This window comes from Tursiops truncatus, chromosome 2 (genome assembly GCF_011762595.2).
Source record: "Tursiops truncatus isolate mTurTru1 chromosome 2, mTurTru1.mat.Y, whole genome shotgun sequence".
Taxonomy (NCBI): Eukaryota; Metazoa; Chordata; class Mammalia; order Artiodactyla; family Delphinidae; genus Tursiops; species Tursiops truncatus.
In genome coordinates this window covers 96,249,482-96,321,570 of record NC_047035.1, presented here as the reverse complement: position 1 = coordinate 96,321,570, position 72,089 = coordinate 96,249,482, and positions in this window count along the sequence as shown.

Sequence of the window (72,089 nt, the reverse complement as noted above, 5' to 3'; positions counted from 1 at the left end):
AAGCTTAGCAGGTTTGATTATAATTAGTTTTCATATTCATGTCTCACAAGAATGTTCAAATGCAGCAAATATGTGCCTCTGCTATGACCTTAAATACAGGTCTAGGTATTTAAGATCAGAGTCAGGGTCTAGTGGGATGAGGTGCAATGTTGATAGTGGCATAGGGTAGGGCATAGGGAGACAAGCATAAACTTCAAGGTAAATATTAAGCTTCAAGGTAAATAAAATAAATATTTTAAATACATATATGATACTCTGAATCTAGAGAAGACAGAAAAATTAAATCTCACTGGAGGAATTGTGAAAAGTATCACAAAGGAGGTGACATTTGAACTAAACTTTTATCCTTCCATATGATGAAGACATTCTAAGGCAAATATATTTTTGATTATAGCTAGTGTTAGCACTTGAACAAGTTAGTAAGTACAACATGTCTGGAGCCTGAACTCACACCTGGGACCTAGAGAGAAGAGAATTCAGAAAAGAGAAAAATTGCTAGTATAACATAAAGGTACCCAAATTTGGACAAATCGGCAATTTTCCTGATTGAATCTATGTTAAGAAAAAAAAAATATCAGGCCAAGGAGTTACTACAGAAATGGGTATGAATGGGCATTCATGGACTTTCTTCATCAGAGAGACCCGTAGCTCTCCACTTAGCTCTCAGTTAGAAGAGGGCAGAGAAGCTATTGGCAGCCCCCCTAGTAACAACCAGGAATAAGGGAAGAGAGAGAAAATCTGTACATTTGCAACATTTGCAACCTAAGGCCACTTAATATAGAGGCAAATAAGACTTTTATGCCTAAAAATCTTATTCTATTTTATAAATTGTCAATTAATTAATGCTCATAAGTAAAGACTCTGAGTCAAAGTGAAAGACAAATATTAGGCAGTAATGTCTATTTAAAAGCTAAGGTAGGGAGATGCAAAAGGGAAGAGATATGGGGATATATGTATATGTATAACTGATTCACTTTGTTATAAAGCAGAAACACACCACTGTAAAGCAGTTATACTCCAATAAAGATGTTAAGGAAAAAAAAGCTAAGGTAATATGTAATATATTTTAGACATATAGGTAAAAGAGACTTTTGTTTTCCAGTTCCACTTGTAATGAGCTTGGAAGTTGCCAGTCAATCCTAACAAAAAGTAAAAAGTTGAACAGACTGAAAAATCAACAACTCTTCTTGGATCCATAAGAGAGGGAAGAAAACAGGGCAAACCTCTGAGACTGGAGAGACAGACAGGCAAATTCAGGGAGTCACAGCTGACCCGAGCAGAAACTCAGGATTGGAAATGGCCAGGGGAACCTGTACTGGGTAGGAAAACCTGAAATGTAATTGACAAATTGCTGGAGGCTCAGTGGACAACTCTGAGAGTTAAAAGCTTTAGGGGGAACCCAGTCATCGAACATCCCTCACAATATTGTCAGATTTACCTCTAGGAGCTTAACCAGATCCCCACAGTATATCAGAGAAAAATTCCCTCATGCCTCTGGCAGGGGGAGGGAAAAAGGAACCATATTTAAATACACCAGAGCACTCTGTTCTCTTTAAGAAGGGCTGCCCCTAAGAGAAAGAAGTGCTCCAGAGCCTAGCCTGCTGGGGTATTATAAGAGCCTAACTGACCTGGGGAAAAGAAATACACAACTCCAGCCCACTCTAGCCATCCTGTCCCACTTAAAGTGGGGAATAAAAGAAAAACAAAACAAAAAAGCCCTGAGAACCATTTGTGAAGTTCACAGTCCAGAGACACAGGCTCACTAAAAGACTCAGACCTAATCATAAGATTAGAGAATTCTTCCCCTACCCCCACAATCCACCATCACATTAATAAAGGCCTATTTACAGGGGTTCCTTTGACCTGGTACATCATGTTCAGCTATAAAGAAAATAAAAGTTACAAGTCATACCAAAAGGCAAAAAGCACAATTTGAAGAGACAAAGCAAGCATCAGAACCAGACATGGCAGAGATATTGGAATTGTCAGGCCAGGAATTTAAAACAACTGTGATTAATATGCTAAGGACTCTAACGGATAAAGCAGACAGCATGCAAGAACATATGGGCAATGTAAGCAGAGAGATGGAAGTTCTAAGAAAGAACCAAAATATAAATGCTACAGATAAAAAAATAAAACCACTGTAACAGACATGAAGAATACCTTTGATGGGCTTATTAGCAGACTGGACATGGCTGAAAAAGGATATCTGAGCTATGGAATATATCAATAGAATCCTTGAAAACTGAAAAGCAAAGAAAATAAATACTGAAAAAAATAAAAAAACAGAACAGAATATCCAAGGACTATGGACTAGCTACAAAAGGTAAAACATACACGTAATGAAAATATCAGAAAGAGAAGAAAGATTGAAAGGTGCAGAAGAAATGTATGAAACAATAACAACTGTGAGTTTCCCCAAACAATAACATCTGAGAATTGTCAGATATCAAACAATAGATCCAGGGAGCTCAGAGAACACCAAGAAGGATGAATGGCAAAAAAACCCAAAACACACACACACACACACACACACACACACACACACACACACACACACACAAAATTACACTTAGGCATATGATTTTCAAATTACAGAAAATCAAAGATAAAGAAAAAATTTTAAAGAAGCAAAAGGGAAAACAACAACAAACACACCTTACTTATAGAGGAACAATGATAATAAAAGATGCAAAAATCTTCAAAAAAATATTAGCAAATCGAATCCAAGGAAGTATAAAAATAATTATACACCTCAGCCAAATGGTATTTATTCCAGATATGTAAGGCTGGTTCAACATTTTAAAATCAAGTAACATAATCCATCATATCAATAGACTAAAAAAGAAAAATCATATGATCATATCAATAGATGCAGAAAAAGCATTTGCAAAATACTTTCCCATTCATGATAAAAACTCTCAGTAAACTAGGAATGTAAGAAAATTTTCTCAAGTTGATAAAGAATATCTACCAAAAACTTCAGTTAACATTATGTGAAAAACTTGAAGCTTTTCCACTATGATCAGGAACAAAGCAAGGATCCCCTCTCACCACTCCTTTTCAACACCATCTGGAAGTTCTTGCTAATGCAACAAGGCAAGAAAAGGAAATAAAAAGTATATGGATTGAAAAGGAAGACATAAAACTGTCTTTGTTTGCAGATGACATGATTGTCTACGTAGAAAATCTGAAAGAATTAAAAACAAACAAACAAACAAAAGTACTTCCTAGAACTGGTGAGCGATTATAGTAAGGCTGCAGGATACAAGGTTCATATACAAGTCAATTGCTCTCCTATATACCAACAATGAATAAGTGGAATTTGAAGTTAAAAACACAATATTATTTACATTAGCACCCCAAAATATGAAATATTTAGGTATACAGCTAATGAAATATGTATAAAACCTATAAGAGGAAAATTATAGAACTCTGATGGACAAAATCAAAGAACTAAATAAATGGAGAAATATTCCATATTCAAGGACAGGAAGAGTCAATATTGTCAAGCTGTCAATTTTTCCTGATCTGATATATAGATTAAATGCAATCTCAATAAAAATCCCAGAAAGTTATTTTATGGATATCAACAAACTCATTCTAAAGCTTGTATGGAGAGGCAAAAGACCCAAAATAGCCAACACAATATTGAAGGGGAAGAACAAAGTTGGAGGACTGACACTATACAACTACAAGACTTACTATAAAGCTACAACAATCGTGACAGTGTGGTATTGGCAAAAGAACAGACAAATAGGTCAATGGACAGAACAGTGAGTCCAGAAGTAAACCCCCCAAAATATAGTCAACTGAGTTTTGACAGAGGAGCAAAGGCAATTCAACGGAACAGATAGCCTCTTCAACAAATGATGCCAGAACAACTGAACATCCACATACAAAAAAAAATGAATCTAGACACAGACATTATACCCTTCACAAAAATTAGCTCAAAATGGATTTTAAACCTAAATGTAAAATACAAACTTATAAAACCCCTGGAATATAACAGAGGAAAAAACCTAAATGACCTTGGATATGGAGATGTCATTTTAGATATGACAACAAAGACATGATTCATGAAATTAATAATGATATGGACTTCATTAAAGTTAAAAACATCTGCTCTATGGAAGATAATGTCAAGAGAATGAGAAAGACAAGCCATAGACTAGGAGAAAATATTTGTAAAATACACATTTGATATACAAAGAACTCTTAAAATGCAACAATAAGAAAACAAACAACCAGATTAAAAATGGGTCAAAGACTTTAAACAGATACCTCATTAAAGAAGATATATGGAAGGCAAATAAGCATATGAAAAGATGCTCTACATCATATGTCATCAGGGAAATGCAAATTAAAACAACATGACATACTACTTCATACCTATTAGAATAGCCAAAATCTGTAACAACGATAACACCAAATACCAATTAGGATGTGGAGCAACAGGAAATCTTTTCATTGCTGGTGGTAATGTAAAATAGTACAGACACTTTGGAAGGCAGTTTGGTGGCTTCTCACAAAACTAAACATACTCTTACGATACTATCCAGCAGTCATGCTCCTTGGTATTTATCCAAAGGAGTTGAAAGCTTATTGTTCACCTGCCAATGCAGGGGACACGGGTTCAAGCCCTGGTCCGGGAAGATCCCACATGCCGCAGAGCAACTAAGCCCATGTACCACAACTACTGAACCTGTGCTCTAGAGCCCACGAGCCACAACTACTGAAGCCCGTGCACCTAGAGCCCATGCCCTGCAACCAGAGAAGCCACCGCAATGAGAAGTCCGCACACCACAATGAAGAGTAGCCCCCCCTCACCACAACTAGAGAAAGCCCGTGCACAGCAACGAAGACCCAACACAACCAAAAATAAATAAATAAATTTCTAAAAACCCCTGCACATAGACATTTATAGCAGATTTATTCATAATTGCCAAAACTTGGAAGCAATCAGGAAGTCCTTTAGTAGGTGAATGGGTAAATAAACTGTAATACATACAGACAGTGGAATATTATTTAGAGCTAAAAAGAAATAACCTTTAAAACAATAAAAAGGCATGGAGGAATCTTAAGTGCACATTGCTAAGTGAAAGAAGCCAATCAGAAAAGCCTACATACTGTATGATTCCAACTATAGGACATTCTTGAAAAAGCAAAAATACAGACATAATAAAAAACATCAGGGGTTGCTAGGGGGGTGAGATGGGGGTGGTGTGGTGGTGGAGCAGAGATGAATAGATAGAGTACAAAAAAATTTTAAGGCAGTGAAAATACCCTGTATGATATTACAAACATGGACACGTGTCATTATACATTTATCTAAACCCATAGAATGTACAAGGGTGAGCCCTAATATAGATAATGGACTTAGGGTGATAATGATGTGTCAATGTATGTTTATCAATTATAATGAATGTACCACTCTGGTGGGGTTGTTGATTATGAGGGAAGCTACGGATGTGTGATGGCAGGACATATATGGAAAATATCTGTACCTTCCTCTCAATTTTGCTGTAAACCTAAAATTCCTCTTAAAAAATGTTTAAAAATATATTTAAAGGAGGAGACATTTCAACTTTTCCAGGCTAAAGCCTAAATAAGAAGTTGGTTCATTAAGAACAAGTCATATGTGAAATTTTGAAAAAGAACAATAAGTGGTACCCCTAATATCTGAAAATAAAATATATTATAAAGCACCGATAATTAAAACAGTGTGGTATTGGTTCAGGAATAGGTGAACAGATCAATGGAATAGGACAAATTTCCAAAAGGAAACCCAGGTGTATAGGGACATTTAAAATATGATAACGATGATGCCTCAAATCAATGAGGTGAAGATGGACATTTTATTAAAAGGTTTTTAGGACCACTGGTAGCCACTTGGAATAGATGACGTTCTACCTATTCCTCATATTGCTTACCAGTATAAACTCCAAATACACCAAAGTGTTTTTTTTTTTTTTTTTTTTGCGGTACGCGGGCCTCTCACTGTTGTGGCCTCTCCCGTTACAGAGCACAGGCTCCGGACGTGCAGGCTCAGCGGCCATGGCTCACGGGCCCAGCCGCTCCGTGGCATGTGGGATCTTCCTGGATCGGGGCATGAACCCATGTCCCCTGTGTCGGCAGGCGGACTCTCAACCACTGCACCACGAGGGAAGCCCCAAAGTTTTTAAATGGAAAAATGAAACCATAAATGTATTTATAGAAAGCATGTGTGAATTCTTTCATAAACTGAGAGTAGGAAACTATAACTTGTGTGACAAAGAAAAAAAAAGTCAAGAGCAAAATTCAAAAAGAAGTGACAAACTGGGAAAAATATTTGCAACTCCTAGAAACTGGAAAAAAAGTGAATAACAACCCACCAGAAAAATGATTAAAAGATATGAATAGAGACCACAGAAAAAGTAATGCAAATGGCCTTTAAACATATGAAACAAAAGCACAACTTCACCCAGAGAGGCTATATTGACATTCTATCTCTCGACTATGATATGGCAAAAAGTCCAAAAACTTTCACAACACACTTTCTTAGACAGACTATAAGTAAAGAGGTGCTCTCTTGTAATGCTGGTGGGAGAACAAAATGGCACAACATCTAGGAAAGAAAAATATCCACCAAATTTGGCAACATCTACCAAATTTACAGAAGCATTTACCCCTTGTCCCAGAAATCTGACTTTGGAGACTTTTATTTCAGCATTGTTTCAAATAAGAAAAAATTGAGTAAGAAAAGGTGGAAAATAAAAAATAAACGTTCATATTTACTTGTGTTTAAATTAAGGAACACTAAAACCTTGAACAAAATAAAAACGGTTATCCACAGGAGTCAGGAGAGAATGAGATTTCTTAGTGTTTACCTTTTTATATCATTTTTTATATTGTAAATGTATTATCAATAATTATTCAAAAACTTTAAAAATTCATTTCTAGACTGTTTTGTTTTTTAAAAATCTGGCTATTCTGCTGCAGTTCTAACCACTTGCAATATTTTTAAAAATCAAAACATAAACCTAATTATGCCAGATTAAAACTATTGGTATGTTTCTCATTGCCGGAGAAAAATCCCAATTCCACATATTGCATATAAGACCCTTCCTGATTTGTTCTTCCATAGATCAGCGTCTACCTACTTTCCTTTTCTTTGTTTAGCAAATCCCTACTCATTTTTAACATTTGGCTCTGGACAGTTTCTCTCCCATCCCTCCTTCTCTTCCCTATACTAGTCTATATTTCTCAGTCACCAACTATATCACATTCCTCTTTTTTTTTTTTCTCTCTCCTTCCCCTTGCCTGCCTTTCTGGAGAACAAATAGTGCATCTTAGCTGCCAGTGTTTGGCACATGGTAGGTAGTTATTGTTTATTGGGTGGGTGGATGGGTGGAGTAGACAAGATGCCACTGATTAAGCTACTGTCTCTCAATACCACACCTAACCTCCTCTACTCCGCTTTGCCTCTGCCTGGAATGGAAGGATGCAAACTACCTATTTCTGCTCGGCCAGAGGCTCCTTGTTAGGTGTCTCCAATAGCGGGCGCCAGAGGAAAACTGCAAGGCTCCTGTGGGGAGAAGGGACTTGCTCCTTCCTTCCTATGGGTTTCCCGTTCCTGTTAGTGGCACCCCAGCCTCATTTCTTCACCCGAGCAAATGTCTGTGTTCTGTTAGCAGCAGCTGAATCCTGTTGGCAGTCAGTTTTTCCCACACTTGAAATACCAGATACACGACCCCCCTCAAAATCTCCAGTGCCAGCCTAGCAGTGTCCCTCCTCAGAGGCCTGACTTTCAGCTCCAAAGGCCCCTTCCACTAGGCTTCCAATTTAGAGCAATTGTAACTTCTTCCCTTGGTTCCCTCAACCCAAGGCTTGAAGCTGAAGTTGCTACCTTCTAATACCTCAGAGTTCCCTTTTGCCTTTTCAGTTCTTCGAAACCTAATTAACAAGTCTTTATATCAAATTCCCTCTGTTAAAATAGCTAGTGTGGCTTCTGCCTCTTGCCTAGAGCCTGGGTGAAGCTGCAGTGTGTCCACCTTCAGCATATCCACACCTGTACTGGGTGTGACCTGGGACTGGATTTCTCCTCACTATTGGCTGCACAGATGAGTCCTGGGATCTTCTCCCAGGTTCTGTACTAAAATCCTCCATGTATTGAATAAGCTGATGGTGTCTCTACATGGGCCTGGGTGGAAAGGAAGGACCAGCTTTCAGCAGTTCTAAGTGTGGCTTTTGTTCCCTGCCTTCTGCTATTTGGCTCCATTTGCCATCTCAAAGGACCCACGCCCATTGCCCATTTTGTTTTAATTCAAGCGCCCAAAGTACCCTCTACCCTTGCCCAATTTAACCTGCTTCCTTCAGGTGCCCTATGTTTACAAAATTTTTGCAGTTTTTGAGAATTTTCTATCATATGTAACAGCATTGCAGAGGGACACTAATAATATTACCTAGTGTTTATTAAGCATTTATCTCAAAGGTGAGAGATCCTTTTTTTAATCCACAAAACAATCTTATTTTATAGATGAGGAAGCTGAGACACAGACAGGTACAATGATTTGCTCTGGGTCATGAAAAAAAACAAGATTTGGCCCCAGGCTGACTGACCTATCGCTTCCTTAATGACCATTAGAGTAACATTAACTGGGGAACATTTCAGTTGTTTTTCAAAGGTGATGGGGCTATGAGGTCTTAACTAGGATTTGTTTGACATATGTATATGTGAGGTATATGTAAGCTCTAGATTTTGAGGGGCATAAATATTTAGAATTTGGGGGAAAAATAATCATTTCTGAGGCTTTTCAGCAGCATACTGTAAAACCAGAGGTCAAGAGTGGGGGAAGGGAGGCAAGTCATAGAAAAAATATATGTAACTGCCCATTTCTATTGGCAGTACTTGGATGACTGCTGGCTCCTTGGCATTAATCACCTGTCAGAAATTACCTTCTCCACACCTGACGCTGCTACCTTGACAATTTTTGCCTCCTTGCTCACGAGTGATGGGATGATGGTTAGGCTCTATTCATCATGCATTTTGATCGAACTGTCATCCCTGGGTGACTCACATCTCCTGGCTGGGACCAGGTCCCAAAGATGTCAGCCCCAAACTGATATCTTGTGATGGTTGGGTAGATGGTTCTGGGAGCAGATTGATGGTAATCAGGGTTTGCTGTATGTCAGCGCCAGGTTGCCTGCTGTGACACATGAGCTGAGCACTCATATAAAAGTATAGCCAAAGACCAAGATGGCCCAGGCCTACCTCTTTAGCATAAGAATGAGTCTAATTGGATAGGTGCTCAGCTGTGCCTCATCTGGGTCAAGGATGGGTCAGAGAAGGACAGAATTCTAAACTAGTAAGAAGGCAGAGTTTCTATGTTGTCTTAACAAATGACTCAGACACTTATCAATGCCAACTAGGAAATGAAAGAATTGGAAATATAAGAGAAGATTTCTAGGGCTCTGAAGACCAGAGAACCCCAAAGTAGAAAGACTGGAAGAGTAAAATCATGAAGATTTGAGTGCTTTCAGAAGAAATAATAGTTTATATTTAGCATTATACACTCTGGGTAACTAATTTCATTATTCAAGGTCAGTAAAATCTTCCTCCAATGGGGAAGCCCAAAGGCCTTTTTAAAAACCATTTCATACGTACCTGATCTTTTATTAGCGTTAGATACTACTGCTTTGCCTCCTTCTTGATATGTTCTTCTCCTCATCATCATCCATTTCTTAATAATCGAGACCAACCTAAAATTCCTTCTCCAGTCCTAAATCCTTATCAAGCCATTCTTACTCAAATTTATTTTGTAACTTTGGTCTATATTGTATCATTTATGTACGATGTTTTCATATTATACCTTATTGGATATGTTTTATTAGAACAGCAGTTTTTATAAATCTGTCATCTGAATGTACAGTTGTGTTGGTATCATCTTCCTCCCAGTTGATAAGGAGGCCTTTGAGATTAGGGATATATCTTATCCATTTGAGATACTCTAGTACATAGCACTAGTGGGAATTCCCAATAAACTCTGGGAATGTTTATTGATTGAAGATATTTATGCTCAGATGATAACACGTAGCACAGGACTATGTACCTAGAAGCTAAGTAAGAGATTATGGACAGGTTCAGGTAGGGACTGATGTCTTGTTTAGAACTGTGTTAGCAAGCCTTCGCAAGACACATTCTGCACCTCTTTCTAGATACACAGATGCCATTTCTATTCTCGAGGTCACAGAATGCAGCAAATTGAAAACATATCTTGGGCCTCACTCAGTAAACTCTTTGCAGTTGAAATGGTATCTGTTTCAAATGCCACTTATAAGAGCCAATAATAATACAAGAGCTTGATCTTGACAGCAGAGAAATGTGTGAACTTTCCCAATGTGCTGTATTTACTGTAATCTTGAGTAAATTTCACTCTTTTTTCTTTACTCTCTCTACTTCAAACTCTCGCATTTAGAGAGTAATTTCTTTGGAATATTGCCCAGAGTCTTGTTTTAGTTCCCAGTGTTGTCCTTAACCTAAACGCATCATTTCTTTTTACTTTTCCAATGCTTAACATCAATCTCTTGTTCATTCATTCTGTTCTCTCCTTCACTCATTCACTCACACATTCATTCAATGTTTAATAAACACCAGCTGTTGCCACTGACTCTCCTAGTTTTATTCTTTACTAGCTGTGTGACTTTGGCCTTCTCTGTGACTCATTTTGTTTATCCATAAAATAGGTATAATAACAGTGCCTGCATCATAGGGTTATTGTGTAGATTAAATAGTAGTGTGTGTGTTGTATTTGTGTATGTATGTAACACTTAGAGTAATCTTCAGAGGCACCAAATGCATTGGAAAGGAAATTTTAAGTCTCCAGAGCATAGTTTCCACTCCTTTGAATCTAAAACATATGCAAACAACAGATTAATATTCCTCAATACAACTTGTATCTCGCCTCTCTCCTCACAAACCTTTACCAGCAACAAAGAGAAGAGAACGTTAAGATGGAGGGCTGGCTACTGTGAAAATCCAGAGAGCTCAGCATAAACTCGGTTTCCATGGAACACTTGCTCGTTTATTGATCTTCTAAACTGTCCACGTCAGATAATTTATAAGCACCTCTGTCTGTGGTCATAATTCCCTGCTGGGTTATACGAATAGAAAACCTGAGATACAGACAAATGTAAAGAAGCAAAATAAAAACATCCAAAAAATGAGCAGATGTTGAGCCAGCATTCCCCAAACTGAGTCCTGATGAGTTATTGGAATATTATGTATGGAAAGAGGGTTCCATGGTCAAAAAATTGGGGAAACCTTAAATTTAGCACATTAGCATTTCCTACTGCTGCCATCTATTCCAGGTTTTGAATTATCTCTGGTGGGTTACTGCTCTAACCACCTGCTTGGGCTCTCTGCCTCTCACTTTCCTTCCCCTTCTAGTCCAACCTTTCTACTCTTGCCAGAGAATCTTTCTAAAACACAGACCTGATCACACCACTCCGTTGTTTGAAACCATTGGTAGTTCCTCATTACCTATAGCATAGAATCCAAATATCTTAGAATGACTCACAAAGCTCTTTAGGATCTGGGTCACAAACCGTGTTTCCAATCTTCCCTCAAATCTCCCTCTCCAAACACACCCTGTTTTCTCTGCCTGGAAGGACATTTTCATGTTCATATGCACAAACTCATTTAATCCTCACAGCAATACTATGGGGTATGTACTATATTATCCCATTTAACAGTTGAATAAACTGAGGTGAAGAGCTGTTAAATAATTTTCAGAGGTTACACAGGTCATAACGTAATTTATTTAAATACAGTCTACCTCTGGAACCAGTGCCTTTAAGTCCTAGGCTTCCCTGCATCTGGGAAGTTGACAGAGAGAGACAGATCTACTCCTACTGATCCAGCTCAATTTAAGCCCCTTTCTAACCAAATATACTCTATTCCTCCTCCAAGAATAATGAATAAATGATCCTATTATATTTTCTTCCACGAAGTATATATTTATAATGTTATGCATACACATTAGAACTACTTAGCATCCTCAATTGCAATGCTTATTTATTTACCCCACAGTACTGTGAGTTCTTTATGAATAGAGACCTTTTACAAATATCCTGACATCCATCTTTATCCTAACAGCCAGGCACAACAACTGGTGCATGGTAGGCATTTAAATCTTTACGAAGGTGAATTAAAATGAATCTGCTTGAAGGTAATGGGAGGCCATGCTGACAGTTTGGTTATGATTTCTGTCCAACAATTCTCATACACACAACTGATAAATGCAAACCCCTTGTCAAAAATGACAGTATCTGCTAAGCTGTGTGTTGCAAGCAAGTGTTTCTGAACTGTAATTGTCACAGCAGGGTTTAGAAATGGAACTCAAAGTACTTTTGAGAGAGTCCACCTTAGTCAAGAACTCCATCCCCTGAAATGGCCTTGGAAAAATCAATTTGGCTTCCTGTCTGAGATTTCTTGGTCACTTCTAACAGAAGTAGGTGTCCTCGGCATGGACAGTAGCTCTTCCACAGTCCTTTCAATATCGAAATCAATCCCAAGCCCCTTGATCTGGCTCCCACTCAGTGTTTCATGTCACCAGAAGAGCTCTCCAATGGTTCAGAGGGCACGATTCACCCACACATTTGATATCTATTGAGTACCTCTTATGCACTCGGCTCTGTGCTCAGGCCAAGGACACAGAAATGGACAAAACACAGCTATTGTCCTAAAAAAAAGTTCACAGTCTCATAAAAGGCAGGCAAAGGAGTCAATATTGTGGTATGTCACACTGTGGAGCCACGTGACAGGCTGCTCTGAGAACAGGAGGGGGCATCTAACCCTGTGGGGATTGAGGGGCTTTCAAAGTAGCTTCATAGGGGAGGTGATGCTTGGGTTGGGACCTGGAGGTACCAGGAATTAGAAAAGAACGAACTTCAACTGCATTGTTATCTCTACCCTCACATATCTCTGGAATGCATCCACTGTCATTCCTTTTCTGGTCTTCCAGAATAGCCTCCTAAAGTCAATGTTGCAACTACTTTCTCTCTTGTCTTTCTCTAATTCATCCATCACACAGATGCCAGACCAATCTATTAAAAACATAAATTGAGCCATATCACAACTTTGCTTGAATCCAACCAATAACTTCTAATTACACTTGGAATGAAACTCCTTACTGTGAGCTCCAGGCCCTGCTTGATCTGACATCTGGCTATTCCTTCACCTCCACCTCAAGCTGTGTCTCCCACACCATTCTCCAGCTACAATGGCCTTTATTCAATTCATTGAACCTGAGAAAGTCTTGCATACATTAGAACTGCATAGGTTGTTTCCTCTGTCTCGAAGTCTTGGCCCTGGGTCTTTACCTGGCACACTCTAAATGTCACCACCTCACCCCTTCATCCCCTTTCAATCTCTATGTCAACACTCTGGGTTTTGTTTTCCCTTCTCAGCACCTATCACAATCTGTAATTATTTTATTTATGTTTATTTACTTATTTTTGTGGGGGGGTATTCTATTTTTCTTTGTTATCTCCACTAGACCATAAATTGTATGAGGCCTTGGATCCTGTTGCCTTGTTTATCATTTATTCTTAGCCCTTGGCACAGTATCTGGCACACAATGTATACCTCCCAATTTTACTGAATGACTAAAGAAAGGCATGGGGGCTTGGGGACACAGTCCACTTAGGATCTATGACAATTAACTGTGATATTCCTGTGGTGATGGATGGATGCGTGGGTGTCGGGATAAGAGACTGAAAGAGGCAGCAAAGATCAGGTTGTGAAGTATCTTGTATGCCATTTGGAGTGATGAGAACATCATCCTCGAATGATGGGGAACTGCTGAGGAATGGTAAAGCAGTGTCCTGGCACATAATGAAGCTTTGGTGTTTTGTTCAAGGTCACCCATGTAAGAAAATATGGCCTTGGGAACAAAGAACGGTCAGCAATTGCCATGTCTCTGCCTTGTATATATCTGCAGGACTTTAAAAGGAAATGCTACATTCTACCATTGGCCTAAACACAGCAATTACTTCCTGTTCCTTGTTAACTGCTAATGATATTATTGCTTCTTTTCTTCTTCCAATGCAGGACAACTTTGGGAAAGGAAGTAAATAGGGCTGTTTCTGATCTTATTTGTTAAATGGTGCAAAGATTTAAGAGAAAGTATGATCATTGTACACCATTCTTTGCCTCCATTCCCACCTGTCACACTGTGACAAACCCTTTCCATGTTTTTATTACAAAACTACTCTAAAGTGTACAAAATGCACATAATATAATTGAAGGCTTTATGTTGCTTTTCAAACCAGCTCTATTGCAAAAGAACCAAATAGGCTATCTCTCAAGATACATTTGAATACACGGATTGGAATAACATGCAATGTATTCTGAATTCTCCCTCTGCCAACCCCCAATTATTTGACCAATGGGTAGCTTTTTATTATTTAAACTTAAAATATCCTTTGATTAATTTATACAAGTTTCAGCTTTATTTAGGAAAGACATCTGCTTTGAGTATTTTCTAGGAAAAGCAACATGTCAAATCTGAAAAAAACATATTTTTGCTGGACAGTATTTATTAAAAAGTAAATCACAAGAGAATCATACAGCAATGACCTGATCTAAGTCCTGTTATATCATTGAAATGTAACTAGTATACAGTAATTGAGCAGTGCTATCTAAAACCCAAATTTTCTACCACCCTTCTAATTTCTGACAGTGAATTATATTTTTTTCCTTTTTTCCTTTTACCCCAATTTTTAAAGCAATTCTCATAGCTTTATTTTCTATCAAATTTAAGCATAATTGAATTCTAAAGTATTAAACAAGAAAATTTGATTTTTAGTTTTTCTTAGCTAGTTTTTATACCTGAGACACCTCTAATAGCACTTGCATCCCCATCAGAATCTAAACAGTCCCAGAGGGTATCTACAAATACTCAACCACTGTCTTCCAACCTGGTCCCCAAAGCGAAGGACTTATAGTGACTGTTTGGGACAACTTCTTTTCAGGAGACCATCTGGATCTGTTCTCTGGAGTAGCACAACATAGCTTTGCCTTTGATTGTCTTAGCTCTCCAGCTGGATACACAACAAAGAAAACCCTCTTATATGCAAAACTGGAGAAATTCAGGATCAAAATATGTGACTCCATGAGGGCCTATTTGTATATATTTTGAGTCCAAATGCATATTAGATTTTACAGGAGGTTAGATACGTGAATCTGCCAGGCCATGCAATGCTTTTGCTTTTAGTTCTGTGAATTTCTCAGTGAGATTTCAGACATTTCTGCTACAGTAAACATTTGGCTGCACTAAAGATGTTCCCAGAAGATAACTCACTGTGTTTCCACTGACGATGTTCTTCACTCTGGAAGAGGCTAAAAGTCTACAGCAGGGTAAGTGGGGGTATCAAGACTTCATTTTCCGCTTGCATTTTTCAAGGGCAAACATGTTATTGTCAAGTAACTCTGAAATTCTACTCTGAGATAAAGCTGAAATTGAGCTCTGAAAACCTCCATTGAAAAACACCAAATTCCAGGGGAATTTATGTTTAAATACCAGACTTTCTAGTTTTCCATTAGTTCCTCCTGGGTGAGGAGGGGAAAGTGTGTGCACAGAATCTGGGCTGAATATCTAGACAATCCCCCCTTCTCCAGTCATAATCACATTGATTTCCCCAACATCATGGTATTTCATATCCTGTAAATAGAGTGTGCATCTCCGACTGGCAACTTGTTGCAGGCTCCACAACACATATTAATAATGAAACTCTCTCAATACATTTAACTTATCTTAAAAAATTGAATATTTCGACTATCTAAAAAAAAGATGATGCAATGTTTTATTGAATATGAATGTTTAGAATAAAATTGGAAAATATATACTTCACATCAAAGACAGTACCAGATGGCTGTAGGAAAAAGAGACAATAGGAAGACTGGCTGCCTTGAGAAAAGGATCCAATCAATTCTGATACAGCATTTTGGGAAGCAGGAGGTTTTATATATCTCGTATTATAAAACTCTCTTAAATGGATCCAAATATTTGGTTACCACTGAAAATTTTATTGTGTTTTTTCTTTTAGTTTTCATAATCAGTAGATAGAACTTTTCTTTTAAAATAATGATTGTTTTTAATCCTATTTTAGAGCCAGTTGCAAGTCTTGGTCAATTAAATAGGCTCTGCTTGGAGGTATATTCCAGGCTACAAGGGTAACAGGTAGTAAATGGCTACCTAGACCTGTGCTATGAGAGAGGCCAGTGCTGGGCCTTTTCTGCTGGTCTCTCCATGTTCACTCTGCAACCTTCTTCACTACTCTGTTGTCCTCTGAGACTGACCCACGTGGACAGCATCAACAGATGTCTTCACCCACTGGCTTCCAGTTGGTTCTTCCAATAAGAGGCACTACTAATAGGTGACAGAAAGTGGAAGGAAAATGAGGATGAGGGAGTTTTCCCTCAGCTCCATCCTTGCCAGCTCACAGTGAGTTGGCTGAGTCTCTCTACCAGAGACCCAGCTCCACGTAGTCATTCTTTCCATATGTGACCCTCAGGGGGTGTTTGAAACTGTTCTTTCCTCTTGCTTCTTCAGGATGATAACTGCACCAACTACTATTAGACCCTGGGTTCTGTACAATTTATTTCCCTAAACCCTCTCCATATCTTTTAAAATATTTCCTATATTACACTAAACTCAATTATGAAGTTCGAGTACGCCATTTCTTTCTCCCTGATAAAAATACTAGAAGAGCTCATGAAAGAGCAGCACAATCCCCTTCACAGAAATGTGGCAGGGTCAAGGTCCTTTGGCACAAAATGTTTTATATGTATATGTATATATATATATATACACACACACACACACACATACACACACATATACACATACACATATATATGCATATATATACACATATATATATGCTTTATTTTTTACAGAAGTCTTAGGTTCACAGAAAAATTGAGAGGAAGGCACAGAGCTTACCCATATACCCCTGCCCCGCACATGCATAGCCTCCCCCATTATCAGCATCCCCCACCAGAGTAGTATTATGTTTTCTATAAAAAGAAAAACTATAATGATGGATACATGCCATTATACATTTATCCAAACCCACAGAATGTATGACACCAAGAGTGTACTCTAACATAGACTCTGGACTACGGGTGATAATGATGTATCAGTGTAGGTTCATCAGCTGTGACAAATGCACCCCTCTAGTGGGAGATGTTGACAATGGGGAAGGCTGTGCATGCATGAGGCAGAGGGTATTCGGGAAATTTCTGTACCTTCCTGTTAATTTTGCTGTGAACCTAAAATTGCTCTATGAATATAAAGTCTTTAAAAAAATAAAAACTGACAATTTATCTTAAAATTCAGGAGTTTATAAGAAATTCAAGGATGTCTGGGTTTTCACTGTGGGAATAAATTCTTTCTGCTTAAATGAGGAAAAATAAGGAACAATTAAGAATACACCCAAAGGGATATCCAAAACCAATAAATCTCTGTTTGACTGTTGGTGGAGGTATTCAAGAAAGCTGGTTTAGACAGTCTGAAAACAAGAAAGAAAGCTCTGAGCAGGGTGCTTTGCCATGACTCCTAAGACGAGAGAAGATCTGCAGCAAAAGCTGTCTGAAGTGTTATTTTCTTAAATGCCCCTCTACTGCTTGAACTCCTACAGTGACAGCTCTGCCAAAGCAGAGCTCAGCCTTCGCATGCACATTTCTGGCACCTAGGAGCTCCCTACCTCCTGAGGCAACTCACTCCAATGTGAACTGATCTAATAGCTTAGAAAGTGCTTCCTTCCACAGAGCCTCAATCTGCCTCCCTGTGGCTTCCCCGCTCTGATCCTGTTCGGCCCTGGAGGGCAGCACAGAGTCTAATCTGTCTTCCCCCTGACAGCTTTTGCAAATGTGAAGACAGCAATCATGTTCTCCCTACATTTTTTCATCCTCAGGCCCAAATCCCTAGTTCCCAGTGGTGAAGGCACAATCCTCTGGACACGTATGATATTTGTTTTATCAAGGTCCTGAACGGAAAGTGGTATTTGAGAAGTGATCTTACCAGCACAGAATGGTGCTATCCCCTTCTACATTCCAAATACTGTATTTCTCTCAAAGCAGACTCAGAGTATATTCTTTTTAAGACATCCCTGTAATACTGTTAAATGCCAGGGGTAGAAAGGCATGGTTTTTAATATGATGGGCTAACAAAACTTGGAAGAAGTTTTACAATATTCCTAGACATGTAGAGCATCCTACCCAGGTAGACAAAGTGCTAAAATGATGATAAGGAGAGTAATAAATAAGTTGTGATGTTTGGGAACTTCTTTGTGAATTTCCACAAACAAAATTGGTGATAAGGTGACTCACATAGAGTATCCAAGGAGCTGTGACAAGTTTTCTGTCACCCAGTGCTAGGTCCCCTTTCCTGGGAACACAGGCTGGTTTGGAAAGTCACCTGCAAAGGCCTGAGAGTCAGAAGACCTGAATTCCAATCAAGGTCACTGGGTCTCTGAATATCAATTCATCCTTGGGAATTCTCCTCTATGAATTGGAGATAATAACCTTTGCTGAGTTGTTGTGATTATGAAATGAGAGAGATCTGGGGACAATGCTCTGTGAACTCTAAAGCTCAGTGCAGACAAGCATGTCACAAGCGAGAGGGTGGGGGGCAGGGAACAGGGAAAACAGCTATGGAGAGTTCATGGGTATTGGGTTCAGGGAGAAAGATCTCTTTTTATTCGGTGATACTGCTGACAATTACCTAGTTCACGTCCTGAACTAGGACTTTACATATATATCAGAACACTGGTAATGGGGTAAAAATTATTCGACATAATTATGGGATTTTTTTCTGCCTCCTAAATGACCCATTTACATGCAAGAAGAAGCTTGGTCATTGATGAGAAGCTAAGCCAGAAAAGAAGGAAAAGTGATTATACATCGAAATTTTCTCCTTCATCGAGCAACTACCCAAAAGTAAAGTAAGAGATCCAACCTTCTTTCACCCCTGGGCTAGAAAGATGCATGCTAATATTCTGGCTACTCTATCAACTGAGTTTACAACCACCCAGCAATGCCTTTTCAAAGACAAGCCTCGGGCTTCCCTGGTGGCGCGGTGGTTGAGAGTCCGCCTGCTGATGCGGGGGACACGGATTCGTGCCCCGGTCCGGGAAGATCCCACATGCCGCAGAGCGGCTGGGCCCGTGAGCCATGGCCGCTGAGCCTGCGCGTCCGGAGCCTGTGCTCCACAACGGGAGAGGCCACAACAGTGAGAGGCCCGCGCACCGCAAAAAAAAAAAAAAAAAAAAGAAAAAGACATGCCTCTTTGCCTGAAGGTAAGGAACTGGGAGGCATCTTCATAAAGCATGGCAAATGTTGCACCAGTGCAAGGTGCACTCTGAATCCACCTGGACACGTTGACATTGATGAAGCAGGGCTTTTCGAAAGACAAGAGGCAGCATCTGTACCAAGGAGCAGTCACTGCAGCCTTCTTTATTACCGTCTGGACCCATTTATGAACAACAGATCTTTTTTCTTTTCATGTGATAGATTCTAAATCTGATATTTTCTATTTCACTAATGGGATCAATGGAATCAGACTAATTCCAATTGATATTTGACAGGTTTCAAGTAAAACTGAACCACATATGGAGTGCTGAGAGCACTCAGGGTGATGCCAGAGTGGTGCTCAGAGTTTCAGTAGTAGCTGAGAAGATCAAAAGATGGGGTCTGCGGTAGTAATGTCAAGATAATTACCACATTCTTTAGACCCAGTTTAAATAAGTTAAATGAATTTATGTTCATTTTTTAGAAGAAAAGAAAAGATACCTCCATAGTTCAGTTCCTTTTTACACTCTCTCATCTGATTCTCTGTAGACCTTACAAAGTTGTTGGCATAGGAAATCCCATCCCCATTTCGCATATGAATAATCTGAGTCACAAAGGTTTAAGACAGTTGTTTATGCTCACATAGAGACTAGAATATAAGTAAATTTTTCAAAAAGTTTTGTTGTGATGATTGAATGTATACATTAATGACTAAATGAGCAATTAGCAATAGGCAGAGACAGGACCTGAGGCCAGGTTCTCTGACTCTGGTTTCCAAGTCTTTTCCATGACACCATCGTTGTTCAAACTTAAGGAATATGCAAACCATTTTCAAGAAAGGAATCTCCATTGGAGTTATATCTGTCATAATGTTATAATGGACAGTGTGGTATTAACTTTCCTCAGTAAGAAATCAGTGAAACCATTTTGTATTTTCTTTTGTTATTAAATTTTTACATTGTCTGCTCGTTCTGAATTCTTTGATTTTGTTTCATGCCATTCTGCACTTCATGGCAATTGCAGAGAATTCTCAACCTTTCTTTCAGCAATTGTGCCTGGTTCATATTTTAAATAGATTTTTAGTTATTCCATAGCCCTGTTTCTACCCACAATTCGTGATACAAAAACAGAAGAATAGTAGAATGTCAACACCAGAAACCTCATTTCCCTGTTTATCCAGTGATACAATTCCATTTTCCATCTTTGCATTTTGCGACCTCCATTTCTATATGTTTGCTGCCCTGTGGAGACCTGAGGGTGGGAAGGGGTGGAGGGTACACTCTGCTCTTTTGGTAGGGGATGCTTCGAACAGTTCTCAGAATAGAACTGTTATGTCCTTATACATAAGTCATGGGCACCATTGATACTACCAGGATCTCCCTCTGTCACCCCCCCCAACCCCAACCTTTGACAGCAGGCAACCTGGGTGCATCCTACTTAAACAGCTCACAACCACTGCCTTTCTAACTATATTAAGACTGCAAAAATGTACAGAATGCATCATAAGATGTAGATTCTTCCCTCAAGAAGATTATTAAATACTTGGATTTTAAGACTAAACATATATAAGATATACAGAAAACAATCCAGTGCCATACCATGTTGTATTAACCATACTTTTAAAAGGAGTTGAGAGAACTGACAAAAATCTGGGCTGAAGTGACTGGTAAAGGATTCTTGGGTCCTCTAGGGCCTAAGCAAGATCTTGAAGAGTAAATATAATTTATACAGGGGACAAGAGTAGTAAGGGCATCACGACTGGAAGATGGTACCAATAGAAGAGCACAGTGTGTTCATGGCCCAGTAAGCAGTTTCACCTATCTAACTGGAAAGTAAAACACAGAAAGAAAGTCGGAGAGTAAAGGTAAGGACTGAAAGGGGTAGAAAGTTGGGTAGAGCTTTTGTAGATCCTGGAACAATGGAGTGACAGGTGTCTGCACTTAGAAAGTGCATGGATTTCAAGACTGTTCATAATCTGGCCCAAATTTCATCATTTCCTTCTTCCCATCCTAATATTTAAGATACAAAGATCACTTGACTTGCCAAATATTCCGTGAAGTTTGATGCTTTTCTGTTTTTACTTCTCATCTTCTTTCATCCTGACTTCCTATTCATTCTTTAAGGCTCCTCTTGAAATTCTAATATCTATGTATTTATTAGCAGTTATTTATTGAGCATACACTAAAATGTATTAGGTGTGAGGCACTAGGAATGTTTTAAAGGATATGGATATAGATAGACTTAGATATAGATATAAGTGTAGGTATAGATATAGGTATAGATCAGAGAGAGAGAGAGAGAGAGAGAGAGAGAGAGCGGTCCTAGGCTTGGAACTGACACAACATTACTTGCAATGTATTCTTTTGGTCAAAGCAAGTCACAAGTCCCCACCAGGGAAACACGTTTAACATTTTGATGGGAGGCATAACATAAGTGTTCTGGACTGGGAAGAATTCTTGGTGGCCATCTTTGTAGACAGCCTATGGAAGCCACTGATAGATAAAGTTATTGTAAAATAGAATTGACAGTTGGATTTAGCCCCATGGAAGTCATAAGAGACCCTGTCTAAAGTATTTTCAGTTAAATAGGTGGGGCAAAAGCTTGAATGGAGTGGGTACAAGAATGGGAAGAAAGGAATCAAAAGCATCAACTAAAGGAGAACAGAGAAACTAAGGATTAGGTGGAAAAGACATAGGGCAAAAGACAAAAAGTGTCAGGTTTTTTTTTTTTAATTGAGAGAAATAATAGCACATTAATATGCTGATGGAAATAAGTAGGTTGGAAAATTGTGATGATACAGAACAGTAACTGTAGTGAAGCCTTTGAAGAGACAGGAAGGGATAAAGTGCCATGCACAAATGGAGGATTTTGACTTAGCCAGGGGCAAGGACAGTTCAAATGGAGTAACAGGAAGGAATATGGAGAATATGGATTCAAATGCAAGTAGGTGGATAGATATGAAGTAGAAGTGCTATGCTGATTGCTCTGCCCCCTCAGTAAAACAGGAAGCCAGGTTAACATTAAGAGTGTGAGGAGAGGAAAGGTTTGAAGCTTTAGGAAAGAGGAGAAGGCATGAAGCAGTAACATAGGAGAGAAATAATGCACTAGGAAAGCATAGAAGTGTTGCTGGGTGGCACTAAGCATGTATATAAACTTAAAGACTGAATTTAAAGTGAAATCAGGTAGTCTGAATTTGTGTTTCCCCAAAGTTTCCATTTTGTGCAGGTAGTCACAGAGTAAGAGGAGGGTTGGATTTAACCAGAGCTAGGGACTTCTAAAGGAGTGTGATAAAGGAGAATTGGACAAGAGAAACTGGGACGTTATTTTTCCAGTGGACTGTGAGTTCCAGGCTGGGAAGGACTGCATCATCTCTGTGGCCTTAGCCCTTGGACACAATGCCTGGCACATAATGGTCACTTTAAAAAAGGGGAAAATAATTTATAAAGATATGAATTGGATCAGACAGAGTCCAGAAGAATCTAAGAGTCTAACCAAGGTGTATTCCTGTTTTCCAGATGATGCTGATAAAATAGCTCAAAAATACAAACTCATGTCCACATATACATTTGGTTCTGACCCCCATTCTTCAGATTTTCAGTCTGGACTAGAACTTGAAGCCACCTTGATCACTGATTTCAATTTTACTAACTGGTACAATTTCAAAAAGGAAAACTCTTTAAATGATTTAGGCCAATTCCCTAAAATGTTGCTTTCATTGAAAAATCTGATACATGCTGTCCCTTTCGTGGGCATTCCCTCCTGTGGCACTTTTTCAGGTAACTGATATTGCCAGTTCAGATTAAGACTAAATTTGGGGTGTCAGCTCTAGACTGCTTCACTCGCCATGATCAGTTTACCAATTTGTGTTCCACTGAGTTGAACAGTAAAAATCCTTGGTAGTTTACCTGAAAGGCTATGAAGATGACTTATGGGACACAGCACATAGTATTTCTCTTCTGTACTTTATCTAGACAATTAAGTGCTTATAACTGGATTCAGGGAAGACCGTTTATTCTTCAGAACTGACATCCCATTAAAAAGAAAATAAATAAGCATCAGGATTAGTTCCCTAAGCTTCCATCAAGTCTTTTGCCATGAATGTCTGTGTGTTTTTCCCTGTCAGCTTCTGATACCCAAAATGCAGTTTTCTATGGAAGATAATATCACGTTACACTTTTCTCTCCCCCCTACATTTGCCACTCTTCCCCTACCACTTTTGTAAAAAAAAAAAATCAAGCCATGTATTTTTAAAATAATAATAAAATAATAAGAAATGAAAGCTCTTGTGGAGCAAGAGTGATATCAGTACCTTTAGCAAAAAGTCCCCTCACTCTCAAGAACTATCCGTCCATTACTATTAGGAAAGAGAGACATGGGGCAGACAAGCTGAGCAATGTTACAATCACTGTAGGGAACCAAGAAGAGGTGAGAGGTGAGGGAAAAACAAAATACTATTTTACAGTGCTAAGTGCATTTTACTGGAATAGGAAGCTTCTTCCTTATTTTTTACTAATCAAATCAACCTTTTAGCTATCACTTATGTCAAATGAAATCAGAGAAGCAAGAATGTACTTTAGTCAAGTAATTATAATGCAGTGTGACTAAGTCCTGGATTGCAGGAAAAAAGAGAACTTGGGAAGCCAATGACTTGTCCTGGTAGTGTGGGCACCAGCCAGGTTCTGGGTGATAGAATGGCTATTACTGATCTGGATTTCATCTGAAGCCACCTGAAATCTACCCTCTTGTTTCTTTGAGGTATTTTAGCAGTAAATAAAAGGTTCCATTATCCATAAGTCAGAGGCAGGGCTGTTGTGATTTCAACGAAAGAAGTCCTTTGGAATTTTGTATTTTGGTGGAGAATTGGGTACCTCTCTCCATCATCCTTTGGAGTGCACACCCTCAGACTCTGAAGGTGATGAGGCAATGGTACTGTGATGTATAATTTTATGTGTCAATTTGATTGGGCTAAGTGATGTCTAGATAGCTGGTAAAACATTATTTCTGGGCATGTCTGAGAGGGTGTTTCCAGAAGAGGTTAGCATTTGAATTCATGAACTGAGTAAAGCAGATGGCCTTACCCAATGTGGGTGGCAATCATACAATCCACTGACCACTGGAATAGAACAAAAAGTGGAGGGGTGGTGAACTTACTTTCTCTCTTTTCGAGCTGCGATATCCATCTCTTTCAGTTTCCTGGTTCTCAGGACTTGGGGGTTGGACTGAATCACACCACCGGCCTGCCTGGTTTTCCAGCTTGCAAACAGCAGATGGTGGGATTTCTCAGCCTCCATAATCAAGTAAGCCAATTCCTATATAAATATATACTTATTTATTTACTATAAATTCCTATATAAATATATATATATATGTATCTGTGTCTCTGCATATCCCTGACTACTACAGTTTCTTATTATCCAGCAGTGATTGGCAGCTGGGAAGCAACTGATATTGAATTCATAAGGCAACCAGCAATGGGTATAGTATACAAACAACACTAAGCATCTACTGTGTAGCAGATACTTCACTGAACCCTGGAGATATGATGAACATATGTAGGCACAGACCTCAGTGAACTTACAGGAGATAAAACTGGCATGCATCATTCCTTTCTCTGAGCCTCAGTTTCCTCATTTTTAACATGGACATAACCACATCTGAGTGGGTCAGTGTTAAGATTAAATTATTTAACATATGTGAATCCTCCAAGTACAGAGAAGTTACTTAAATAAATGTAGGATCTGAGCAGGTTTGAAAGCAAAGATGAGCTATAGAGTTTCAGGAGACAAATATTAGCTCGCTAATAATAGACATCTCGTATCAAACTCATGTGTCTGTGTTACTTATTATGAGTTTAAGAGAAAACACATTAACTTGTTCAAATATAAGCTGTTGAATTTAGCTCCCACTTTGATTTACCTTTCCCACAGAGCTGTTGGTACATAAGATCCAAGTGATAGAATGCCCTTAGTGCTCACTTCTTGTCACCTGAGGGGAAAGTCAGTTTCTAGGCATCCCAACATTGCATAGCTCTACCTAGAAAACCAGATAGATGGGATGGAAAGATGAAAGTGTACTTAATAAACCATTCAACCAATGCATTCTCATACTTTTAGCCACAGACTCCTCTTTCATGACACTTTCCAGAAACTTGTCACAGCAATTTCAAGCATATTTTCCTCAGCCCTTACACAGAGCCAAGATCATAGCAGACTATGAGGAAATGAATGATAGTACAAAGACATTTTAAAAAGCAAGTCCGTGAAAAGTGGCTATGAGAAAAGGAGGTTCAGATTTCTTTGTGTAGACAACACATTTTAATTTCCCCAAATAATTAAGTAATTCTACACTGGAAAATTCTCTACCATTTTCCCCCTAAAGTTTCTTTAAAATAAAACAAAACAGGGGCTTCCCTGGTGGCGCAGTGGTTGAGGATCTGCCTGCCGATGCAGGGGACGTGGGTTCGTGCCCCGGCCCGGGAGGATCCCGCGTGCCGCGGAGCGGCTGGGCCCGTGGGCCGTGGCCGCTAGGTCTGCGTGTCCGGAGCCTGTGCTCCGCGACGGGAGAGGCCACAGCAGTGAGAGGACAGCGTACCGCAAAAAAAATAAAAATAAAATAAAAAAAATCTTTCTTAAACTGACTTAAGAGACATTCTCCACTAAAACCCTGCTTCTCTGCATCTCCTCTCCAGACTGGGTTCCCCAGGCAGAGAGTTATTTCCCAGCACCCAGGAAGCTCTGCCAGGCCTCTGCCTGCCATAGGGTCTCAGCCTACACAGGAGGATCCTCCTGTGCCCTGAGACCCCCTTCTCCAGGGGCCCCAGAGCCTTCAGGACTTGGCCAGGCACTAAGGCTGAGGTGTGGGCAGCAGTCAGGCAGTGTGGTATGGGACAGAGAAAGTGGACCTGGGCTTTCAAGTTAGGGGCCACTAACAAGTATAGGAGTGGTTAGAAAACTTCTTTAAATTCTTGAAACTTCATTTTCCACAATCCATAGAATGGGGAGAATATTGCCCACCTCCTAGAGCTAAGAATGAGAAAACACATGCAGGTAGCAAGCATGAACAATTACTGGAGAATTATAGGAACCTTAATGTTGGACTGAGTTAGTCCCCACCCCCAATTCATATGTTGAAGCCCTAACCCTCAATGTGACTGTATTTGGAGATAAGGCTTTTAGCAGTAACTAAGGTTAAATAAAATCATAAGGGTGGTTTCCTAACCCAATAGAATTGGTGGCTTTATAAGAAGAGGAAGAAAACACTTACCACAAGATCTACTCTCTTAGCAAAGTGTTAAGTATACAATACAATATTGTAAACTATAGGCACTACACTGCACAGTAGATCTCTAGGACTTATTCACCTTGCATGACTAAAATCTTGCACCCTTTAACTAATACCTCCCTCTTTCCCCCTCCTCCCAGCCCCTGGCAACCACCATTCCACTCTCTGCTTGTATGAGTTTGACTATTTTAGTTATGTGTTCTTACTTTTTTTTTTCACCAGTGAGTAACATTTTATTGTAATCATTTCTGCAGTGGGAAGAGAATTTTCCACATTGGAAAACCCTTTCGTAACTGTTATCTCAGTTGGTCCACCCAGATGAGTGGTGCAGCAGTTCACAGTACCTGTTTGTTTGTTTTTTTTAACATCTTTATTGGAGTATAATTGCTTTACAATGGTGTGTTAGTTTCTGCTTTATAACAAAGTGAATCAGTTATACATATACATATGTTCCCATATCTCTTCCCTCTTGTGTCTCCCTCCCTCCCACCCTCCCTATCCCACCCCTCTAGGAGAGAGAGATCTCTCCTTCTTCCTGTATGTGCACCAAGGAAAGAACATGTGAGAACACCTACAAGGCAGAAAGAAAGCCCTCAACAGAATGTGACCATACTGGCACCCTGATCTCAGGCTTCCAGCCTCCAGGACTGTAGAAATAAATGTCTGTCATTTAAGCCACCTAGTCTATGGTATTTTATGATGGTATAATCTTGCAATTGCTGACTCTTCACTGCCGCCCCCCGAAACATACCACCTTGAAATTCTCCTTCTTAAGCTCTTGCAACTAGTGTAATCCAGTAGTTAATAGCGACTCTAGACATTTACTAGCTGTGTGACCTTGGGCAATATGCTTAACCTCCTTGTGCCTCAATTTCCTACCTGTAAAAGCAGGTTAATACTAGTACCAATCTCATGGGGTTGTTGTAAAGATTAAATTATTTCATGAACATTGAGTCAATGGCAGACAATAGTGGATTGTCATCCCTAGAATGTAAAACCCATAAAGGCAGGAATGTTCATCTATTTTGTTCCCTGATGTACCTCAAGCACCTAGAACTGTGTCTGGCATGTAGTGACATGCAATAAGTACTTCCAGAATGACTGAATAAATGGTCCTCCCACCTTTTCTGGCTGGATTTCTGAATCCTCTATAATTTGGCTATACTCAAGCTCTCTAGTCTTATTTTTCCTCTAAAACAGCTCAGAAATGTACAGCCATCCTGACTGACTATATTTTTTTGGTCTAAGTTCTGCATTTTCACATTTTATTTTCTTTCTCCAGCTATTTCTTCTATTTGCAAAGTCTTGCCAATTCCCAACAGCCTCCTAAGTCCTCAAGACTATCAGCCTCCTACAGTCTTCAAGACTGTCTCAAACTGCACCCATGTCAGTGAAAGTTTATTGAATTTAATGGACCACCAAACTTCCATTAGATCCCTCAGCTACCCTGACTTCACCTCTTACGAAGGTACATGCACAACTCCCTCCCTGCCACACATGTGTACACACACACAGTTACACAGTCACAAACACATAATCCTGAAGCCTCTTTGGGAAACAGGAAGTGGGATTCTCAGGATCCTACCTTCTCAGACCCTAAAAGCCTTCTCTGCCCTCACATTGAAACTTCCTATAAGCATGATTGGATTCCTTGAGCATCTCCTCACAACATTCCCCAGGGACTACTACCTTACCAGGAGAGAACAGAGCTATCTAGACAGGGTTAGCATACATTAGAATTCACTCTACTTGGTTTGGGGAGAACTTTTCCAATATCATTTGAAACGATCATAGGAGAGACCTAAAGTGTTATAAAGTTAGAACTGATCCTCAGAGCACTGGAGGCAATGCTCACAGATGAAGGGGTGCCCCTAACACCTTCCTTCTTTTCTCCTTCCTCCTCTGCACAGACAAGCTCATGACTGCCTGCACCTTCCCCAGAACATGAGTAGCTCTCTTTCCACCCCAAAAGTCATCAGAGAGTCTCAAAATTTCATGAGGAAAGGGCAAGAGGACAGAGACCAGAGATAACTGAGAGGCTCTGATTCCTACAGAAGCTTGGTCTTTCACAGAATTTGGATGGAAAGCCTCTTTATGAGTTTAATATACTTTCATTTTCTTCTCTCTCCTGGCTCTTCTGCTTCCTACCCCTATCCCTTCATGGACATTCCCTGGTACATTAGGTTTGTTTGATCAAAGCGTGAACCTGCTTGCAAAAACAGAAGTTGGGGTGTAAGCAGAGCTCTGTTTGTCCTTCTGGGGAGACTAGAGGCTCTTCCCTGCAAGTGTCCCACAAGGAAGTATGAGGTCATCCCTTTGTTCTTAGGGACTTTCTAGCTCACCATAGTTGTAACAGGATCCATTCTGAGGGCATGAGTCCCACCTGCTGCTGTCATATATACCTTTTCACCTTGGTAAATGATTGGAGTACAGCCTAATCACATCCAGAGACCTGAGGCTATGACTATGAAGTCACCCCAATCCTTTCTCTAGCCCTGCCTCTGTCTTGTCCTTTTATTTCTGCATTAATTATTGCCTTGACTAGGAATCTGATGAGTATCCTAATTAAAGCATCTGAAATTTTTTTCTAGCCAAAATATTCAGACCAACACTCGGAGAAGAGGGACATCACACATAATCAGGAGCATTACAATAATGCCAACCTCCATTGATCTCATGTATTCTAGTGTACAAGGCACTTTCTCACCTATTACTTCAGACTATACTCATAGTATACGATGAGGAAAGCCGGGGGACTATACTTAGCCCTTTTACAAATAAAGATTCTGAGATAGGTTGGCTAAGTTATCTTGGTTTATAAGTGGCAGAAACAAATGCTCTGTTGAATAAATGGAGGGAAGGGGCTCTTAGTAGGGGAGCAGGAAAAGGTGAATAGGCCCCAGTAGAAGAACTACATGGTGTGTCAGTCAAAAATCAGGGTCTGATTTACCTCGTAAGGATCAGACTGATTTAATTAATGTGTAAATATTTCTGAATGAAATAACCTCTACCAGTCAGCTTTCTGGTCTCTTTCAGCCTATTGATAGTCTGTTCCTACCACCACCAACACGCTTCAGCCAGAGAAATCCAACCTGCTCATATTACATCACAGCACATCAACTCATCTCATATGTCATGTCAGCTCACCATATCATATCATATGTCACGTCATCTCATCATATCATATCATCTCATATGTCATGTCATCATATCATATCATATCAATCATATCATTTCTCCTGTGTAAAACCTTTCAGTGGCTTTCCATTGCTCTTAGGATAAACTCCAAGCATTCACATGACCTTTAATGAGGGTTTGCATGATCCTGTCCCTTAAGGTCTATTTCTGCTTTACCTTACCTCCCATCCATCCTCACTGTCTCCAATTCAGCCACACCTCCATTTCCTCAAGTACTACTCCTCCTTCACATCCAAGCTCAATTGACACTTCCTCAGGTAAGTATTTGTTGACCTCCTGACTAGGCCAAATAACCCTATTATAGGTTTACATAGTCCCATGTCCCTCTCCTTGGAAGGCTTAGTAATTTTATATTTATTTGTGTGATTAGTTGATTAATATCTCTTTTATCATCTACATAGAATGATAGAGGTGCCTGGTTTGGCTCTCTGTTGTTTCCCCAGTACCTACCACCACACCTGGCAGGTAGTTGGCACTCAATGATTAATATTGCTTGAATGAACAAATGAGCAAATGGCACATGAGGGCAATCCTTTTAACTAATTAATCCTCATTAAAATTTAAAGTTTAATGGAAAGCTATGTCTGTCCCTCTTGGTAAGTATCCCAAATATGAAATGGGCAGTGAGTAGATACAACCTATTTCTGTGTTTTGTTGCAAAATTCTGTGAATGATTTCAGTCTTAAAGAACAACTGAAAAGTTCTTATGTAAATACCTCTTTTCCACTTTCATTGGGAATGACCGTTTTCCTCTCCCCACACCTTCTCCCATCAAGTAACAGCGTTATCTTTTTTAAATGGCAGTTAAATAGTGGTGGTGAATAATTCTGTAGCAGGAAGCTCTTGATGGTCAGAAGCACTGGTCAAGTGGCTACCTGTGAGTGGGGCTAGAGTCACTCATCCTAATACACGACAGTGGGGACCCAAAGGGAGATGGGATGTGGGCCTCTGTCTGAGGAAATGACCACCTTCCCCTTTCAACTTCCCAGCTCTTTGTTAGAGCCTCACCTTGAGCTTATTTACATGGAGAAAAGCTTTTGCAACAGATGCAGACCTGTTCCCCGATATCCTCAGTGTGAGCTGTGGGGTTTCCTGATGAAAGGGTTTGTTCATACAGAGCTCATTGAGTCTGATTCAGAAACAAAAATGAGAGAAAGGAATATTTTATAAAAACCAGCTCTGACTAAAGAAAAGTACTGAGAGAAGAGAGTATTAAGGTAAAAAAGGCAAAGCAAATAAGAGGCAATCATCAAGAAACCTTGTTAACCAGAGTTGTATTTCCTAAAGCAGAAATGAATGTATATTTTCCTCTCTATTAGACTGCTTCAGAGAGAGAAATATAGCTCAGTAGATTAAACTGGCATTTGTGCAATGATCTTTATGTCACTAACTCTTGGTGGGGGGAGGGACAGATGGAAAAAAAGGCTTGAAATTGGTTAGTTTGGGGCCTTTGTTGGTTAATGCCAACATATTTGTGTCAGGACTCAGGAAAGGATTTAGCTCTCCACTTGATCTGTGCATGTGCCTGAGGGGCAGTGAAGTTTTGGAAGGAAAGAAACCAATGGAGGATTTGTGTTTCGCTCCATCAGTTTGGACCTAGGAATCTAAGGAGATGCTTGTAGCACTGTCTTCCCTCTTAGCAGATTTTTTGCTCTGAATCATCGTAACATGTAAAGCCCTGACACCTAGGATATCCTGAGGGGGAAAGCAAGAGAGAAGGATGTAATTGTGCCAATTCATCTGGCCAGGAGACTGGGGGCACAATGTCCTCTGGGCAGAATAAATTGTTATTTTGGGAACTTGTGTTGATCATTTTGGCAGTAGTATCCTGGAGGGACAAATCCAGAGTTGCAGAAAGTCGTTTGGGTGCCTGGGGCAGGAAGTCAATTAGTTATAAGGCTCTCCTTTTCCCCACTCATATTCACAGGGTGAATATCCATTAAAGGCCCAATTTAATGAAGAGGTAGCTGATATACGTCCTACAGCCTAATTTAAAAAACTTATGATGTTCTTTATTTCATTAATTTGTCATACCATAAATAAAAATAATTACATTGTACAACTTGCAGTATTTAACACACAGCGAAATGCTGAAATGAAAAATGCACATATACCTGTTCTGTGGAAGCTTCATGTCTCAAGACATTCAAATTCTGGTTCTCTTTGCCCTTCAATTCCTCTTCTCATATTTGATAAAAAACTTCACTTATTATATTTTAAGAAGAAACATTTTCTTGGGTTCTATTTTTGTAAGGCAATCTGGGCTTTATTTCCAGTTACCCTTGCAATGCAGCCTTGAGTTTCCAGCTGCCACCCACCGTCACCGTAGAATTAAGTACAGTTCTCAGATTTAAAGGGCTAAAAAATTCGCAAGGTAAACGCTTTCAACTCTGAAAACAAAGAAACAAATACACTACCAACAAAATCTACTTTAAGAAATTTTCTGTTTTGGAAAGTGCTATCTCATTGTTCTAAACCATTCAGACCATTCCATCTACTCCTTACTTTCCAAGTGAACCCCACTGCAGTTCTGCCCAAGCTCCAGTCATCGCATGTGGCCTAGAGGTGAAAGACTGTGGAGAGAGCAGCAGTACACAGGACATGAGTTAGGACTGAATGGCAGTGTTCAGGGCCATCAAATTCACCAGGAGGAGGGGGAGTGTAGAGACTGGGGCACTGGGGCTTGGTGACTTTCCTTTGCCAGTTAATGACCTTTTTTTCTTCTTGAAGATTGTTGCCTCCCAGCTTATGCTTCTCTCCTCTTCTTCCTCACCCTCCTCCTCCCTGCACCTTCCTCCTTTTTCTCTTGACCGTCTTTAATTAATACAATAGAGGATCCACTATGAGGGAGGTGGCAATGGAGGCTCTAGACTGGACGAGGCCTACACAAAGGCAAAGCGCCCAGGGGACTGGGGAAAGGGAAAGATGAATGAAGTTTCTTCCCCCATAGAACCTGGAGAAATGCTACCACAGACAGCAAAAAGGAGAATGGAAGTGACCACAGGATGATGAAAGACTTATTTTTTGTGTGTTTTTGTACATACGTTTCATGTGTAGTCAACTGAAGTAACTAATATTTATCTCACATTTTCCATTATGTAATAGGTTTTTTTCCTATGTTCATTTAGAAAATGTGTGTCCTTCCTGGTTGGCATAAGCTGCTTAATGCAATCTCTTTCATCTGTGTTGATATTGACCTTTCACCTGAGATACCTTCCTCCTTATGTGACCCATTCCTTGTGTCATTAGAGCATCTCAATAGTTAAATTTTTACATGATGGAGAATGCATCATTGAAGAGCAAACATTTTTGAGATTTTTTTGGATCTGTTTTAAAACTGCAGCTTGGATATTATCAGATTCATATGTTTACACTGTGCTGTGTCCCACACAACTTGTAAATATTTGATAAATGTTACCTTTTAATTTCTGATAACATTATGAAAGTGTTAAGAAATGTTATGGCTGATAACCTCTTTCTGAGCCTAAGATTCACATTTACCAAGCAGAGTTATTGATTGACTAGAGTAAAATGATTTTGTTTTCAGGGAAACAAAGTTTCTCAGAGACCACATTCAAACTTTCCCTTCATTTAATTGTACCTTTTCCAAGGACAGAGATAAGATTTTTTTTCCTTCTGATTCTCAAGCAGGTCAACCTGGGTCTACTAAGACCAAATATTTATGGACATATGTGGGTATGCAGCTCCCTAATGACAAATGTGTGATAATATGTCAGAATGAAAGATTTTTGAGACAGTAATGTTGACTGTCTGAGTCAGGCATTTACTTAAGCTGTGTTGCTGGGAAGCAAGTACCTGGCCTTCAATAAATTAAACCATTTTCTATGGAATGAGTTCACATTCTGAAGTATAACTTCCAAGATCAGGACATCCAGGTACAAAAGCATCATCCTGTGCAGAAAGAGTTGGCAATTTTTACACAAGCCTGAGAATACTTTATTCCAAGTCTATGTTTCACAGTAGGTCAAACTTTGCTGGTTTAGATTAATAAAGAAGTACCAAATAATAAACCAAAGTTTGACAGAAAAATGTTTTAAAAATCTGCATACCATACTACATGCTTCTATTAATAGAAAGTACAAAGATATAAAAATGTATTTTATGCTATTAGAATACAAGATATTGGTTTTCCTGGGGGCAGTGACTAGAAGGGACCTGATGGGGTCCAGTAAGATTTTGTTTCTTAATCTGTATACTGTTTACATAAGTGTGTCCAGTTTGTGAAAATTCACTGAGCTCTACGGTTATAGTATGTATACATGTGCATGACAAAAATTTTCATATATATTTAATAAAATTATACACACATATTAAGGTCTGCAGGAGTCTTGATAGCTTTTAGTTCTGTTTTTCTTTAAAGAAAAATACATTTTCTTTTTTTAAGTTCAAATGGATCTTTTGAGTAAACATACTTGTATTCTCCTTCAAGTTGGCACATGCATACTTACACATATTTTTTGAAGGAATCTCTCATTATACCCAACTTAGTTTTTGTGTAACTGTTTGTAAAAGTGAAAACTTATTCTCACTGCATCACCAAGCTCTGAGCTCCATGAGGCAAGGGGCATGTCCTGTTTACACCCTCGAAGCTTGGCCTATGGTAGGTAATCAATAATTATTGAATCAAATGCAAAAGATCAGGTAGAGCTGGATCCCTGATATTCCCTCACCCTGATCCCCTGTCCCTTCAGTCTCTTTCCACTTGATAGTTCATAGCATTGAATACAAAAGGGAGTTAAAGCATAACTACTTCTGCTGTGACCAGTTACATGATCTGTAGAATCCAGCCTCAAATCAGGAGATATTGCACAAGGGCCAGGAAGTAGTCAAGGACAAGAACTAAGTAACTTCATCAGCGTTAGGCAAACAGCAGCGAGCACAATGGCCACACTAAACAGGGCAAGCTCAAAGTGCAGTGTCATGGCCAGATGTCTCCTTTCACTGGAATGCATGCAGGTGCCTCTTAGGGACCTGCCTTGCAGGAATGACTACAATGAATATTTACCAAGTGATTTATGGCATATATGCTTTGCCGGTTTTTAATCTCATAATAATTTTGTGGTATAGGTAATGTTATATCCCTGTTTTATAGACAAGGAAGATGAAGCTCAGGAAAGTTAACCAATTTACTCTTAGTTACCAAGTAAATGACAGAATTGTAACTCAAACCTAGGTCTGGTTGATGCCAAATCCCATGAACTGATGGCCTCACACATTTAAAAAGAAAAAAAATTCTGTGAAAACTTAGAATTATTCCGATTAAGATCAGAAATTTTTTTTAAAGTTGGGGGGAACATTGAAGTCTTCTACATTATTTTTTATTTTCTGGATGATTTTGCAATTGCAAAGGGGAGTTAAAGAGGCATTGTCCCTGTTTTATTTTCAGGGATAATTAATGTTGATTCAGGTCTTATGCTATATATGTCTTATTTTAACCCCTTACAACAACTCCGGTAAGGAGGTACTATCATTATCTCTATTGAAAAGTGACCTGATTGAATTTCAAGGTTAAATAACTTGCTCAGGGCCACATCCAAGGAGTAGCATTTCCAAGTTTGGGAAATAAGTCTCTTCCTCTCCACAGTCAATGATGCCATATAGGTTTCCTCTCTAGAGCTAATCCTGGCCAATGGACAGTGGCTGCCTGTAGTTCTGTGCTGAAACACATTGTGATGCCACTGCAGAGCTCCACGGGAAAGAAGGCTGGGGTAGATTAGCCATGCCACTTCTTTGCCATCGCTATGCTCTACTCTTCCCACAACCCACTTCCCTTATACCCCTGGGGGATCCACCAGTATTTAATTATCCCAAGCCTTGTTATGCTTCTCAACCTGCAAGGCATAGACATGAAGACCACACCCTACTGAGCCATCTTTATACTTGCATGCTTCAAAGAAACTGCATTTGTTCCATAACCAAGTAGCAGATATAGAGGTTCACAATGTTTCTACTTAGATTTTAATTTCACATAAGGAGACCTTAAATCGCTAAAGTAAACATAGACCAAAATTATTCTTAATATAATATCAATTCACTTAAAATAAAAAGATATCAAATGGGTATACTATTTTGTGAAAGTGAGAAGCAGATGAGAACAATGAAAAAGGAGCAAGATTGGAGTCAGAACTATCAGACCCAGGATTCAACTTGTCCCCTTGCTGGTTCTGCAGCCCTAGGTTAATCACTCCAATGTGTGTATTCTGAAGTCATACCTGGGTTTAAATCCTGGCCCTGACATTCACAAGTGCTATGACCTTATGCAGTTTGCTATTTTCACTAAAGCTCCAAGGTGGACAACAACAGCTACCTCATTCGGTTGTTATGAAATTCATGGAAATGTTGCATGTTAGCTGCTTGACATGGTCCTTGCAACCCTGATGTCCTCAACAAATGCTAGCTGTCATCATCATTCCTTATCACTCAGTTTCCTCATCTATAAACTTGGCAGTGAAACAAATGTCTGTATCCCTCACAAAGTCCATTGACAAGTTCAGGCTTTATAAAAATATACCATTTTATGTATTATATATTGTTGACACTTCAAGAGTATCTAATCTATATATTAAGGAAACAGGCCAAAAAACAAAAGAATAAAAGATAATAACTTATGATAGACATGTGCAAAACAAGTGAGGAGTAATAGATGCATATGGGAAAAATCTTGAAATAAATAAAATAATTCAAACTGAAAAGCTTACAGTGTGGATTTTGAAGGAAGAGAAAGGCATGCCTTGTCATAGAGCACAGAAAAGGAGGTTAAGACTCATTCTCCTGGAAATAATATCCTGCTCCAATTCAGAAGACCTGTTATCAAGTTCTAACTCTGACACTCCTTAACTTTAACTTTTTGAAACTCAGATTTTCTCATCCTTGTAGAATGGGGAAAGTGATAACATCAGCCCTTCCAAGGGCTGAGAGAATAAAATTAGATCATACATATGAATTGGCTTTGAAGAGCTGAAAAACAGTAAAGACATAAAAATTGTTTTTAGTTGATGGTACAAGGCAAAGCCAGAACTAGAATATGGCAAATGAACTGCGTAGGGTGTGATATTTAAGGAGACACTCAGCATGGCTCTGAGAACATGCATCTTTAGAGTTTGCACCCCAGTCTCCTCATTTGCCTCATTCTCATTCCAGGTCTGGGGCAAAGAGACAGCAAGCAGTTCTCTCTAAATGGAGCAAAATCTTGAAGATAAATAAACAGACATGAGAGCACAGTAGTAAGTCCAACTAATAACAGGCTTATAAAGCACCAAACAATGAGTCTGGACCCAGTGAGACAGTAGAGCAACCTCAGGTTTTGGAGAAGGAATGTAGATTGTGTTTTCATGGCTTGAGCATATAATGCAGAAGTTCAGTTAGATTCTGAAACGCATGACAGATCTATAGAAGGTGTCAGTATTACTCTGGTTTACTATGGATTTAGGGAGAAAATAAAATTATGGATAACATTGTATGTCAACTATTAAAATTATGAATTAATCACTATCTCCCTGCACTTAGAAGAATTAATAATGCATGACCTCATATCTTAGTATGTAGGAAAAGTGTGGTGGGGATTTCCAGGTAACTCATGCCACACAAACACTTGCCATCGGTACAAATTGGCTACTAAAAAGGGAAACAGCATTTGGATAAGCTGGTATTTTCAGCACAACAATTCTTGAAACAGAACCGCTTGGATGTAACTTTGAAGCAAAGTTAATCTGAAGCCTACAGAGTGTCAATGGACTTGTGTGTCTAGATATCTAACAGCAGAGGTCTTAACTTTGTTCTGTTGTGGGTTGAGAAAGAGCTTAGAGGGTCATGGAGGGTCAGAGACCTAAGAATTTATTTTAACCTATAATGGGAAAGTTTTATCCATTGTATCTAAACTTATCAATTAATAATGGCTGCCAGGAGCACTGTCAAATGAAGGATTCCAAGGCCTCAGCCAGGATCAGCAGGAAAGAGCCACAATTGATTAGCAATGTCTGTTACAAGTGTTGCATAGATTAGCAGTGTTGTGTGTGCCATGTAGTGTCCCCTGATCTAGTTCAACCCTTTTTTTTTTTATACTTAATAAAGCTAAGGCCCTAATAGGGGAAGACTTAATCAAAGTCATGCAGAAGGTCCATAAATAAATCAAGAATCAAACTCAAGTTATCCAGTTCAATGCCAATCCTTGACAATCCACTTCTCAAATAAGTCACGGAACATTTTTATTTGCTTATCACTAAGTTTATCTGTGCTTTACATTTTGGTGCATAAGGGACGATTCAGCATCTCAGAGTAATGCTTTTCTTCAGGATATTTTACTCTAGCTTAAAACACATCTTTTCTAGGCTACTAGATGAGAAATGCAGCACAATGGGAGCCTTTGCTGAATATGAAGCAGATTCCTAGAAAACAAGTGGGCATTGATTTATTTTTATCGATGTGCTTTTACTAACTGACAGGAAGTGTTTTTTGAACACCTCTCTCCCAACCATTCCACTCCAATAAGCCACTGAGTTTGATCTTTTCCAACACATGGTCCATCCCGCTGTCTGGAGAGCTGAGAGCTTCACCAGCCACAGTGCTAAGTGGGCCAACAGGCACCTAAGTCTCCCCCATTAGGATGGGTATTTTCCTGATGCAGGACTTGCATCCTGACCTGAAGATAACCCACCCATTTTGGGATGTGCGAATGGGAAATGGGCTGAGATATGGATACATCAGTCAACTCTTGGCCTTTGAAAAAAAGAGATTCAGCTAGAAATAAACTTGTAGATGAACTATTCACATAACCCGTGCACAAAGGTAGGTTTGGGGAAAAAAGTTATAAAATGCATGGGAGAAAAATCAGCTATTTTTTATCCCTTTGAATACAGATGTTATCTACTTACAAGTCATTAAGCATTAGGCATTGTCTAGAATCTCCAATTCAAGGTCACTTTCTCTGTGGAAATCACCAGCACAGAGGCATACAACATTTTGAAGACTGAGTTGGGACGCACTGGGAGTATTGCTGCTAGGAGTAGAGTGAAACGGCTTCCTCTGGGCTAGAAATAGCCCACTGAGTCCTTTTATTCTCATTTACCACCTAAACACTGGACAAATGAAGTATTAACAAATTCTAATAAATCTGAAAATATTATCTTTTTTAAAATGATGCTCTTGCCCATCAAACGGAGTTTCTCAGAGTTTATTTCTGCTGTTTGTTTTGTTTTGTTTTTAATTGATACAATATCCAAATCACTACCAATTAGAATAGAAGGGAAAACATATTTCACCTATATCACCATGCAACCAACCGTAACATTCTTTTTGTTATGTTCTCCTGAGCATGCATTTCTCCATAGCTATAACTTCTTCATATTATTATTTTTTACTTAAACCCATAAGTTTTTTCATGTTTCTTTAAGCTTTATTTTTTCTAAAACCAGTATTTCTAATAGCTGCAAAATATGTTACCAAATGTATGTGCCATCGTTTATCTTTTTAAAACCTTTATTGCTAGACATATACGTTATTTTCAATTCTAAATAACACTTCTATGAACATCTTTGTGTAGACACACTTACTGTATCTTTGAGTTTCCCTTAGCCTGGATTTTGTTGCTGTTTTTCCTCTCATTCTCACTTCTCTCTCTCATTTTCATTCCAAAGCAAGCACTTGGATTTTGGGGGTTTTTTTTTGTTTTGCTTCTTTGCAAACGGTTAAATTATTTAAAATATTTAAAGTTTTGCAAAAATCTTGTCTGCTGTTTTCTGGTCTTGGCCTGAATTAATGCAGTTTTAACTTCCCATACTCACATGTAGGGCCAAATTTCCTACAAAGAGAGATAGTGTTTGGATCTACTTTGAAGGTCCTCAGTGACATTCTAGGTACAACACTCCTTTGTGCTGGTGGCCACAGCAGGGACATCACTGAGAGGCCTGCCTGAAATAAAAATGGCTCGTTTATGGATGTGGATGTGTTTGTCCAAAGAACATTTAATCACTGAAGGTTTTTCGCCCTCGTCTGTAGTAAGCAGCATATTGTAACTGTAGAGTTCTGCTAATGCACACTTCTGCCGGGAAGCTTCCCAGGGTGGGGCACAAAAGATGCTAAGTGGCAGGGGGCGATGGGGAGAAAGCCATTAACAGTCCAGCAGCGAGGTCACATTTGATGTTTCCTTTTGTTTGCAGGATCCAAATTAAGAAGCTCCTTCTGTACTTTCCCTGTTGCCTCCCACCTAAACACACTCTTGGGTCATCTCACTCTGGTCACATCTTTTGACAATTAGCCACCCATTAACAGGATGATTGAAAAGGAGCCAGAGTGGTTTACACGTAAAGTGCTTACTCTTTTCCAGGAAGAACACATATCTCTACAGTTTCGTTAATGCTTTGGCCGATCAGTACACAAAATAAAATACTTATACGCCAGAAAGCACAGCAGCAAAAGGAAGAAAACAGGGTGGGAAGGAAGAAAACGAAAGAACAAAAATAACCCTTACAGTTTTTTCTTCTTCTTTTTATTCTTTTTGCAAACATGCTTTAAAAAAAAAGGGGGGGTGTGTTATCTTGCTTCTATCTTTTTCTACCTTTAAAGCCAGTATTTCCAGCCATTTTACTTGTACTTTACTATTATTATCTGGGTGATGGCTGTGACATGTTGATCATATATGGCAGTGAGAAAATTGATTTCCCTCAACAGAAATGCTTCCAATTTTCCCAGGGCCACAATAAAATAAAAGGGTCATTTTCCTTAAGATGAGGGGAATTGAAATCTTTGATAAAAGCTATGGTAAATGTTGTACTTCTGATTGCGGAAACTGCAGTTTTCGCAAACATCTGGCCTGTCTGATTTGGGGGTGTGGGTTGGCCTGAGGAGAGGGATTTGAAGGCAAAGAATTGTTGTTATTTTTTTAAAGAGCTTAATTTGCTTTAAGAAAGCCCTGTAAGTCTACGGCTTCACTCTAAGTGTTCATATTCCCATTAAAGGGAAGCTACAGGGGTGCTGCTTTGAGCTATGTGCCAACAAGTAAGGGGACTAAAAGAAGCCACAGTCACACAGATGGGACCTTCTCAAAGAATGAACACCTGTGTGGCCTGCAGTACAGAATGAGCCTGTCACAAGATGTATTAATAAACTCACCAATGTTGTTTGCAAGCCAAAGACATTTTATACTGAGGAAGGCAGAGGGTGGGAGGCTTGAGGCCAGGGACAAATTGATGCAGCATAAGCATAGAAAGAATAAAAACAGAGGCTGTTTTCTGAGTAGTGTCATGATTGCTGCTTTGTTTGCTTAGCATGCTTTACCCAATCTGATGGAAACTGATTTCCAAGTAGCTGATGAAGCAACATCTACCAACAAATATTTAGAATTAGAGACCTTTGCTTCACCCCGAATCTACACGCAGGGTTAAACTGTAAGCTCTCCAGCTAAACAGCCAAGTGCTTTATTTGACATTTGATTTGCCAACAGAAAGATTTTTATATAATGGCTATCAACATATGAGAGATTTCAAAAATCTCTTGGTTTTAAACAGCAACCTTTCTTGAACTAGAAGAATTCTGCCCTCTTATGCATTTCCCATGTAGTCTAAAATAAACAAAGAGCTTTTTTAATCAGAAAAAGTATTTTCATTATGGGATTTTCTATAACTGTGAATAATGAATATTTATTTGTTAGCAAAATTCACAATCCACTGTAAATCTAGGAGCACATTCTTCTGGAAAAAAAATTAACTCTAAGAGGAGCAAAAGTACAATAAAAGTCACAGCAATCTTTCTCAAAGTATGTATCGTAAGGAAAATAGTCTTGATGTCTCTTGATTTGTTCTTCCAGACATTCTTCTAACTTTATAAAAGTAAAATCTGAAATTCCTAGGATTTACATTCTGCAATATTTGCTCTGCATGTGCTTTCATGGTTCCACTGATCTTCTCATCAAATCAGGTGGGATGAGTTCATGTTGATAAAGAACTTGAAAATGAAATGTCAGCAAAGAGGTTGTATGTCTTATTTTCAAAGTTATGGGTTAAAGCTGGCGTCAGTAAGCACTGGGCTGGGGCCAAATGCTGCTGTCACCTGTTTCAATATGACCCTACCTGCAAGGAATGGTTTTTACATTTTTTTAATTGTTGAAAAACATGTTTTAAAAGAATAATATTTTGTGACATAAAGATCATATGAAATTCAAATTTCAGTGTTGACCATAAATAAAAATTTATCAGAATACAGTCACACACATTCATTTACACATAGTCTCTGGCTGATTTCACACTACGATGGCAGAGCTGAAAAGTTGCAACAAAGAGGGAAGAGATATGGGGATATATGTATATGTATAGCAGATTCACTTTGTTATAAAGCAGAAACTAACACACCATGGTAAAGCAATTATACTCCAATAAAGATGTTAAAAAAAAAAAAGTTGCAACAGACCATATGGCCTCCAAAGCCTAAAGTATTTACATCTGGCCCTCCAAACTATGCATTCCTTTACCTATTGGGGAAACTTATTAGATGATTATTCCAAAGCACTGTGTATGAGTTATCATATAAACATACCAAAAATATTTCTTTGATATAGGCATAAACTTTATTTTTTGATACAGATAAAGCTTGATAGGTGTGAAGCCATTGTGAAATCTTCCCTTCCCAACTCACAATTTGGACAGGGTTGAGGTCTACAGATCTTACATCTGTGGTATAAATAATGTTTCACTGTTACTGAGGAGTCAATCTTGAAAAGCGAGTGTGACATTTTTAGGGGATCCTTCAAATAAAAGAAATTTTTAGAGTACTTAGAAAAGTCTGCACCCAGAAGAAATCTAAGTTCTTACACTTTGCTGGCTAAGAGCATTTATGCACTTCTATTCAGAGGTATAGGTAATAGACAAAGAAAACTCACTTCATTTCCTGAGAGCCGTGCTCTTTGAATGTCCAGTTCTTTTTGGTGTGGTTTAGATGATAATTATAAATGGCTCTGAGGACACTGGCCCAGGCAGGATGAGTGACAAGCCATAAATAAGTAATGCTCATTTGGAATCCATGGTCCCACCTCTTGAATGTGAAAAGGTCTCTACATTTAGAATAGTAACAATGAATTAGAGTAACTTGCCTGCCTCATTAACATGTGGTCTGATCTAGGTAAATCAATTTGGAGGATGTCAACGAATTTAATCCTTCCCAAGGGTGAGTTGTGGCTTCTTCCAATTTGTTGACCTTACAATGCCCAGAAGAGTTTTTTCATCTCCTCTCCAGCCTGCCTCGTATACTAAGTGTGTCTGTGCCGAACCAGGAATGTGACTGAGACCCTTTGTATTTATTCTGGCAAAAGCAGTGGATTAGTGCATGCTGGAATGCCAAGGAAGATGCAGGTGTTTGTGCAGAAAATTCATCACACCCACCAAAAACACCCATTCTTAGAATAGTGGTGCTTTCCCTCGCTGTTGTGGAATCAGCCTCCTTACTCCAATTGCACTTCTTAAGGGTCAGCATCTGAGAAACTGCAGAGTATGGTTATGTCTTTAGGACAGAAATATTTGAAACTACACTGTAATCTGGGAAGCCAGGGGGATTTTTCAGGATCTCTACAATGCCCTGAATTTGGTTCAGTGAGTATGTGATTTGCATGGTTGCCCACATCTCTGGATCAAAATCTTTCAGACTGTCATGCACATCTACTCAGCCTTAGCACCCACCTCAGGATGAATACATAATGCCTGCATTAACTACTGGGACACGGCATTCTTGGATCTTCTGTTCCCTTGGTTGACAGTGCCCTGCCCACCCCTGAAGTGTTTACAAACCGTGTTTTCTCAAATCAGTGCTCCATGATATGTTAATAGGTGTTCCATGGGGAATAAAACTGCCCCATGGAAAAATAAGTTTGGGAAATTCTGGGTTAAGTAATGTAAAAAAAAACTGTACTATTTCTCAGAGTCTTTAATATGGCTACATACATGAAGCATCTGTAAAAAGACAATATTATGTGCATTTCCCGAAATTGTTTGTCCTGAAATACTTCTTTCAATCAACAATTAGACTTCCATGGTACAAAACTTAGGAAATGCTGAATTAAAGAAAGTGAGAATCTCTTGTCTAACGAATGAGCAGAAATTACTGCAACTAATAGAATCAGAGAGTTAGCGGTAGAATGGGTCTTAATGGTTTTCTAACTAAAAAAACTCTCAAGCTATGGGCAATTCTCAGGCCTGAGAGACTTTATAGTTATTGCACATTCATGTGCTCACACATCTTACACATGTATATACTATAATTTTTCAAAAACATGTAAATTGATTCTGTGCTTAATAATGAATTATTTTACTTTAAAGTTCTAGTAAATTCATAAGAGCTTCTTTGTCATCTACCAACCAACAGCACAACACCTATCATGTGGGAGTCTTATGATATTTTTGCAGGGAAAAGGGAGTTCTCTTCCTTACTTGGAAAGGTTTAGAGCCTCTTCATTCTATGTACAAGGAGACTGACATTAGTCTTATTATTATGTAATGAGAATGGTTTCCTTCAGGTTTCTCGGTTATCTCCATTCTCTTTGTGATTGGACAAAAAGTCTTTGAATCAGTGTTTTTTAGAACAGCTGAGAGCATAGTGGTCTGTAGAGGTGATTTCTAGCCGCTCTGCAGGCAGATTGGGGTTTCAGTCTGACCAAGGAACAAATTGTGAGTTAGTTCCTGGCTTCTGTGATGGTAAATAGGGTTGTTGATGGTGGTGGAGTTGGGGTATTTCAGGAACCACACAGACACCTGTGTCTGGATGCTTGCACCAGAGCAGGATACATAGGAAATTCTTGGGTGGTTGGATGTGGTTTAAGACAGGACCAATGACAGATGGATACATGAATTAGAACACCACGCCCATAAGACAGTGTGGATCAAATACAGGTCATGAAAAGAAGCATATTTGCTAATGTGATAGACAAAATGAACCACCTAGCAAATACGCATAAAGACATGATTTAATCTAGATGTGAAAGTTTAGCTCCATTGAGGATAGACATACGCCTCAAATTAATAAAGATAATAAAAGGGAGAAAGAATATTTAGGAACACAAATCTATATTTAGTTAGTTTGTCACTTCAGTAAAAATTACTGATCGGCTGTGTCATGCATTGAGGCTTCTAGACTAAAAAGGACAGCCACTTCCTCAAGTTTATGAACTGGTCAGAGAGACAACTAAAGAAACATTTGTAGTAGAGTGTGACAAGTGCTAGAATAGATGTAAGTACAGGTTGCTCCATGGAAAAGGAGACTTTCTCAATGATGAGATGAGGGAGCAGAATGGGAAATAAAGCAAGGCTTTTCAGAAAAAGTAATAGGCCTGCTAAGATCTGAAGGATGTGTGGTGTCATCAGATAAGTAAAGGAGTGAAGCAGAGTTATTGCCAGAGAGAACAGCAGGTAGAAAAGCTTGGAGGTGACACTGACAGCCAAATTAGTTTGGAAAACTGAAAGCAGTTCAGGACAACCTTAGGCTGAGTGTGTATAGGTTGGTAGGAGAGGAGAGATGGCATGTGGCAGGGAAACCAGGTGAAGCTACTAGGGTAGGCAGCAATCATTAAGAATATGATAAGATGAACTTTATTACAAAGGCAATGGGAAACTCTTGAAGGATTTTAAGCAGAGAAATAACTTGATCAAAACATATTTAAGAAAGACCAACCTAAACCTGAAAAAAATTCAGTTTGATAGGTATAAGGGAATCGGCTGGAGAGAACAATTTGAAATTAGCAGTAATTCAGAGGGAGGATTATTTAGGGTAGTGATGGTGGGGTTGGAGAGAAAGGACAATTTCAGAGATAGATATATTGGATGCAGAAATGTCGTTGCAGAAGTAGAATTAAAGATGGGACCCGAGTACCTTTCTTGGGTTCATGCGTGGATGGCACTGCCGTTTACTGAGTGAGGCATCATGAGAGGAAGAGCAGGTGTCTCCTTCAAGATGGGGTATGAGGGCTTCCCTGGTGGCGCAGTGGTTGAGAGTCCGCCTGCTGATGCAGGGGACGCGGGGTCGTGCCCCGGTCCGGGAAGATCCCACATGCGGCGGAGCGGCTGGGCCCGTGAGCCATGGCCGCTGAGCCTGCACGTCCGGAGCCTGTGCTCCGCAACGGGAGAGGCCACAACAGTGAGAGGCCCGCGTACCGCAAGAAAAAAAGATGGGGTATGGTGGGGCTACGCAATACGTTCTGGTATTTTTTATCTTTAATTTTCAACTCAATTGCTTAGAGTATATTTGAATGCAGGATTTCAGGGGAGAAATTCCAACTGATGAGAAGCCCTAGAGTGTACCCTTGGTAACGAATGGCAGGAGTGGAGGTGAAGTTTACTAGAGTAGAAGAGATTAAGAGATGGATTGGCTAGAACAGATTGTTCCTAACAATTCTCAAATCCCCTAAGATGACAACAGAGCTTGCTGCAGAGATCCAATTAAGCAGTCCAAGTTTAAAATCTACAATAAATGAGGGGGAAGTTACCATGCCACTAGAAGGTGAGAGTGACAAGAAGTCAAGAGGGATACAAAGGTAGAAGCGTAATGTTTGGCAAGCCTGTTGCTTTTGGGAGTGATATACTTGGGATATAAGAAAAGTAAAGGCATCTTCTTGAGGAAATTTCAAGGATGTTGGTATCCTCAGGAAAGAGCATTTCAGTTAAAGTCAGCAGTTAGGGGATGCATTTGGTAGGAAGATTGAGAACACAGGGGAATTTATGTGCAACATAACAGAAAACCCTGAGAACTCAGTGGAAAATTGGAAAAGAAGATCAGTGGAAGGTTAGGTCCACGGAGGAAGCACAGAGCCATCTGGGAATGAGAGTCTGGGGTAAAACGGATGAACAAAAAGGGGAGTCTTAGGCAATGACCAGGATAATGGAATGGTGATGAATGTTTGGTTTAGGGCATTAGTAGATTCTATAACAAATTACCACAAATTTATAGGCTTAAAACAACATAAATGTATTATCTTACAGTCCCAAAAATGGGACTGACAGGGTTAAAATCGATGTGTCAGAAGGCATTTCTTCTGGAAGCTCCAGGGGAGCATCCATCCCTTGCCTTTTCCAGATTCTAGAAGCTTGCCCTCATTCCTTGGCTTGTGGTCCCCTTCCAGCAATTTCACTTCACCCTCTGCTTCCATCATCACATCTCCTCCTCTGACGCTTCTGCCTTCCTCTTTCGCTTAGAAAAACGCTTGTGCTTACATTAGGTGTGCCCAGTTAATCTAGGATATTCCCCATCTCAAATTGTTAATCACATTTGCGAAGTCCTTTTTTCCACATAACCAACATATTCACCGGTTACCGGAATGAGGACGTTGTCATCTTTGAGGAGCCGTGATTCTGCCGACCACAAGAGCCACAAAGTGCCCTGGTAAGAGGATGAGTAGAGCTGGAAATGGCAGAAGAGGATCAGGCCTCTCCTCAGGGATTAACCAAGACCTGGAATGACTGTGCTTATAAGAGAGTTTTGATATAGATCAGGTGGTTGATGAAAGAATCATGTGGATTTCAGATTCCTACCACAAACTGAAAACAACAATGGCCTCCAAAAGTTGTCAGCAGAGAACTGAACTGAGAGGGTGGGTGAGCATTCAAAGCTTCTGGCAACCACTGGAAGATCACATCAATTTCCTTAGAAAAGGTTGAAAATGAGATATGTTCATTGCATTTATTCATTATTTTAACAAATATCTATTTAGCCTACAGCTATGGGTAGAGGATGAAAATAAGAAAAAGTAGTTTAAAAAAAAGTGCTTTGGCTAGCTGGGGAAAGGAGGTAAGTCATGAACAAAGAAGGGAGTCAAAGTGACATAGCGCCTGTTGCCAGGACACCAAGGAGGTGCTTCGACTAATAATAGCTTCTTTATCTTTGAATCATTCCTTATATCTTACCAGTCATTAAATCCTATGTTTATCCCTTAGAAAATGCTTGCAAGTGTATTCTTTTCTTCTCAAGTTGCCTGCTACCACATCAGTCCACATCTGCCTATTCTTCACATCTTAATTTTTCAAGGAAGTGGAAAAATCAGGACAAAATTATTTCAGGGGGAGAGATGATGGGTTAGATTTGGTATTTGGTGATGTTAAGAAAATGGCAGGATAAGGGATATAGGATTAGGTTGGCAAGGCAGATTTAAAACTCATCTACACAGTGATAGTACTGAAATCCAAGACTGAGTAACTACTCTCACGGTGAGATTTGGGAAGAATAAGGGCTGATAATCAAGAACTGAGGTCCCTACATGAGGAGAAAAAAATCAGAGAGGTGGGAGAGAACCAGGAGAGAGAAACATAGGGACACCATTTGTTAGGTAAATTTTTGTCACAAGATTCAAATGAATTGTCACCAGTGTTTAAAAGATGAAAAGAGAAGAGAAAGACTAAAGGCCAAATGACATTTCTTGGATTTAGCAAGAAGGAGACCATTATACCTTAAAAAAATTTACTATGGCAGGTAATTGAGGACCACAGGTAATAGAAAACTTTAGGTTCCTTGAAAGTGCTGGTATTATATAAACATACCTGGATTTAGTTCAAGGAACTATAATATAATACCACAGGCTGAGTAACTTATAAACAACAGAAATTTATCTTTCACAGTTCTGGAGGCTGGAAGTCCAAGATTAAGCACCACCATGGTCAGGTGAGAGCCCTCTTCTGGGTCGCAGACTTTTCATGTTGTCCTCAGATGGTGGAAGGGGTGAAGGATCTCTGTGGGGACTCTTTTATAAGAACACTAATCTCATTCATGAAGGTCCCATCCTCATGACCTAAGCACCTCCCAAAGGCCCCACCTCCTAATACACCATCTTTGGGGGGTTAAAATTCAACATATGACTTTTGGGGGACACAAACAGTCAGGCCATAGCAACCTCAGTTCAGCGTGGTCCACGTTCTTAAATAAAGTTATTTGTGTGATATAATTACACATGACATGAAATGACAAGTGACTGGAAGCCATGGAGCTTCGTGTTTAGGTAAGAAGCAATCTAGGGGAATTTTCAACCTATTTTCCCATTAGGCAGAATGAGCACTTGAAGAGGGGATGCATTTTAATGATATAATAAGAAGGGAAAAAATTGGAAGTATCTGAACCCAGGTCATAGTTTTAGGTTCAGAGAGGAAAAGTGGAAGGATATTTTGGCCATAGGTTTTTTTTTGAGTGCAAACCGGCAGCAATGTTGATCCCAACATATTGTTGAGTCTCTTGCTTAGGAAATCAGTCATTGTGTGAGCCTCAGCACTGTGATGGGAAGTTGAGTAGGCAGAGAATCATAGCAGTGGAAGTCAGGAACCTGGCCTTGCTTGACCCAACTTGACACCCACATCAAGATATCTTACATGTAACCTGATACCTCAAGGTCAGACTGAGTTAAGTTCCTGGACTCATTTGATATTTCCCTAGATTTTAGCTTATTGTAGAAGATCAGGATGAAGGAGCTCTTAAGGAAACTTCCTTAATCTAAATCCTCCCATCACTGCCTTTAACATCAGTGAGAGTGGCTGATGTGCAGCCTGAGATGGAGGCCCTGAAGAGCTAGCCTGAGGCAGAGGAGAAGGATCACATTAAACAAGAAGTCTAATTTCTAGAGACAACATGTTGAATAAGAAAATTGCGGCTCACTGGGTTGAAAGATGCACAGAAAGCATTCTGATACATTAGTAATGATAACCAGGCAACTGGAAAGTGTGGTTTACACAGGCTGGCCTGTCCAAGGTAGATGATATCCTTGAGTGGACAGACGCTTAGGTGTTACCAGGATACAGACAGAGAACAGGCCTGAGTGAATGGGGCATGAAAATGGCCTATTCCATCTTATAAAATATAAATCCACTCCAGAGAACATTCCTTCCTACTTGAGCATCAACTGGTCTGTGACAGAGTAATTGGAGGAGAGGGAGGAAGCTTCAACTTTTCAGGAGTAAGGGTTTTTATTCATATAAAACTGAGTCTTAATTTTAAAATTTAAATTATTCTAAATGAATACCTATCCATTTCTTTCACCAACACTCTTTACCACCATCTCCAGTTTTCTCTGTGGAATCTGGTGCAAGAAATTATACAGCACTGTGTGTGGTTAAACACTTTTGCATAGTTTCAAAACCCATCTTTTTCACTTGCTAGCTTTAGATTTTGTCACAAGTTACCCAAACTCTCTGAACCTGAGTTTATTCATCTGTAAAATGACACTAAAGATAATGTCTCCTTTAAGAGTTCTTGTGAAGATTACACGAGATAATGTGGGTGAAACACTTAGCACAGGGCCTGGAACACAATAAACATTCAATGAATAGTTGTTATTATTATTATTATTAGCTAACATCGCAGTGCAATGGAAAAAAAATTGAACCAAAGTATGGGTCTAGGCTCTAATTCCCAGTGAATCACTTCTACCCTTTTGACTCCCATCTTTTAAATGGGAATGATATTTATGCCAACTGATCATCAAGGCTTATTCTCTGAATTAATAAAATCATGAATATTTGTACTTTGTAAAAGATATTTAAGTGTAAGGTATAGAAAAGAAATAAAGATTTCGCACAATAAAGCTAAATAAAGGTTTAGCTCTATCTCTACTTTCAAACCTAGCATAAAGTTGAGACCTTATCTAACTGCCATCATTTATCCAATGGAAACATAATGGTTATCATTCTGCCAGATTTTCAAACCAGTTGAATGGGTCTGTTTCAAGTCAGTCTTGGATTTTAAAAAACCCTTGAAGTTGCATTTTATTTAATTGCCTATTGATAATATAGTAAAGTTCAATGGATATTTTTAAATACCTACTATGTACTATGTATAAGCTAGTAGTAAAATTTAGATATAGAGAGTTAGGACCCTTGAATTGGACCTGTTGTAATAATTTGCAGTGACATCGACCTTATAATGTATGTGTTTCCGTTGAGTCATCTATTAAAAGACTATTATGATACTTATCTACTATGCAAAGGAACTATAAATTGGTTTGAATGTTAAGCCTCACTCAGAAAAAACACTATCTAAGCAAAAGCCTCACCATTGTGTCATTCCTGCATTTGGTCCCATGGTTAATAGATGCAAAGTACAAACCACTGAATTATGCATTTGCCCTTACAGTTCTGCCCCAGAGCAAGGTACTGTTGGAAGCCAGCCCAGTGAAGAGCAGCAGAAAAAGTGCCTGGTTTTGAAAAACTGATGAGAAGAGGATGCGATAAGAGACAACAAGCAGACCCAGAGCAATATCCTCTGAGGCTGTGCCCACTGACACAACCCCTGCCATTGGTTAGGAGCCAATATTTTAACCAAACTGATTGATTGACTGAGAATATTAAGAAAGGATCTCACAGGAAGCACACAGACAAACCACTTCATGGAATGATGATCTGACCGAAGGTAAGAAATCCATGCGTGGGATAGAGAGCAAGAGAGGGTTCAGCTTTGTTTACAAAAGTCTCTGCTGTATGAATGAAAGTCCCAAACACAATAAACAAATTGATACATCACTTTACAGTTTATAAAGTCCTTTCACACACACAATCACATTTAACTCTTATTGATCTAAAGGCTCACAACTTTTTGCATGTGTCTGCCTTCCAGACCAGCAGAAGGTACATTCCTTTTCTCTGCGTGCTTTCAGGTTCATTCTGGTTTTAGTCCTTAATGTAAACTCCTAGATGAGCTGCCACCTTCCTCACCAGCCTGGACAGTATCCCCCTGCACTCTGGCTGAGGTCATGGCATTTTGTTCTTTTTAGTAGACACGGTCCTAATATTTGGACACAGACTGTCTTAGAACTGCATTCTTGGCCCGTTCTATTTATCTATACATCCATTTCCCCTGTCCCTTTTCTTATGTCACAGGGCTATACAATTCCATTCCCTGAGATCTTTAAATTACCTGGGTTCAATTGACTTTTTCACAGCATCATATAATTTGAGATTTGGAAGAGACATCAGAGGTCATATAGTCAAACCTTCTACCCATAACAGAATCCCCTCTACATCACTGCTGCCTGCTGGTCATTCAGTCTCAGTGTGAATGGCCCCAGTGAAAAGGAGTTCACTGATCTGCAAGGCAGCCCATTCCAGCAGACTGCATTTCCCTAAATGACAACAATGATGTCTCCCATCCCCCCTGCTCTTCTTACAATGTAATTTTGAGGCTTCTCCCACTGAGACTGGAGCCTAGGGCTCTTCCACTTGAATCTGGACAGAACTTGAGGCTGCTCCAACCAATAGAGTGCAGCAGAGTGATGCTCCGTGACTTCTGAGGCCAGCTCACAAAAAGATGATAGCTTCCAGCTAGCTCACTCTGGGATGTTCGCTCTGGGAAAGCCAGCCATCAAGCCGTGAGGAAGCCCAAGCTCACCACGCAAAGAAACCACATGGAAAGGCTCATCTGGAGAGAAACTGAGGGCCTCCTGCCAATATCCACTTATTGGGCATGTGAGTGAATGACACTTCAGATGATTCCAGTCCCCAGCCTTAGAGCCACCCTATTTGAGGCCAAGTGGAGCAGAAATGAGCTATCCTTCCACGCAGAGTTATGTCTCTTCATAACTTCACAGGGCTTAATATCAAGAGGACCAGTGCTCTAGGAGCAGAGTGAGTAACCACACTGGAAAAGCCTCCTGCTCATCAGGACCTAATTTAGACAAAGAGATCCTGGACTTAAAGCTGAGGCCTTAATAGGTTGAGATGTGGGGGCTCAGAGAGAGGGCATGAGAAAATTTTGCATGTGTGGGATTTGAATTGTTGTGGCCAGAAGGCAGATTGTGACAGATTGTATTTTCCTACAAGCAACAATATCACCCATTCCATTTGCTCACCTTACAATGTGATATTGAGGCTCCTCCCACTGAGAAGTGAGGTCTGTGTTCTCTTCTCTCGGATTTGGGCAGGGGCTTCTGTTTGCTTCAACTAATAGCTTAAGGCAGAAGGGATGCTATGTGGCTTCCAAGGCTAGATCTTTGGGTGACGCCTGCCCACTCCACTCTGACAAGGCCTGCCATCATGCTGTGAGAAAGCCCAAATTAGCCCAGGTGGAAAGGACGTATGCAAAGGAACTGAGGCTGCGGCCAACAGCCAGTTTGATTGAAGAAGCTCCAGATGATACAATATGCCCCAGAAGATGCCACGTGAGACACAGTCAAGCTATATACATTAAGCTTTGTCTGAATCATAGATTCATGAACAAATAAATCCTGTTTATGTTTTGAGCCACTGATTTTAGGGGTAAATTGTTACGCAGTGTTAAATTGCCAGAACGGAGGCAAATCCCTGTACAGGAGGGTATAGCCCTATATTATGAATCGAGCCCTGTATTGGGACAGAACCCTTTATTGTGGTAGAGTTCTAAATGTGCGTTAGGGGGTAGAATCCTGTAGATCCCTGAAATGGGACACAGCCTTATATGAAGGTTAAGCCCTATATCAAGAAGCAGAAACACAAAATTCTAGTCTATTCTGTACCCCTCACTGGAAGACTTTGGACCAGACATCTAAATGTCTCAAGATCTTAGGTGCATCATCTGAAAAACTGACATGGTAAATATTTCGCCTAAGAGAAGATACTTTTGAGTTTAGTCTGGATCCTGCTATAGACTTTATTATTCTACATTGCCACTTATTCATCCAAAATACTCTTTGTGACCTGCCGTTGTCATCAAACTTGAACTTTATTTTTAAACTGAAAGCCTCCACTTAGAAATGGAGTAGAAAACATAGTAGCAGTAGTAGTAAATCCTCATCTCTTGCCTTTTTGTGTCTTCTAAATCACTCCTTCACCAATCGTCACCCAATCCCCGTTCATATATAGATCTTTAATTGAGGCTATTCCTATAGGATAGGAACAAATGTGATTCTTTTAGCACTTCCATAGAAAGTAAGATATATGTGTATATTTCCCCTTTAAAATCAAGTGCTAGCAAAATGCAAATTCACTCCGTTTTGCATTTAATCCTTGTGCTGCAAAGAAAACCTCCTAATTTTCTCAAGTTCTTGCAAATAATATCCTTTGGCAGCAAGGATATACATTCTCAAGTACAAAGCAATATCTCAATAAACTAATTATCCATCCGAACATTTAAAGTGTGATGTTATTTTGTCTAAGATCTCTGATATAATAGAAAGACAGGAGACTGACTAAGTGGTTTCTCAAAAATGAAACAGAAGGATACCTCTTCTGAATACAAACCTTTTTCTAAATTCTGAAGCAAAACTACCAAACACTATAGAATTACTGGGCTGTACAGAAAGTGCTTCTGCTGTTGTTCCTGCATAGGGGTTTAGATAAGGATGTGCCTTATCACATACTGAATTTACTCTCCAAATAAAAGAGATCCCCCTTCTCTGGGCTATGCAGCTTCAGAGTTACAAAGTGAAAGTGGCACCCACATTACAGAGGAAAAGGGGCTCTTGGGACTGCATTTTCTTCTTCCTGACCTGAACCTCCCTTCTTCTCCCATTTTTTTTCACACCCTTAACCTTCTCCTCAAAAGACAGACCTTTAAGATTTTTTTTCCCTTAAATTGATCATTCTGATGTCAGGTCATTTTGGAACCAGTGATTAGTGAATATGATAAATTACCAGTAGCAGGTTTGCTTTTGCAGGTTTGAAGTTTTGATGCATTAGTTATTTCCATCCAGGAAAATTATAAGTCTGAACAACATAAACTTCTAAATCTCCAGACGGAAAACTAGTCTTTTAGGAATATTGCTTTGTATTTGAAAAGGCAGGTCCTTTATATTGACAAGATCTAAATTTGCAGTATTATTGGCATCTGCTATCTTTTAAAATATTTTCAAGTATTTTCTCCTCAATCTATATTTCATTGAGACCAGGGATATTCCTGAGAGTTTAAATCAGTTTGATTTTTTACCATTCTGTGTTCTATAAAAATGTCAAGGCATAGGCACGGAAGATTGTGCCTTTTGTTTGAGGTAGGTGTATGATAAAAGATAATTTCTTAGAGGTTTGCTCCAGAATTGGCAGGTCTGCTTTGTCTTTGTCCTCATCTATTTGTGCTCCCTCTGAAAGGGTCTTTGGACAATGGAGTTAACAAATGGCACATAAAGCGAATGCCCAGATGTTTATATTCCTAGACTGTTGTTTACACAAATTTTTCAGTGTTTGTGATCCCTGAGATGTGAGAGGCTGGGGTAGGCTGTTTACATGAATTCCTCTCTGGGAATACACATGGCTTCACATTAGAAGCAGCAGGAGGATTTTCAAGGGAGAGAATTTCAGGACAGTGTACAGAATCGGAGCCGGGGGGTCGTGACCTTGCCTATTGATCCAGCCTCTCTAATTTCCACAGCTTGCTGAGGCTTGTTCTTCCAGCCTGCTGGTGTACATTAGAGCAGAAATCCATAACATGGCCATGTTCACCCAAGCACAGGAAGAAACTAAATTAAATGTTAAAAAACAATCTGAGGCTAGAGTTGGACACAATTCATCATGATCCTAGATGCCAGGCAGGTGGGATGAACAAGGATTCCTCAGCCAATAGACCCCCAAACAGAATATGGAAAGGCCTTGGTGTCTCATTTGTCAGGGACACAGCACAGAGTCTGAAAATGCACGAAGGTCAGCTCTTTTGGCTATGACATATTTTTCCTCAAAAATATGTTATACACATCTGAAAAGTGTAACTGAGGTAAATTAGCAGAAGGAATTGGGAGAAATGAAGGGAATTCCTTATGAAACGTGTATTTGGCAGTGTTTGGCAAATTCTCAAAGCTAAGATGCTTCTGTGCTGGCCTTGAATTTTCGTCCCTCTATTCCCCAGGCTAGCTGGTTAGATTTATATTGTAGGAAGGAGAATGTCTCACCAGAGTCACGACCTTTCTTCTGGGTGACAGAGATTCAGAACAATAGCACCTTTGGCATCTCAAAATGAAGTCAGTGTGTTAAGGTAAAGGACGCCAGACACCCTGATGCTCTAAAACATCTGGATGATGCACTGCATTGTTCACTTTTCATCTGGATGTTTCACCTCAAGTAGACAGAGCTGAAGGGAGCGCTGCTCAAGGCGTATTGGACAATGCCGAAACTGCCCTTTTCTGCTTCTTCCCTTGATCTCATTTATATTGGACACAGGGCTCATGCCATTTATTTGCCATTTACTTATTGATTAATCTAAAATGTTTAACCTGAAGAAGGCATCACAAATGGCAGGTTGTTCTGCTGGGAGCTGCCTCAAGTGCTGGGATGCATTCCTCAAAAGGCATTATCTAATGAACAGGATGCAGCCCAGCAGCGCCTTGTTTAGGGAACCCAGCCCCTGTTTGGGTGGTGGCAAGAACGCAGCAAAGCGGTGCTGGGGAAACTGGACAGGTACATGTAAAAGTATGAAATTAGAACACTCCCTAACACCATACACAAAAATAAACTCAAAATGGATTAAAGACCTAAATGTAAGGCCAGACACAAACTCTTAGAGGAAAACATAGGCAGAAGGCTCTATGACATAAATCACAGCAAGATCCTTTTTGACCCACCTCCTAGAGAAATGGAAATAAAAACAAAAATAAACAAATGGGACCTAATGAAACTTAAAAGCCTTTGCACAGCAAAGGAAACCATAAACAAAAGCAAAAGACAACCCTCAGAATGGGAGAAAATATTTGCAAATGAAGCAACTGACAAAGGATTAATCTCCAAAATTTACAAGCAGCTCATGCAGCTCAATAACAAAAAAACAAACAACCCAATCCAAAAATGGGCAGAAGACCTAAATAGACATTTCTCCAAAGAAGACATACAGATTGCCAACAAACACATGAAAGAATGCTCAACATCATTAATCATTAGAGAAATGCAAATCAAAACTACAATGAGGTATCATCTCACACCGGTCAGAATGGCCATCATCAAAAAATCTACAAACAATAAATGCTGGAGAGGGTGTGGAGAAAAGGGAACACTCTTGCACTATTGGTGGGAATGTAAATTGATACAGCCACTATGGAGAACAGTATGGAGGTTCCTTAAAAAACTACAAATACAACTACCATACGTCCCAGCAATCCCACTACTGGGCATATACCCTGAGAAAACCATAATTCAAAAAGAGTCATGTACCAAAATGTTCATTGCAGCTCTATTTACAATAGCCAGGACATGGAAGCAACCTAAGTGTCCACCAACAGATGAATGGATAAAGAAGATGTGGCACATATATACAATGGAGTATTACTCAGCCATACAAAGAAACGAAATTGATTGATTGGTAGTGAGGTGGATGGACCTAGAGTCTGTCATACAGAGTGAAGTAAGTCAGAAAGAGAAAAACAAATACCGTATGCCAACACATATATATGGAACCTAAGAAAAAAAAAAAAAGGTAATGAAGAACCTAGGGGTAAGACGGGAATAAAGACACAGACCTACTAGAGCACAGACTTGAGGATATGGGGAGGGGGAAGGGTAAGCTGTGACAAAGTGAGAGAGTGGCATGGACATATATATACTACCAAACGTAAAATAGATAGCTAGTGGGAAGCAGCCGCATAGCACAGGGAGATGAGCTAGGTGGTTTGTGACCACCTAGAGGGGTGGGATAGGGAGGGTGGGAGGGAGGGAGACACAAGAGGGAAGAGATATGGGAACATATGTATATGTATAACTGATTCACTTTGTTATAAAGCAGAAACTAACACACCATTGAAAAGCAATTATACTCTAATAAAGATGTTAAAAAAAAAAAGGTTGACAGAATTGTGTTAAATGATAACAACATTCCAGCAGAACACATTCAGGCAATCCCTACATATGCAGCACTCCATAGGCCTACAAAGGGAAAAAAATGATTCTGCAGTTGTACTTTTAGGCTAAAGTTCTATTTGTATGCTAATAAATCACTGGACTGTAACTGGACGGTTTTTTTGAGGGAGGTGACCAAGGTCAAAAGGGGAAGTGGAGAGACAAGTGAATCTGTTAGCAAATCAAGATGAAGCTAGAATGTGGGAGCTAAAAGAGGCAGTGGAGGAAACTGAGGTTCCAGGACAGTAAATGACCTCCCTCGCCAACACACACACTGGGGCCCATGACACAATGAGTGCATCGTTTCCTGCACTGCGGTGGTCAGAGCAATCGCCCTGCATCCAAAAGTCTGAGGTTTGTCACCTGTCTCTATCTGCATGGACCTTGGACATATTAATTTATCTCTCTGTACAGTAAGTCCCCTACATACGAACGAGTTACATTCCGAGAGCGTGTTCGTTAAGTCCAATTTGTTCTTAAGTCCAACAGAATTAGCCTAGGTACCCAGCTAACACAATTGGCTATATAATACTGTACTGTAATAGGTTTATAATACTTTTCACACAAATGATACATAAAAAACAAACACGAAAAAATAAGGAAAATATTTTTAATCTTACAGTACAGTACCTTGAAAAGTACAGTAGTACAGTACAACAGCTGGCATACAGGCGCTGGCATCAAGTGAACAGGCAAGAAGAGTTACTGACTGGAGGAGGGAGAAGAGGTGGGAGATGGTAGAGCTGAAGGATCGTCAGCAATAGGAGACAGAGGGCAAGCTGCAATTTCACTCATGCCTGACGTTGATGGCACAGGTTCTGGTTTCTTGCTGGACTCATTTCTACCTACCCTCTTGATAAAACGATTCAGTGATGTCTGGGTAGTAGTTCTTTTTTTCGTGTCATAGATAACACGGTAGCACTGGATTGCATTCTGAAGGGCTTCCGTAACCTTTGTATACTGTTCTACATTCAGGTCCTGTGCCTCAAAAACTAACGGTGCCACCTCAAATAAAGAAAATCCCCTTGCCGTTTCCCGTGTCGTGAATCTCTTGGGTTCTTCAGTTACTTCTTCTTCCTCTTGTCTCTCTCTGTCCTTTCTCTGGGCCTCCAACTCCATCAGGTCTTCATTAGTAAGCTCCTTGTGTTGCACAGCAAGAGTACTGTACAGTAAAGTACACAAAAGCACAACCATTTGTAGAGGATGCACGCACGTGACAATGTACGCCAGACATGTGAACGGACATGTGATTAGACATGTGAACGCACGTTTGCATCTTTGAAAGTTCACAACTTGCAGGTTTGTATGTAGGGAACTTACTGTACTGTGGTTTTCTCATCAGTAAACTGGGGATAATAGCATTTGAATAGTGTCATGAGAATTAAATGAGATAATGTATCCACAAACATTTCACCAGTGCCTGGCACATGGTAAACACTCAACAGATAATGTTATTTTTCTCTGCTGTCTTTCCCTTTTAGGATATCTAGCCCTGTGTACCTTTTATTTACGGAATCATTTTAACTAAATATATCTATGTGGAAAGTGCTCAAATCTTAAGTCTAGAGTGTGATGAATCTTCACAAAGCAAACACATACCCCTACCCAGATAAAGAAATAGAACTTTCCCAGAACTCCAGAAACTACCTCCTGCCTCTCCAGTCATAACTCTTCATTAACATAACTAACTACTAGTCCAATGTCTCTGTCTAACTTTGTCTGTTTTTAACTCTATGTAGAAGGAATCATGCCATATTTATCTTTTGTACCTGGTTTATCCTTCTCAGTACTATGTTTGTGAGATCCCTTATTTGTTGTAACAGCAATTTATTAACCTCATTGCTGAGATACTGCACTATATTTCCTCTTTATAAAATCACCAAACACTAATGTCTTCTAAAGAGTTGGGAGGAATGTGAGAAGTAGTTTGTTAAGTAAGATAGAGTACGAAAGTTGGACAGTATTTCCTTAAAAATTTTATTTAAATTAGAGATCATTCTATGTTATACCTATAGGAACTTCATTCTTAGTCATTTGCACAGTGAAATGGGAAAAAATGGTTGTTGCAGCTGACACCTTACCTTTTCCACAGCCAACAACACATTGGTTCACCATCACAGAGCAACTGACAAATTGTTGTAGTACCCTGAGCTTTGTTACATCTGGGGTCACCAAGGTGAGTACCCATATGAACAGTATCCATTAAGGTGATGCCATCAAAATGAATGGTTGTGAACCACTGAGCAAACCTCAAATCCTTGTTTTCCAGATGGAAAAACTAAGTCCCAGAGGAAATAAATTCCTCCCCCCAGGATCATACAGCCAGTGAGTAACAAAGTTAGTGCTGAATGGAAAGAAAGAACAAGAATAGAGGATTTGGGATGTTAGTTGAAGCAAAGGCATAGCTACTGGAACAAGTCCGTCTTGAATCAAGCCTCTGAGGTGTGGCTTGTTCTGCATGAGGACCACTCACCTTGCAGCTCAAGTATTCCTATAACAAGTATTCCTCTGGACAGCATAAACTGTCCCAGAGCCTGTTGGTTTTTGTAATTTCAGAGCACAGTGGAGTCCTTCTTTTAGTTAAAAGAAAAATATTCTATAATCCGAAGACTATAAATACCAGTTGCTCCTTAATATACTTTGAATTTTCAAAAGAAAATTTGTTGTCTGGTCAAACAAAGCAGTTTTCTCCCTATGAGAATGTTATCTGATGACAGTACCAACATTTGTGACATCTATGGTAAAATAAAATGTTATCATTTCTTCAAGTATATGAAGTTGATTTCTGTAGTCAAGTTTAACTCAGTAGGTACACTGAGAAGTGGAGAGTCAAGAGAAATGCACAGAGCCTACCAGGAATAGTAAAAAGTAGCTCTGAGCCTGCATTTATCAGGGCTATGTCCTTTAGCAGGAGAGACTAACTACAAACTACCTATGGGAGAATTTAGCTCCTTTGCTTCTGTTTCTTCACCCTCCAGAATCTGATCAAATTTCCCTATAACAAAAAGGCCCAAATTGGAAAACCATATTTTTGCCTGAAGATATATATATATATGTGTATATATATATATATATATATATATATATATATATATATGTGTATATATATATATATGTGTGTGTGTGTGTATCTATCTATCTATAGATATATATGTAACCAATATAATACATTAGTTTTTGTTTTCCAAGTGGAAAAATAATTTATGTATTTGCACTTCAATGCTTTTAAATGTTTTTACTTTGTATGTTTCCATTTTCATGCTTTCTGTACTTATTCTGCACTCATTATACAAAGATTTTCTTTTCTCATACAAAAGGGCTTTTTGGATACGTTCTCCTATATTTTTCTATAAATTTAATGTTTCAATGTAATTTCAGGGCTTGAAACTCCTTTTATTCTTAAAAAATGTGTAATTTATTTTCTACCCACTTCTAAAAATAATATGAAGTACATTTTGGACCACTGAGTGTAAAACACTTTCTTTTCCTGAATGAGTAAATGGACCAGACTTGCTCATTTCTATTCAAACAAGAAACAAATGATCATAAATCAGATAAATACAAACAATATATATACATGTTTGCTTCCATTTGAAACAAAATGGGAAAAAAAGAGCAGATTGTGGGCAATCACTTTTCATTGACTCAGCTCCTTTGTGGTTGATTCAATACAGTTGTTAAAATTATGGATTATTTCGCTGCCATTGCCAGTTTATCTGGATTTGAGAGAACAAGTAGGTCTCTGTGAGAAATGAAGTGACTACTATAAGTTTATGGTAATTATGAAAATTAGAAATAGTGAGAGTCCCCTTGGCTGTGATCACTGACCAAAGGAAGAACCTCACCTGTGCTCACTGAGAAAAGGATTGTTCATCCTAAACTGGCTGACACCCTCCATCTCCCCAGCCCTTCACACACAATGCATTCCCTTATTATAATCACAATCAGGAAAGCTCATCTTTTGGAATTAAGGCAAGGAAGCATCCCGTGGGACCCATCTGGGCCATATCTACGTACCTGCCATGATTATGACTCTATTGAAAAGTTCCCAATCTAATAGCTATTTTGGGGCATCATAAGAGCTGATTGTCATTAATGGTGAAGCAATCAATGAGATGATGTTATTTCAGGCACCTTAACAACTGAATTGGATCATCCATGCATGAGTCCATAGATAGCTCATTGACTGGCTGTTATTGTGGCTGATAAAACCAAGTCAGCTGGAAAAGAGCTCTTTCCATCTGGCCTTGCAGACAAACTTTAAGTCTTTACTGTGGAATCATCCAAGATGATTGGCCCTTTGAAGTAGCAACGGCATAAACCTAGAGGGATTATGACCACAACAAGAGGCCCTAACACAGAGATTCAAGTCAAAGAGACCGCTAGCTTTTGCAAATATGCAGTTGAAATCATTCAATGATTGGCTTATGAGGGCAGAACTAATTAATCCATGGATATTTTAATATTCTTCCAGTAGCATGGTAGTCAAGAGAAAGAATAATGCAGGGATGAGACAGATCAATGAAGCAGTAATCAGCCCAAGTCTGTGGAAGAAACCTTGCTAAATGCCCAGGTCCAAGCATTGTCCTACTGCAGAAGCAACTGGTAGGGCCAGCTGTGGGGATTGAGCTATTTAAGCTGGAAAAGTTGGGACACACTACAGATACCATCCCCAGAATGCTACCAAACTGCCCAGGAGGAGGAGGAATTTGAACAATAGCCCTAGATTATGGGAATGGACTCCTCTATATAAGCTGACTTGAGTATCATAGTTATCCAGAGAGACAGGCTATTCCTTTTATTGAAATGCACCTTTGAATCCAGCAAAGCTGTCTTTCTATGGGTTATGTCAGGGATAATGACACCCAACCTGAAAAGGTCAGGAACGTAAGCAGATGCAGGGAAGGTCTTAAAACTGAAGTCCTGGTAAGACTGGGTCGACCGGTTTATGTGGAGCAGTTTTGACTTACACTTGTTGTCCTTGCATGAGCTTCATTTTTTCTAGATGCATCTATCTATGCTTGATAATACAAAATAACAGATACCATTGTTAAGTGCTGTTGTCCTCGTGAAATTGTGAATCAAAGTAAAGGTGACCCCATTGAGAAGGAGAAAAAAATGGGAAGGAGATGGGACACAGAAGTTGGCCAAATAAGTTTTTATATGCTTGACTTGGCTCAGTATGCTTTAAGAGAGCTCAGGGAATCTGAAAACATTCACAGTTATTGTACTATGTCAGGCACTGTTCCCTGTGTATGTTTCTATAAGGTCTTTAATTTTTAGCCATGTTAAACAAGAGAAAAAGTAAATTAAGTTTCTAATCTAATACTGCAAGCAGAGTCTCCCAGCCCCCATACATGCAGCTGCATGCATGCACATGCACACACACATATATACACATGCACACATAGACACACATACCTGCTAGGGTTGCCAAATGAAATACAGGAACCCAGCTATGTTTGAACTCAGATAAACAATGAATAAATTTTTATATAAGTACATCCCAAATATTGCATGAGATATTCTTATTCTAAAAAATTATTCATATGTATATGGAATTTAAATGTAAATGTACATCTGGTATTTTTATTTGATAAATATTGCAACTCTTAATACCTGCCATTTCTTCTCATATCACATATACTATGACATACAGACTAACAAATACACACATGCACATACAGAGAGTTACACTGCACATAAATGGGAGGAGTATAAATTTGTTCCAGATAACTCAGGTGAAAAAAATGACTTCAATTAAGCTTTATATGTTCTAAATGAAATCAAGTATGGCTCTGAACATTTATTCAAAGATTTGTGATGTTTTAAATTTCAGTCATGTTAGGGAGATCCCTTCACCTCCTTAGGGTTATACAAGAATTTGAGGCAGTTATAGTATTGCCCCCTGGGAGAATGACCGCTGGTCTTGGGTCACATCACTAAGACAAGTTAGCAACTCTATTCACGTAGCATCAATAGTGGGCCAGCGGCTCTTTCACCATGGTTCCCACCCACAGCTTGGTGGCCAGGTAGCCAGCACCATTCCCCATCCAACCTCCTCGAGGTGGGAATGAGACAAAGCCCCCCCTCCAACTCCTTTACAGACACATGACATCCCTTGTCTTAGGGATACTGTCTATCTCTCCTGAAAAATCTAGCTTTACTTATTTCCTCTATAAGCTAAGACTTTGCAAAGCAAACCTGTATTTATTCTCCCTGGGCCGAGAGAAGACCCTAACCACCAGGATACAGAAACTTGAAGCTCATTTGTTTTGGTAGGCAGGGAGTAGAAAGGGTGACTCCAGAGAAGAAGAGGGCAATGTAAATTTATAATTATATACAATATGAAAAGTGCTACATATATAAAGTCCAGTCTTTTTTTAAAAAACACTTTACATGTCATTCACAATGCCCTTTTTATTATTCCCGGTTTACAGATAAAGAAACTGAGGCAGAGAGGGAGCAATTAAGTCACTTGCACAAGACCACTTAGCGAGTAAGTTGCTCTATGTAAGACAGTGTGTGTGACAGAAGTGGGGATCTCAGTAAGACAGGGGTGGGGAGATCAGGGAACACTGGGGAGGACTTGTGGGAAGAAGTTTGAATGGAGAGTTTGGAAGAATGGGCAGGGAAGGAAAGGAATTCTACACTGAGGAAACCAAAGCAATGTCACACAGAGGCGTGAACCTGTGTGCTGTTTGGGGAACTAAAGGTCACTGTGACTGGAGGTATGACAGAAGATGGGGCTAACGGGAGATGGAGAAGTTTGAGCCTCATCCTAGAAGCTAAGGATGAAGCTAACACATCCTAGAAGTGTTTTAATCAGGAGAGTGACACGATCAGATTTGTGATTTGGAAATGTGTTTCTGTGCAGCTGTGAGAGGAGGGATCAGAGAGCAAAAAGACTGGCAGCAGGGAGACCAATCACCCAGGCAAGAAGCCCTAAGGCTTAAGCAAAGGTAGAGATTATGGGAGTCAAGAGCAGTGCACAGGGATATCCAGGAGGTAGAAGCTACCAGAAGTGGTGACTGATTGGACTGAGGGTACAAAGGAGAGGAAATGGTCTATCTATTAATTATAAAATTTCTGAGTGTATCTCTGTTAAGTCAAATGTTGAAAAATGCAACTGAGTTGTCATCCTTTTATTTGAAATATGACATAAAAAACTAACTTTAGTGAAATCATAGGTGAAAATAGATGTTATTATTTTGTGTGTTTTTCCTTCATTTATTTATTCATTTATCTACTCTTTCATCAGATAATTACCGAGCACTTACTGTGCACCAAGCACAATGCTGGACACTGAGCTATATTTTGAATGAATGATACTAATTTGGTCTCTTCCCTCACCATGATGTTATGGATCAGAGCCATTTGATGTGACAGAGATAGAGACATAAATAAAATAAGTACTTGTGCAATTTTCTGAATGATTCCTTAGGGTAAATCTTATCTAAAACTTTATTTTATTTCCTATGCCACAAGTTCAACAAATACGTATTGAGGTTCCATGATATGCCAGGGTTTACGGCAGGGATGAAGCAAACATGAATAAATAAGATACTTTTGAATTGGAATGCATGCTAAGAAGACAACAAAACATAGTGAACCAATAGCAGCGGCAGGGCAGGAATAAGGGGATATCCTAGTTTGGATGGTCATCAGGGACAGCCTCTTTAAGGAGGTGACAAAAAGCAGAGACCTGCGCAACAACAAGGAGTCAATCAGGCACTATCTGGGGCAGAACGTTCCCCACCAGAAGGTTACAATATGTGCAAAGGCCCTGAGGTAAAAAATGAGCATGTGCTCCGGAGACACTAAAGGTCAGTGTGATCAGACAGCAAGAGTCCACAGTTTACATTAGGGTTCATTCTTGGTGTTGTACATTGTATGAGTTTGGACAAATGTACAATGGCCACCATTACAGTATCATTCAGAATAGTTTCACCACCCTAAAAATCCCATGCTTCACCTATTAATCCCTTCCTTTCTCCCTCAGTTTCCTGAACTCTTGATACCCACTGATCTTTTTACTGTCTCCATGGTTTTGCCTCTTCCAGAATGTCATATAGTTGTAATCATACAGTATATAGCCTTTTCAGATTGGCTTCTTTTACTTAGTGATTTCCTCCACTCTTTTCATGGTTTGATAGCTCATTCCTTTTTAAGACTGAATTATATTTAATTGGATTGACATACTACATTGTATTTATCCATTCACCTACTGAAGAATATCTTGGTTGTTTCCAAGTTTTGGCCATTATGAATAAGGCTGCTATAAGCATTCATATGCAGGTTTTTGTGTAGACATAACCTTTCAACTCCTTTGGGTAAATACCAAGGAGCTTGATTCCTGAATTACATGGTAAGAGTATATTTAGTTTTGTAAGAAACTGCCAGACTGTCTTTTGCTGTACCATTTTGCATTCCCACTAACAGCGAATGAGTTTCTGTTGATCCACATCCTTTCCAGCATTTGGTATTTTCAGTGCTCCAGATGGGGAACAATTTTAAGTGTGACATGATTTGATTTATAGTTTTAAAATATTCCTTTGGCTACTGTATAAAGAAAGCACTGTTGGGGAGCAAGAGTGGGAACCAGAGAGATCAGTGTCCAGAGGCTATTCCTGTTATCCAAATGAGAGATGGTGATGTCTTGAACAAGGGTAGCTGCAGTGAAAATGAAGAACCTGGGGCAGACTTGAGATGTATTTTGCAGGTGGAATCAACAGGACTTGTAGATAAATGAGATGTAATGGGTGAAGACAAAAGATGAATTAAAGTTTTTGACCTGAGGAGGTGAGTATATTTATGGTGGTGACATTTATGGAGATAAAAAAATTCACCAAAGAATAGGCTTGAAAGGAAAAGTTAAAAATTTTATTTGGCCATTTTTAAAAAAATTTGAAATATTTGCTGGATATCCAAGTGGAGAAATTGATGGAGAAATCAATTAGGCTATATAAGAAATCAGTTAGGATATATAAGTCTAGAGCTTAGTGGAAAGGTTATCTCTTCATTCCTGGGTCTTCTCAAAACCTCCACCAACACCATTAACCCCTGCAGTCTCTGACAGTCTACAAGACAGAGAGTTATAGGTTGGGCCATCTCATTGAGCCCCTGTGAGCTCCTGTGGCCCAAGACAGCAGAGCCAGGGCAGGAACAACATGTGCAGCACAAGCCTCAGCATGATGCTCCCAGGGCACACTTGTGCAAAGCTGGTGGGAGCCTGCAGAGAACTGTGTCTGTAGCAATAGCTGGCACAAGAGACAGGCAAGGCTAAGAGGACTTGAAGTGCATAAGAGAGCTTCAGAACAGTCACTTATCCCAGGATCAACATACTGTCTCTTTCCTGGCTGCCTGTTAAATGTCAACATTTGACCTTCATTCTCCACTGAGTAGAAGGGCATCCTATGTTCAAGAAACTGTTTTGCACTACAGCAGAAATTAAAATCAGATAGGAGAAGTCCTAGTTGTAAGGAAGAAGTCTACATCTATCTCAGGGCCCTACAACTGTAGGTGGGCTTATGCTGTCCTGAGCCCCTGTAATATCCTCAGTGGGCTTCTGAGGAGTCCTATCCAACCAGGACACCTTGCATGTTTCATCTATCCCTTTCCCCTTCACAAACATCTTCTACTTTTAATGCTTTCTCTGGTATTTGAACAACAAAGAGCAAAGTCTCTTCTCTCTGTGACACAATCTATGGGGTCTGAAAAATAGCTACAATAGCTTTTGACAAGGAAGAAGCTGCAGCTTAGAACTGATCTTAGTGATAACTCCTTTTGGAATTTCTAAATAATCATGTGCATTTTTTAAAAAGTAGAGTTTCCCTACAACTCATTGACCAGACTGTACCCCCAGAAAGAAGTGACCAAGGCCAAGAGAAACTCCATGACAGGATCACTTTGGCATTTGTCTCAGGGCAGAAAATGCCAAGCAGCAAGCCTGGAGGAGTAGACTCACCCAGCTTAATCAGCAGCATAATAAATGTGGATAATAGTTTATTATCTACCTTTATTCTTGTAACACTCTCCTATTAAAGGAGGTGTGGGTGGTTGTTTTCAATGTCAAAATTCTCTGAGGCAGCAAAATTGATCCATATCATCTGGCTTGGTAAAGAATTTAGAAGTCAGGGATTGTTTTGCCATTACCCGGCCCCAACTTTGCCATATGCAGGTTCAATCCAACCCATTATTCTATAAGCAGTATAGAAATGTGCTCTCCCTCAGTCTCCATGTCTCACTGCAAATATGACCCATCTGCAGCCCATCTACCTGTCATGGCTTATCCATCTATCCCTTAGGCCTACTGGTAGGAACGCTGGCAGAGGGTTTTTCTCCAGTGTACTTCCTGCTTCTGCACATCAAGTGTCTCTGTCCTGTGAGTCCATCAAACAATAAGCTCTTTAAAGGCAGAGCCTCTACCTTAGTTGTCTTTGCATCCCATTGCCAAGCACAATTACTGACTCTTGGTAGGTGCTCAGTAAATCTGTTGAGCAGAATGGAACTGTCTTGGGTGAGCGCAATCCTGAAGACCCCCTATGTACTCATGGCTAATTCACTGTGTGTCTATCCCTATGCCTCCTCCCAAATGGAGCCTCTGAATGAAGGAATAGAGCAAATAAGAGACAGCAGACAGAGGAGCAGACTGAAGCAAGGCTCACCTCAAAGGCTTCACAGAGCTTCTTCTAGAGGGAAAGGCTGAGAAGAAAGTCAATTTGCAACATGTTTACGGTAAAATTACAGTTTATACTATTTCTTGGCCTAAGACTTTGCTCTTCTGCCTCATTGCTATTTGAAAACATCAAGAGATAGTCTGGGTTTCCATATCCAGTGCATTTCCTGACTCAAAAAAGAAAAGGAAGAGTTAAAGAAGTAAAAGAAAAGAAAAGTTAGATAACCACCCATCTATATAACCTTCCCCCACAGTGGCTCTACAGATATAATAAAAGTTTCTAAAATCCAAAGGAAAGTCACTAAGAACATGAGGGGTCTGCCTTCTGAGAGGACAAACTCTTTTTTTTTTTTCAGTTGAAAACAGAAGCATGTGGCCTCTGAGCAAGTGTCAGAAGTTCTGGGTTCAAGCCTTAGTTCTAACGTATCTGGGCTGTGGGATCCCTGACCATTCAGTCTCACCAGTACTTTGGTGCCTGGATTATAAGAGAACATAGACTGCCTGCCCTGCCTTCTTACATGTTCCCTGGAAACAGTACATGAACCTTTTGTACACACCTCTTTTAGAGAACAACCCACATTGGATCCTAAGTATTTGTGCCCTTGTCAGTCTGTCTGACTGGATTCTGAGAAGCAGAGGACAGGCTTGCAGTTCAAGTTAGCTCTGAGCTCCCAGTGCTTAGCACAGGAGGTGTTCAATGATTGTTGCTAAAATAGAAGCTGGGAAGTAATAGCCAAGTTATTTAAAAGCAGGGTATCTGTGCAACTTTAATGATATATATTAGCCTCTTGCCACCCCTATGCTAAACACTGGAGCTTGCAGAGAGAACTTTGCATAGACCTTGTAGTGGGTTGAATGTAGTGGGTTGAATGATGATCCCCAAGTCCTTACCCCAGTACCTGTGAATGTGCTCTTATTTGGGAAAAGGTCTTTCCAGACATCATTAATAATCTTGAGATGATGATTACCTGGGTGGCCTCTAAATCCAATGATAAAAAGGATAAAAATCCAATGATAAAAAGGACATCCAATGATGTCCTTAAAAGAGACAGAAGAGAAGTCCATGTGAAGACAGGCAGAGATTGGAGTGATGCAGTCAGAGCCAAGGAACACCTGGTGCCACCAGAAGCAGGAAGAGGCAAGATAGGATTCTCAATAAAGCCTCCAGAGGGAGCATAGCCCTGCCGACACCTTATTCTTGGACTTCTATGAGAGAATCAATTTCCAGAACTGTGCAAAAATAAATTTCTATTATGTTAAGCCACAAAAACTAATTTGGCGGTTTATGTTATGGCAGCCACAGTAAACAAATGCAGCCTCACACCTTCAAGGTTTGTTTCTGCCTGCTCTGTGTCCCCACAGAAATCCCAGGGAGCTGGGACCTCCAGAAGCCATGGGCTTGTCACCAGCAAGCAGGGGTCCTCAGAAGCCCAGTTTTCCTGTCATGAACACAGGTGATCAAAGTTTCATTTGTTGTTTTCGACCACCAGCCTCGGAGAGAGTTAGAAAGAGATGGGGAATTCAGAGTAATGTAATTTGTCATCCAAGGAAGTGAGATGAGAAGTCACCAATTATTGGCTTGCTCAGCAGACGGAAATGAAAAATAATTATTGGAAATAACACAAAAGCCCCCAGAAACAGAGGGGCTCTCATTTGTAAGATACCAGCCTCTGAGAAAGCTTCTGGTGTGAAACTGTTTCTCTGAATATTATTTACATAGGCCTGTTTGCTTTATAATTTGAATCTGGAAAAGGAAAATTGTTACGTGGATTTAATGCGACTATCTCTTAGATATTCAACATTATCTAAACAGTTTATAAGTGGCTAGTTCTTTGTAAGCCTCAGTTTCCCCATCTATAAAATGGAGACAAATGACAGTTCCTATTTCACAAGTGTTTGGTAGAAATAAACAAGATAATTTTTATAAATGGTTAGCACAGCAGTAACTACATAGTATTCAAGAAGTATAGCCATATTAATTAATTATTATTATTTCTGTTCTTATCTGTGTCAGAAGAGAGTGAAGCAAAAGATCATAGTGGTTAAAGGCAGCATTCAAGTCCCTGACTAGTAGGTTGCGTGGTCTAAAATGGGACACATGTTTCAAAATGTATTATGAATATCTTTGTTCAGTCTTATTATGATATCTCTAAAATATCACTTAAAAAAAGGTCAGAACTCTACATTTGGAGGCCTTAACCACATGGCCTCCTCATGCAGGCCCTGTCTGCCAGTTCCTGGCCCTCTGAGGGGCCTCAGTTTAAGGGATCTGAGGACTAAGGGTTTGCAGAAAGAGACAGAGTTGCCTGGATAGCCTGTGACTCTGCACTACTCATGACTAGGCTGTGGCCAGCCCCTCGCATAATTCGTGGACCACAGTACATGCTCACTGAATATTTGATGTGTGCATGAGTAACCATTCACGAATGACTAGAGGTTGGCACACTTCCTTCCTGTATGAAAGAACCATTTTATGGAACATGAGTGACTTCCCTGCAGGAAAGAAAAAGACAGAAAACAAAATGAAATTCAGAAACTATAAACAGTTTGGATACCCCAGATATGTCTTTAAATAAGGTCACCTTCTCCAACACTATTTTCTATCCCTTTACTGCTATAGTTCGAAGTGGAGAATGTGGGAGACTTTAAGCACCAAAACACAACCACAAATTCCATTTAATGTCTGCTTCCGTGAGTCCTGCCAGCCTAGGATGGCAACCCCAGGCCTCTCACGTTATAGGCAGAAGGTAGCTTTGGAAAGACATAATGTTACTCAGAGATATGTTCTCATTTTCACTGTTTGGGAGAGGAAATGAAAAGACTCCAATGTTCAGTCTTGGATAATTTATAAAAATATCTCATCTCTGCTCTAAACTCATTTATAGAAGTTATATCTTTATTAACTTGCTGTGTGATCTTGAGCAAGTCAGTTAACCTCTCTGGGGCCCTTGATAAAGTCCAAATTATGTAGACTGTTGTGAGACTTCCATGAGAATAGCATTTAGTTAATGAATGATAAATTGCATGGGCAGATCCAAATTTTCTGGGGGCTGAAGCTAATACAATTGGAGGGCTCTCTTTAAGAAAAGGAGTTTAAAATTTATTGTGTACAAGGTTTTAAAAGGTGTCTGTGCAAGTGAGAGTCCATAAATCTTGTTTCATGACAATTTTACTTTGAGAAAATGGGTAATCAGATGATTATTATAAGAATTGTTAGCACAAACTCTTTTGGTCTTACTAGAAGGGTACAAGCTCGAAGGAAGAATTTCTGAGTATGCCGCAGTTGCTCAGAGAAAGGAAACTATGCGGTTCCTGCGAGGGTCTAGGTAAGGGGTCCCCAACCCCTGGGCCATGGACTGGTCCCGGTCCACAGCCTGTTAGGAACCAGGCTGAACAGCAGGAGGTGAGTGGCAGGCTAGCGAGCAAACCTTCATCTGCTGCTCCCCATTGCTGCCCATCGCTCACATTACCGCCTGAAGCGTCGCCCCGCCCCCCATTCCGTGGAAAAATTTGCCTTCCACAAAACCAGTTCCTGGTGCCAAAAAGGTTGGGGACCACTGGTCTAGGTGACCTTTGCTGCCTGAAGATCCTTTTCACTCAGGCTGGCCTCAGACCTCAAGTTCTCTCCTATGTGGACAAGTCCAGCAGGAATGTCTCAGGGTGTGCTTAGTCTGATTCAAATCAGTGCATGTTTCTGGCATATAGTCCAAGAAAACATTGTGTTTTTCACTGTGAGGCTGACGTAGGAGAGAAGGACCCAGATGGAACATGGGGCAGTGCTCCTGCGCACAAAGACTTGCAGTCTGGCTGAGGAAACAACCCAGACAGACATTAAATAAGTGGAGAATATGTT